We start from the raw sequence: 72089 nt of genomic DNA on the forward strand, positions 1-72089 counted from the left end.
TGTCTACAAGAAATTCATTGTAGACCTCAAGACACCTACAGATTGAAAATGATGGGATGGAAAACCATCTATCATGCTAAGGGACATCAAAATAAGCCAGAGTAACCATACTTAAATCTGATAACTACATTTTAACCAAAGGCTGTAACAAGAGATGAAGAAGGGCATTATATCATAATTAAGAGGCCTATCCATCAGAAAGATCTAACAATTGTAAATATTTATGCCCACAGCTAGGGTGCAACCAAATATATAAATCAATAGCAAACATAGAGAAACTCATTGATAAGGCTGTAGTAATAGCAGGGGACCTGAATAGTCCACTTACAGCAGTGGACAGGTCATGTAAGCAGCAGATCAGTAAGGAAACAATGGCTTTGAATGACATACTGGACCAGATGGACTTAACAGATATATTCAGAATATTTCATCTTTTTTTTTCCCCAGAACATTTCATCCTGAAGCAGCAGGATAAACATCCTTTTCAAGTGCACATGGGACATTTTCCAGAATAGACCACATACTGGGTCATAAATCATGCCTCAAACAGTACAAAAAGATTGAGATCATGCAATGTTTATTTTGAGACCACAACGCTATGAAACTTGAAATCATTCACAAGAAAAAAATTGGAAAGATCATAAATAAAGCAAGGTTAAAGAACATTCTCCTAAAGAATGAATGGGTTAGTCAGGATATTAAATTAAAAAAAAATACATGGAAGCGAATGAAAATGAAAACATGACAGTCCAGAATGTTTGGATTGCAGCAACGGCGGTCATAAGAGGGAAGTATATAGCAATATAGGCCTACGTTAAAAAAATAGATAGGCCTACCTTTAGAAGCAAGAAAAGTCCCAATACACAACCTAATATCACAATTAAAGGAGCTGGAAAAGAGCAGCAAATAAAGCCAAAAGCCTGAAGAAGGAAAATAATAAAGATTAAAGCAGAAATAAATGAGATAGAAACAATGACAATATAAAAAAACAGGATAGATCAACAAAACTAAGAGCTGTTTGTTTGAAAGAATTAATGAAATTGATAAATCCTAGCCAAACTTTATCAAAAAGAAAATAGAAAGGACCCAAATCAATAAAATCATGAATCAAAGAGGAGAGAGCACAACGAACACCACAGAAATACAAACAGTTGTAAGGGAATATTATGAAAAAATACATGCCAACAAATTGGGCAATCTGAAAGAAATGGATAAATTCCTAGAAACATACAAATTAAGAAGAAGAAATAGAAAATTTGAATAGGCTCATAACCAGCAAAGAAATTGAATCAGTAACCAAAAATCTCCCAACAAACAAAAGCCCAGGGCCAGATCGCTTCCTGGGGAATGCTACCAGATATTTAATGAAAAATTAATACCTGTTCTTCTCAAACTGTTCCAAAAAATAAAATGGAAGGAAAACTTCCAAGCTCATTCTATCTGGCCAGCATTACTTTGATCCCCAAACCAGACACAGACCTGACTAAAAAGGACAATTATAGGCCAATATCTCTGATGAACATGAATGCAAAAATTCTCAACAGGATACTACCTAACTGAATTCAACAGTACATTAAAAGGATTATTCACAATGGTCAAATGGGATTTATTCCTGGGCTGCAAAGGTAGTCCAGTATTTATAAATCAATGTGATACATCACATTAATAAAATAAAGGACAATAACCATATGATCCTTTCAATAGATGCAGAAAAAGCATTTGACAAGGTACGGTGTCCATTCTTGATAAAAACCCTCAACAAAAATAGAGATAGAGGGAACATACCTCAACATCATAAAGGCCATGTATGAAGGACCTACAGCAAATATCCGCAATGGGTAGACACTGAGAGGTCAGGAACAAGACAGGGATGTCCACTCTCACCATTGTTATTTAACATAGTTCAGGAAGTCCTAGCCTTAGGAATCAGAAAACAGAAAGAAATAAAAGGCATCCAAATCGACAGGAAGAAGTCAAACTTTCACTATTCACAGACAACATAATATTCTATGTAAAAAGACTCCACCAAAAAATTGCTAGAACTGATACTTGAGTTCAGCAAAGTTACAGGATATCAAGTCAACATACAGAAATCTGTTGCATTTCTATACACCAATAATAACGTAGCAGAAAGAGAAATCAAGGAATTGATACCATTTATAATTGCATCAAAACCCATAAAATACCTAGGAATAATTCTAGCCAGAGGTAAAAGATCTACATGCTGAAAACTTTAGAACACTTGTGAGAAAAATAGAAGATGACACAAAGAAATGGAAAAATAACCCATGCTCATGATTTGCAAGAAGAAATATTGTTAAAACATCTATACTACCCAAACCAACTTGCACATTTAATGCAATCCCTAACAAAATACCACCAGCATCTTTCCAAGAGCTAGAACAAATAATTCTAAAATTTGTATAGAACCACAAAAGACCTTAGTCAAAGCAATACTGAAAAAGAAAAACAAAGCTGGTGCCATTACAGTTTTGGACTTCACACTGTAGTCATCAAGACAGTATTGTACTGGCACAAAAATAGGCACATAGATCAATGGAACAGAAGAGAAAATCCAGAAATTAACCCACTCTATGTCAACTAACTTCCACAAAACAGGAAAAAATATTCAATTAAACAAAGACAATCTCTTCAAAAAATTGTTACTGGGTAGTAGCATGCAGAAGAACTAAATGTGAGATAAGAAACTATCAAAATTGTAGGGGAGAACCAAACAGCAACCTCTTTGATCTCACCTGTAGCAACTTCTTACTAGATTTGTCTTCTAAGGCAAGGGAAATAAAAATCAAAAATGAACTACTGGGATCTCATCAATATAAAAAACTTCTGCAGAATGAAGGAAACATTCAGCAAAACTAGAAGGGAAGAAGATATTTGCAAATGACATCTGATAAAATGTGAGCATCCAAAATCTATAAGGAACTTACCTAATTCAACACCCAAAAAACCAAATGATCCAGTTAAGAAATGGGCAGAAGATATAAATAGACATTTTTCCAAGGAGAGCATGTAGATGGCTAACAGACACATAAAAAGAAGCTCAACATCACACATCATCAGGGAAATATAAGTCAAAACTATAATGAGATATTACCTCACACCTGTCAGAAAGGTTAAAATTAACAGCATGAGAAACAAACAGATGTTAGTGAGGTTGTAGAGAAAGGGAAATCTCTCACACTCTTCATGGGTATGCATATTAGTACAGCCACTCTGGAAAACTGTATGGAGGTTCCTCAGAGTTAAAAAAGAGCTACCCTACGACCAGCAATTTCACTACTAGGTATTTACCCAAAACACACGAAAATGCCAATTCGAAGAGGTGCATGCATCCCAATGTTTATAGCAGCATTAATAACAATAGCCAAATAATGGAAAGAACCCAAATGTCCACTGACTGATGAATGGATAAAGAAAAGGTGGTATATATAAATACGTATTTACACATATATGTGTGTGTATACATATATAAAAGAATATTATTCAGCCATCAAAAATAATGAAATTTTGCCTTTGCGGAGATGTGGATTGAGCTAGAGTGTATTGTACTAATCAAAATAAGTTAGAGAAAGACAAATACCATGTGATTTCACTCATATGTGGAACTTAAAAAATAAAACAGATAAATGTAGGGGACGGTGAAAAAAAAGAGAGGGAAACAAACCATAGGAACAATGGTTCCATCAATAGGGTTGATGGAGGGGAGGTATGCAGAGAGTAAGCTAAATTGTTGATGGGTATTAAGGAGGGGACTTGCTGTATTGTGCACTGGATATTCTATGTAAGTTATGAATCACTAATAGTAACCCTATATTTATCAATTTGAGAATATACCAAACTGTTTTCCATAAAAAGGATGAAGTTCTTATACATGCTACAATATGAATGAACCTTGAAAGCATTATACTAAATGAAAGAAGCCCAACAAAATGAGTACATACTGCAAGAATCTATTCATATGAAATGTCCAGAAGAGATAAATCTATAAAAACAGAAAGTAGATTAGTGGTCGCTTAAGGCTGGGTTGGGGATCGGAAGGAATGGGGAGTGACTACTAGGGTGCGCAAACTTATTTGGGAGATGACAAAAATGTTCTAAACTTAGCAGTGATGATTGCACAACAACACCAAAGAAATTAAACTGTATACTTTAAATGGGTGAATGTTTACTATGTGGATGATAACTCAATATCAAGGGCTTAAAAAATTAAGAGGAGGAAAAGGGGTAGGGGAAAGAAGGAGAAGAAAAGAAGGTGAGGTGGAGTTTAGGAGAGAGTTCAGGAGTCTGGGCTCTAATGCTCTAATGTATATTGAATGAATCATTTACTTTCCTTTCATTCTCTCCTCTGAAAATTGAGACAATACGTGATATCTCACAGTGTTCTTTTTCAAGGATTGGAAGAGATGATGTTTACAGAACACTTTACTTAGTCTTTGATATATCTTAATGACTGTCCAATTTTTATTGGACTAACTTATCAAAGGATTGACTCAAATCTAATTTATTGATATGGACAATAGGGATAATCACCTACCTAATTGAGCTTTTGTGAGGTTAATGAGGTAGCTAAGTTCAGCCTCAACTTTATTTCAACCCAGGCATATTACAAGCTTAGTAATATACCTAAAATAGTGTCTAGTAACAATATACTTATTGCAATTTTATCAGGTGCCAGTGTCTGTGCTAAACACGTGGGATTACTAACCATCTTTATGGCAAAATACCATTAGTCACTACAGCAGCTGTGTGCTGCTGAGGACCAAACCAAAAACTTACCACCAAACAAAAAACAATTTTTACAAGTCACAAATAATCACATGTGGACCGAAGGTGAGGAATAACAACAACAAAAGAAAAAAATAGAGGAAAACATTGCCCTTTATACCATGCAAAGCTTTAATAGTTTATAGGCAGTCTACTCCTTGGAAATATTTGCAATTGCATAAAAATAACCCAGATTTAAAAACAAAAATATATGGCTTTATATCATTACTTTACCTATTGGTCATTACTTCTTTTTTTTCAAGCATTTTTTTAAATTTCATTTATTTATTCATGAGACACAGAGAGAGAGAGAGAGAGAGAGAGAGAAAGAGAGAGAGGTAGACACACAGGCAGAGAGAGAAGCAGGCTCCAGGCAGGGTGCCTGATGTGAGACTGGATCCCCGGTCTCCAGGACCACGACCTGGGCCGAAGGCGGCACTAAACCGCTGAGCTACCCAGGCTGCCCTGGTCATTACTTCTTGAACCTCCATTTCCTCACTGCTAAGTTGAGGCTCATAATAAGAGCTTTGGCCATATTATAAAGTGATGATAAGACTATGTGCTTGGCAAATTGCTATCCTACACAATGTAGTAGTAGCAGTAATCATAGTAGTTCGTGTTTTGTAAAACTATAGTAATAATAACAGACAAAGTTCAAATAAGATTTAAAATGAAAATAAAAACCAAAATCTAAAGCTTATGGATGGGGAAGACGAACACAAAAACTCACAGTATATTCAGTTTAGTCCTTAGATCCCTGGAAACCAAAAAGTAAGGAAAGAAGGTAGGGAAGGAAAGGAGGAGGAAGGAAGAAAAAGTGATTCTCACTGACATTAAAATAAAAATAAGAAACCATTTTCTGATGCTAAACTCAAAAAAGGTTAATCACGGATCATTAACCTGGAATTACTGAATGCACAACATAATGTACATTGTTTTTGACCATAGTTTTCAGAAGGTAAAGAATTCTTATAATAACTTTTTATGAAAATCCTTGATAAAAATTTATATCAAAGCATCAAAACATTGCTTAATGAAAGCATTCTCTGGGGACTAACCTACTGAGGACTAGGATATAATTTTCTAGAGATGAAAGTCACAGTGTCTTTTTTTTTTTTTTGAGCTCCCATGTGTACCAAAAATGGGGAAAGCATATTGTATGCATTATCTCTAATTTTCATTACACCCTTTAAAGTGTTATTATCACCTTTTACTATAGTTAGGGGATGACAGAACCATCACTACTTTTCCATTAAAACCGGCAATCTTAAACTGGGTATACAGATTAGTTTGGATGACCAGCATGCTCTCTAGCCTGTCATAGTCACAGATGAATGATCTAAGTGAGGCTTTGGTGAGAAACTGGACAACATGCAGTTCAAGGCTCCACCGACTGGTGCATGCGCAAGGTTTAGATACTTTTCCCTGACTGAAAGGTTTTACAGCTTCTTTTTCAATCTTATCTTTCATTTTCTGCAGCATTTAATGATAAGGACTATACATTTTGTTACAGAAAGAAAGTTTAATTGTATTTAATAAAAATCACTCGTGTTTTTTAAGTGAGTATTTAAATCTCTGCAATTGTTAAATGTCTTTACCCCACCCCCAGAATGACGTAGAATACTCTAGCTCCCTGGACCATAAGAAAGCTCAGAAACTCACAGAGACAAGGAACGGCTGTGGGGTGGAGTTCCTAGACCAAATTGACATCTTCCTAGATTTCTCCACCCTGCCTGTCTGATAAATCCGTGGATCCATGTTTCACCATTGGGAGACTGTATTTCTTCTCAAATACCCATCTCCAAGAACAAAATGGGGAGAGGTAGGCTAATGACTTTATTTGGGTACTCTGAGCTGCAAATTCCCAATGCCTTACAATGCATTAACTACAAGTGTGTTTTTATCTAAAGTTCTCTGAATTATGTTTATTAATTCTTCTTATGGGTTAAAGTTCTCACTTTTCTACCTAAGGTTGATACCTTTTCTTCTAAGAAGAGCTATGCTAACTCGACTCTCATTACTTCTCTTGAGAAAATTTGATCTTTTTTAACACAGAATCTACTTTGGGCTGGGATAAGGAGCACACAGCCCCATTAAATAACAAGGAGTACACACCTCTTTTTTCCTTCATGGTAGAAGGTAACTAAAACTAGGACCCCAACCAAACTGTTCAAACATGGATTCTCCTTCCAAAGAGCTGCTAGACTTTAGACTTCTCTATAAGGCTAGGAAAATGATGCTGGTAAAATGTCAACCTTGTATAGTCCCATAGCGTCTCCTCAGATTCCTGAGGTGTCCTAATTCTTACTTTATACTTCTGTGTTATAATTTGTGGTGGTTTTGTGGGTGTGGCTCATTTCGAGCTGTTTATTTTCTCTAATATCAAGTGAAAAAGGAACTTGAAATGCTCCCAACTCTTAAATAATGTCTTGATTTGTTCTATGTGTAGAGTCATACGGGATGTTCCAAGACCTTCAAGTTTGGTGTCAGCAGAGCTGAGTGAAAATCAAAATTATATATTTCTTTTTCAGAAATTTAAAATTTCAAGATGATAGCAGGACATTAAGGACCTATGAGACTGCACAGGTTACATGCATATGCAGCGAACCCTGGAGGCATCTCTTAGTTGAGTCTCCTTAAGGTAAAACCATGCCTGGGAATCATATTCAAGCAATTTAATTGTGAGTGTCCTCCAGAAAGAGAGGAAATAATATGAGATGGGGGAAAGCTAAGCAAGAACGTGGCCTCAGCTGAATACTAAGTTATGTTTAATCTCACAGGGATCATGTATCTGATCATGGGCAATTCTTTGGAAAAAGGGTAACAATTCTTAGAAGCTGGGGATAGACTACAAATGCTGGTAAATGAGATCTAGTTGGTGCAACAACATTCTTCAATACAGTCTCTCCATCCAATTTTATGGTACTCTGTAAGTCTTTTTGGTTGATGAATCTACGTCACACCGAAGTGCAGCACATCAAGAAATGCCACAGCTTTGGGGTGCCTAGGTAGCTCAGTCAGTTAGGCATCCAACTCTTGGTTTCATCTCAGGTCATGATCTCAGGGTCATGAGATCGAGCCCCGCATTGGATTCCAAACTCAGCGTGGAGTCTGCCTGCCTCTCCCCACCATGCCCTGCTCAAGTGCTCTCCCTCTGTCTCTCTCTCAAATAAATAAATAAAATCTTTGAAAAGTGCCACAGTTTGGCAATGTATGGATAGCTCTGCATTGGTGATTTGAGCAGATTCTGAGAATATTACCCTATAGGAGGAGTATAGGTTCTCACTAAAATTCAGTTTTTTTATATAATGTGTCTTAGTTCATTCAGGCTTCTATAATAATACCATGTACCAAGCATTTTATAAACAACAAAACTTTATTTCTCACAGTTGTAATGTTGAAAAAGTCCAAGATCAAGGTGCCAGCTAATTCAGTGTCTGGTGAGAGCCTGCTTTCTGGTTCTTTGTAGGCCGTCTGCTCATCATACCCCCACATGGCAGAAAGGGCAAGAGGGTGTCTCTTATAAGGGCACTAATCTCATTAATGAGAGCTTTACTTTAATAACCTGATTGACTCCTAAAGTCCCCACATCCTTATATCACACTGGAGATTAGGTTTCAACACATGAATTTTGGGGAGACACAAACATTCAATCTATAACATAGTGATTTTAAAAATCACATCTTTCATCCCTTCTTGTTATTTCCTATTATCTGACTCTAGAAGTCAGATGATTTAAAGCTGTCAATGCATTAACCAAGTTGCATTTGCCTTTTTTTTTTCAATTTTTTATTTATTTATGATAGTCACAGAGAGAGAGAGAGAGGCAGAGACACAGGCAGAGGGAGAAGCAGGCTCCATGCACCGGGAGCCCGATGTGGGATTCGATCCCGGGTCTCCAGGATCGCGCCCTGGGCCAAAGGCAGGCGCCAAACCGCTGCGCCACCCAGGGATCCCTGCATTTGCCTTTTCTTTCTTCCCTTTATCTACTGCCTGAATCATAAATAGTTTATAGCTCTCTGTAGTACTCCATCACACTGAGGCTCAGTACAGTCTACCAGTATTCTTAAAATCACAAATGACTTCTGAAAATGCACCTCTTCTCTGCACATCACCTTTTTTAAAAGGTTATACCCTTGTTTCAAGGCGAATTGCCTTTATTTCAAGTACTGGGCTTTCATAAGGCCACTGTTGCAGTTACATACTATAAAAGAATTCTCTGAAAGTTCAGAAGGACCCCAAATATTACTTGGTTATGACTATCAATCAATCAGAGTGTAAGGAATATAGTTCATTTTATCTTTTAAAGATAAAACTTAATTTCTATTGGCAGCTACAGGTTTACTAAATGGACAAAAATTAATTTTAGTCGATTCTCAGAAAACTTTGCTAAAGCAACTGCATTCCCTTTAATAACTATCCCAAATGGAGGGAAACAGGCTTTGGGGTAAATTCTATCTACAGTGTTAAGCAGTGAGAATCCCCGGTTTTCAGTGGCTGGTTCTAAGTAGATCATTGCTATATCTACCTCTTTCTAAATATAAGGCATCTTTCAGGGAACCTTTATATGAGATCTCTCCAGTGTCACCTTTTCAAAAACAGATGTGCACTGTGGCAACTTCCCTTCCAAGTTCTCACTTTCTACCACTCACCCGTCCTCTCTCCTTTCTCTCCTATTCTGATTTGGGCTTTCTTCAAAACCATGAGTTTGCACATCTTAAGAGAGTCTATGATAACTGAATTCTCGAATTTCCCAGAGACAATAATCAACAAACGAGGATCAGGAGCCAACATATAAATGCCAGTTTCTTCTCTTTCAGAGGGGTAATTCTGAGGTACATTCTACTAGGTTATTCAGGGTATTTCTAGGACAATTGAGCAGAATTTCTTAAACCAAGATCAGAGGACCTCAGTGATCTTTTGACATATCTTTTCCAAGGCCTGAAAGCATTAAGCTTTGGGGACTTTCTTCATCATCTCTGTCATTTGGCCTAGTGAGGGGAAAAAAAAAAAAGGAGAACTCTATTCGGCCTTGGCAGGTGGTAGGATACAATGTAGAAGACAACTACTAATAAGGATAACACTGCTTTCTGAATTATGGGAATGATTGATCCCAGGCTAGGAAAATGTATTAATTTCCAGGTTCAGATAGAGGTCTGAATGAACAACCAGCAAGAATCAAGCATGATATGGGAACTAGAAAATCCCATTGTAAGAATTCTAAATTTTAACCATCTGACATTTCTTTCTCAATATGATTAAAAACATCAAATGGAATAGGTTCCAGGGAGATAAGTCACCCCAAATCAGCGGCAAATACCCTACAGGCACTTTAAATTCATGTACGTCAGAATTTTGTTTATATATAGTTTAATGCATTAGTTTTATAATCATGCTTAGAAACCAAAAGATTCTAACTAGTTTAATCAGAACAAATTGTCCTCTTCATGGTAAGTAGTTGTTTTTGTTTTTTCCTAAAAACTTGATTTCTTTTATAACTTAAGTTTGAAAAAAAATATATGCTGTATATGCCATTGCATAAATATGTCAGGAAAATTAATGTTACCTGCTATAGCACGCCCTTAAATTTTGGTGACTTTATATAGTAAAAGTTTGGAATGCCTGGGTAGCTCAGTGGTTGAGCATCTGCCTTCAGCCCAGGGAGTGATCCTGGAGTCCCCGGATCGAGTCCCACATCGGGCTCTCTGCATGGAGCCTCTGCCTCTCTCTCCCTCTTTCTCTCTGTCTCTCATGAATAAATAAATAAAAATAAAAAAAAATAAAATAAAGCATATATCGTAAAAGTTTATTTTTCACTCGTTGGACTCAGTTGCTTTATCCCAAGTGATGATTCGTAGATCCTGGTTCCCTTCATGCCATCTTCTGCATGTGACTTTAAGATTCCCCTGGCATCATCCTGCTAATAGATGTTGATAGGTGGAGAGGAGATAAATTTGAAAGACCGCAAAGGAGGTTTAACACATCATGACTGAAAGTGGCAAATATCTTTACAATGCAAATGTCATTGCTCTGAATTGAATCACAGGGCCTACCTAACTGCAGAGGAGGCTGGACAACATAGCTGAGCTGTTTACCCAAGACAAAAATAAAATACATTTGGTAACCACAAATCTTTTTACCACAGCCTACGAATTCAAGCAGCCCATTCTGTGTCTACAATCCTACCCAGAGAATTCCTCAGGGTAAAAATCCTATATGTACATGTTCAAGAAAGTACAGCACCCTCTTGCTCCTAGCCACAGCTGATTGCATAAGATGCACACGACTCCTTTTGCTGAAGTCTCTGGAGCTGCCTTGAATCCACAATGGCCTTCTGGTAATTGTTCCGTAGAGTCCTGTTGGTTGGAACTTTCTTGGATGCTCATTAGAATATCTTTCTTTATAATGAAGACACACAATTTGTAGTAGATTAAGTGAATCCCCATTCTTTGTTAAAATATCTAATTATAGTTCTACATCAGTTCTCATCTCCCCCTCTGGACACTTCAACTCTAAGTATCATGAGCCCTTTAAACACAACACATCTAAACTGAATTCATTTCTTTTTCTCACTTAGCCTAACTCTTTTTGTAGCTTTTACTATTTTTCAGTTACAAAATCTTCTAAACTCTTTGGACCAGAGACTAAAGTCAAATTTTTTATCTTCTTCTTTGAAAATTATAATTTATATATATATTGTATAATTATATATATCTTTTTTGTTTGTTTGTTTGTTTCTCACCCAATCTTTAGCTTCCATTTGCTAAACCATACCTCTACTTATGGTGCTTATCTCTGTGGAAATCATCACCCATCTCAACTTCTTACAAATCCATTTTACAAACACTGTTGATCTGACTCTAGTAATGTCACCCTCAAGTGAAAATGTAAAACTTCCTATCCAGTGCTTATGTAAAAATGCCCATAATGATTAGAATTAAAAATCACTCACAATAAAATTGTGACCTGTCATTTCTATTTTTTCTGTTCTCCTAAATTAATTCCATGTTCCCTATAAATTGGTATATGCCTCTGTTGGCATCTTATTGTAAATCTAAATTACATATTACCTGCTACAAGGCAAAAGAACTTGATTGATGCTTTAAAGACAAAGTAGATGCTAAAAAGAAAAGAAATATATTACTTTACATGTGTTGAATGAATGATTTTAATAATCACTCTGCTGATGAAATAAATAATTTCAGAAAGAAGAAAGTTACATAATTTTCAGTAGTAAATGCTTGCTTGAAACAGAATTTCTGCTACAGGTATTTTAATTAATTTCACGTTGATGCCATTTTTTTTTTTCTGTTGGGAAAAAATATATCATCTTAACATCCATCATTTATCCCTCCTTTACAATCTCAATCAAATCATTATTGCTCAAACATCCTTCACAATGAAAATGAAGCCAATATGACCTAAATTATGGTTTATAAATTATAGAAATAATACAGTGTATCATATCAAATATTTTTAAAGGGAAATGAAGCATAGTAAAACTCTGGCACCCTCAATATTTACATCAATTGAAAGTACATAAGAAACTTTTAAAACATTCTATAAAAATTGTTTTTTTTCTAATTATACTCTCTCCTTTTAGGTTATCTGTATTTATTTATTATTATTATTTTGTCTGTTGACTTGTGTTTTTCTTCCTTTTTAAAAATGATTTCTTTGAGAGATAGAGTGAGTGAGAGAGCACAAGTAGAAGAGAGGAACACAATGAAAGGGAGAAACCGGCTCCCACTGAGCAAGGAGTCCTCCAAGCTGGGCTCAATCCCAGGACCCTGATCTGAGCCAAAGTAGATTCTTAACTGACTGAGCCACCTGGGCAGCCCCTGTGTTCTTCCTTCTTGAGTATTTATTTTGTAACAGTATTGTCTCACTGTTTCATTGCAAAAATTACTCACTTTGGAGTCATTATCTGCTCAGAAGGCTTTGACAGGTAAACCTGAAAAACTATTCTTTATTCTGACAATTTTGCCAATATAAAAATGCATTATGAATTCAAAATATTGATTTTCAAATAAATGTTGGAAATACAATTTTTTGTGAGTAGTGTTAAAAGAATAAACTGAGGCATATTAAAAATTTTTGAGAGTTTTTTTGAGAAAAATATCTATTCTATATGGGCAAAGGCAAACTTAAAGTGGTTAGGGAGGCTCCTGGACAGGAGCCAAGGGAAGACTTATATAGAGAAGATATGCAAACAATGAAAAGAAATGTTTTGATTGGCTAAAGCTTAAAGGTTCGTTGGCTCTTTGTGATTGGTTGTCTTTAGTATTTTGATTTTATAACCTTGAGGCATTTACAGGCTTAGATTTTGATATGTTTAGCTAAGGTGCCACAGAATTAGAACCACATCAGTCTAATGGCCTCCTTATTTAATTAATTTAACAGTGGCAATCCTCAATATTGTCTTCAGCTTATCAGGAATATTTGCAGCATTTGGTAAGTAGTCTAGGCTTCATAAAAATAGTAGTTGTATAAATGTGAAGAATGTTAATAGAGCAAGTTTATTCATGCATGTTTATCATATGGGAATTTAAACTATCCACATGTTCAAATGCAAAACAAATTGTTACTAAACAAAAACAAATTTACTTTGTAGTCTAGATGTGCACAGTCTCTTTAATAAAATAGTGCATTCTTCCTTAGTTTACAATAGATAGAAGAGTGTTTAAAATGAAAACAAAAATAGTTGAATTGTCTAATGATTTAATTATAATATTAAACAGAGCCTAACATTTTAATCTCTTCATCATCTTCATAATTATAATATCCTTAAAAAGTCATTAATCAATTTTCTGGTTTTGATAATGTTACCATAGTCATGTGAGATATTATTAGAAGGGGAAATGGGTGACTGGCAAAGAGCATCCCCCTGTACTTACAATTTCCTGAGTATAGTTGTTTGAAGTAAAAAGTTTTTTAAAAAGTCATTCATGAAACAATTGTGTTATTCTCTACAATTTTTTGGTATCAGTTAGTTGCTATGAAACAACTTTCTACATATACACCACATAACAAAAGCTTATGATTTGAAGAGAATTTAAAAATGAAAGGACTGGATATTTTAGTGAAAGAGAGGGCAATGATCAGTTACTATTTTCAGTTTATTAATTTCTTGGCATAGTCTCCTTTCTTTTCCAAAGCCTGTATATCCTGACATCATCTTTGACAGAGCTCCTGAGCGGTTGGAGATGCATGCCAGATTTGAAAACAGAAATGCCATTTTCCTTCATCCTATCCTTCTTACTCATGCTGCACATAATTCACCTCTCTTGTTTGAGGCAGAGGTTACATGCTGTGTAAGTGACAAGGGAAAATGACCCTTAGGGTGAATTACATAATATGTCCCCAGATGTCTTGGTTCTCATCTAGAAGAACACTCCTCTAGGTCAGAAGTGATGAATTTTCTACATCATCTCAAATGTTACTAATGCTTCTTGACTTTACTTTTCACATCTTGAAGAATAGATATACTAGAAAACATGCTATAGGCAGTTATTAAAACATACACATTCACATCGGCAAATAACATTAAATATAAAATTGGTTTATAGAGTGTAAAATACCTATTGATCTTAGCAACTTTAATCATGCATGGCTTTTACAGACCTCCAACCAATAGACCTAATTGTAGCTGCTATTATTGCTCTAAGTGAGAGTTAAAGATTCTAATCATCACATTGTAAAGCAAACATTTTAAAATAAATTTTTAAAGATATGAAAAGTAAAAGAGGAGTAGAAATGAAAATTCAATTTTAATCGAAAATTTAATTCAGAAGGATCATTGCTCAGAATTATACGCAGACTTTTAAGCTTTATCCTAATCTGGAAAAAAAAAAACATAACCCAATTGCTTCATAATGACTGTTTTTATTTGGCTCCTGTCACATAAGAAATAATAACTATGGGTCAGATAGCACGAACTATATATCAAAAATAGATGTTCTGTGCATCGGTTACCTTAATAATCTCTCCAAAATCCCATATTTGAATTGGTGGCTATCTCCTAGAATTATCAGGAGGACTGATTAATCTTTAATTGTGTTAATTTATTGTGTTAATAAGGTAAGAGTTAGATGTCTAATGTGGAAGCTCAGTGAGTTTACTCAGAGTGTACTCTTTACTACTCAGAGTTCAGTGAATGACAATTCGGTTGAATTCTCAGTGCCTATCCAGATTACACAGTGATTATGCTAATTTAGATCAGGTACGTTAGCATATTGGAATATTTATCATTAAACTCAAGTGTAGAACTAACCCTGGAGAATATTATGGAGGGAAATATAAGCTAGTGACTCCTCTGTGCCTGACTAATGTCTTCTTCTTTGTTGTTACCCTGGTTTCGGTTGTGCTGTTGTTTGTTTTTCAGCCATCAGAAACCATTGAGTCTTATGCTTTAGCCGTGAGTATATTAGAACTTTTAACTTTTAATTTTTAATTTATTTTGTAGCAAATTCACCTGCCTTAGGGACTGTGGCTTCCAAAACTTATGCAAATCTTCCAGAAAGAGAGATTGAGTTGAAGAAATTGATAGACACCGCTCAAAGATTTTGCATAGAGTGCTTGCAATATTATTACTGATTGATGTACTTGGGAAACCATCAGGAAGCTGTCATTTTACCTTTTCTTGTCTGAGACGTAGAATAAATATGGGCTGGTTGCCTTTATAACAAATAAATGTATATAACTCACTATCTGAAGAAAATTCAATGTATAATCAACATCATGATCATAGAATTTGTGTGTGTGTGTGTGTGTGCGTGTGTGATCTCTACTTTGGGGAAAATGTTTCTGGTTTTTATTTATGAGTGTTAAATCCATGTTTCCCTTTAATGCAGGTTCTAATGAAATATTAATAGATAGTGTGCATGGTGATTATATTTTAACAGTTTAAAGTCTAATTAACATAATGAAGTTATCCATGAAATTACAAATGCATACTTTCCATTATTAATGTTTAGATAAAATTAGAAAGCGCATCACCATCTACTGTAAAAGTCATTTCAGTAGACTGGAAGTGAATTATACTGTACATCCCCCCTTTTTTAATTTACTGTAGATTTAGTCATAAGAGCTAATCATTTAGTATTTATTGTTTTCAGGTTCTATCCAAGTATCTTGTGTGTATTAATTGTCACAAAAACCTAATAAAGTTGGTACTATTATGGTTTTCTAAAAATGAGGATCTGAGACTAAATAACTTGCCCAAGGTTATTCATCTGGGAAAGGACACAGTGGGGCTTTCATCTAAACAGGTGGCTCCAGGATCTGTGTACTTAATCTGCTGATAACCCTGATAATCATAGTAATTGCTTATATAGGTGATATTTACTGATTTACTATGTAGAAGAATCACTGCCCAGATTTATGCACAGATTTTCTCACTTCAACTTCACTACAAATTGATGAAATAGATCCAGTTATACTCATTTTACAGTTAAGGAAATTGAAGATTGAAGATTGCAGAAATTATATAATTTGTGCAGGGTCTCATTGCCTTTAACTACCCACTTTGCTTTACCATCAGTATTTATCTACGTTCAGGCCATGCTGTAGTGCTTCCATATGATTATAAACTAATTCATGAATGCAGCCATCTCATATTATATATATATATATATATATATATATATATGTTATACAATGAGAATACAGTAATGAAGAAATGAGAATTCCCAATGCAGATGTGTGTTCATCTTCTCCGTCACATTCTTTTTATAATTAGTGCAATAGAGAAATGAATGTGCTCTGGAAGAACAAAGGAGTGATTTGTTCTGCTAAAGAAATCATGAAGTTCTCTGAGAGATTAGAGCTGATCTGGATTTTATAGTGTGCATTTCATGAGTGAGAGGATGGATTTGTTAGTAAATGGCAGTTCAGGTAATGAGCGGGTGTGATGGAGGGTCAGGGACTAACAGTGCGTGGGTATTTGGATAATGCTGTATGAAGTGAGGAGGTATGTGATGAGAATTAAGCTAGAAAGGGACAAGGGCCAACCTGTGCACAGCATTTCAGCTCTGACAGGCAATAGTGAATTTTCTGGGATAGGCAACATGACACATACACAGCTTCTATTTTTTTTTTTTAATGGAGCTGAGTAATGCAATCCCAATTGTCATACCTTTGTCAGTCTTAGAGATAAATATACGCAACATCATGGGATCATGGGATCAGTGGCAAAAAGGAGTAGAATAAGTTATGTTGAAATCAGATTACTCTTGAAAACTACCTGACACAAATATATAGAGGAGTTCATGGGAATTTTTACTACACTGGGTTTTTTTTTTGTTGTTGTTGTTGTTGTTATTTTATTAAAGTTTGAGGATTATTACCTAGAAACTCTATAACCTAGAGATGCGACATTCTAAAGTTAGCCTACATTCATATTCTTAGAAAATAAGACAGAAAAGGGAATAGGCAAAAAAGTGGTTATACTCAAATATATAATTAGCAAATAAGAAAAAATACACATATCTACTTAAATGCTTGTTTCTGTGACTGATCATGAGAACTTAATTGAAATACTTAAATTCCTTTTCTATTAACCATGCCATGCATCTTTTCCCTCAGCCATCACTTCGGCTAGTTGAGTGTCATCACTGAGTAAGGGTAAATCTGTAAATGCTCAGTGACCTTACTTTCTCCAATTGTGATAGGATTCCTTTAAATTTTACTATTGAAATTAAATTTTTAAGAGAATCCCCCAGACAATTCTATGGATTACTCACAGGTCCGTCATCTTCGGTAGCAACAATCTGATTTTCTTTCCTCATAATCAGGATTAATTATGCCATAAATTCTCTGCTTTATTTGGTGTTTCAGTGGTATACAAAGACTTACATGGCCAGGTAGTACTCCTAACTTGCACTTCAGGGGGATAATTATTCAGACTCAAACTGTGGAAATTTGGTATCCTATAGAGAAAAATCGGTTCCATGGAATTTCCTTATCTCCTGAACCAATGTATTCTGGTTTAGGCAAAACACCATAAAATAAGAACACATCATGTAGGACAATATCCTCATCATAATACATTATTAGTAGGAGATTCCAGCATTTTATCAGGCCAGCTGTTTTTGGTTGATGAGGTACATGGTAAGACCAAAAACACCATTGCCTGTACTTTTTTCATGTCCCATTTTGGATATAAAAATGAATTATTTGGTAGAAGAAATGTAGTTTGTTATACTGTGATAATGGATAAGGAATTTAAGTAATTATTGAGGATGAGTAGGAAAAACGTCTCATTAAAGGAAAGCAAGTCAATATCCTGAATTACTATTTATTCAATTGAGAATCCGCTGATGTTTTCTCCCTGATAAAATGTTCCTCTACAATCAGTCTACCAGCGGTTTGCCCAGGTAATGGTACCATATTAATGGTTCAGGAATGGCCTCTGGTATTGGTGATTTGTGTGTAATCAACACTTCTGAAACCAGTTGTGTGGAGGGTTGATATCATAGGCTGTACATAACATCTTCCTATGGTGCCCTGACAAATTTTTATGTGAAAGCATTGACCAAACACTGCAGTGCCTGGTAAAAGAGCCTGGGTGGTGGATGTCTATATAATTAGTGACACCCTGTCAGGAGTGGATTTCTTTAATGAGCATTTATATGGGACACAAAAGCTTCAACTACCTGCCCCTTCCAGAGGCCATATTCTTCTTCATCACTTTTGTCATCAATTCTCCAATCTTCTTTTCATTAGTCCTTGACTAAGTCCTTGGCCATTTCTCATTAGCGGGCATACATCTATAGCATTGGCCATCTCCACATTGATAAAATAAGCAGCCACATCCACTGCTTAAAATTCTGGCCACTAAGAAGGTTTTCATGTTCCACTGTTGACTTCCTCTCTCTAGCTATGAAAATCCTAGATAGAATCTTCCAGTAGATGGCTGTTTCATCTACATTGAAAATCTGTTATTTGGAGTAGCCACCTTGCTAATTATCTTAGCTAGATGTAGGTAACTTAATGGGGCTTCTACATTAGCACTTGCTGTTTCACCTTGCACTTCTATGTTATAGCTATGACTTCTTTCCTTAAACTTCTACTAGTTCCCAACTTTTCTTCTGCAGCTTCCTTACCTCTCTCAGCCTTCATAGAATCATATAATTGAAGAAACTTAGGGCCTTGCTCTAAATTAACTTTGGTTAAGAGATTGTTATAGCCGGTTTGATCTTCTATCCAGACCACATGAAACTTTCTCCATATTAGCAATAAGGCTGCTTCACTTTTTTATTTATGTGTCCTTTGGAATGATACTTTTAATTTCTTTCAAGAGCTTTTCCTTTGCATTCACAAGTTGGCTAACTAGTGCAAGAAGCCTCACTTTTAGCCTATCTCAGCTTTTGACATGCCTTTCTCAATAAGCTTAATCATTTCTAGCTTTTGATTTAAAGTGAGTGATGCGTGACTCTTCCGTTCACTTTAACACTTCAAAGGCATTGTAGGGTTATTAATTGGCCTAATTTCAATATTGGTGTGTCTCAGGGAATAGAGAGCCCCAAGACTAATCAGGGGAGCAGTCAGATACACACATTTGTCGATTAAGTTCACAATCTTATATGAATGTAGTTCATGATGCTGCAAAACAACTACAATACTAGCATTAGGGATCCCTGGGTGGCGCAGCGGTTTGGCGCCTGCCTTTGGCCCAGGGCGCGATCCTGGAGACCCGGGATCGAGTCCCACGTCGGGCTTCCGATGCATGGAGCCTGCTTCTCTCTCTGCCTGTGTCTCTGCCCCCCTCTCTCTCTCTGTGACTATCATGAATAAATAAATAAAATCTTTAAAAAAAATACTAGCATTAAAGATAATTGATCACAGTTCACTACAACAAATATAATAATGAAAAGTTTGAAATACTGTGAAAATTGTCCAGATGTGACACAGAGGTAGTCTGTCCTCATGTTATGCACCTTTTGGTCGCAGAAGTCATGTTTATTTGTTTATGTCCTTCAGTGGGAAAACTGATCCTCTTTGTCTTCAATGATTCCATATTTTATTTTTTTTCCTCTCTTCCCAACTTACTAGCCAATGTTAGTCATATTTCATTGCTATATACTCTTAATCCATTGAGAAGTTACTCAAGGATGCTAGGCGCATTTCTTTACATAAAAGATTCTTCTGAGTGATAGTTGCTTTTCTCATGGCTTTAAATATTATCTAAATATCGGGCATATGGATGGCTCAGTCAGTTATGCATCTGACTCAATTTCAATTTAGGTCTTAATCTCAGAGTCATGAGTTCAAGCCCAACACTGGCCTCAATGCTGGGTGTTGAGCCTACTTAAAATAAAATTAAGGAGGTTGTGTGATAGAGCACTGGTTGTTAGATGTAATTGATGAATCACTGAACTCTATCTCTGAAACTAATAATACACTGTGTGTTAATTGAATTTAAATAAAAATAATAAAAATTAAAAAAATTAAATCAAACAAAAATTATTTAAATGTCTTTTCTGAGGTCCAGGTATGTGCATTAAATATTTTAATTTTCATGTATCATAATCTAAAACTGAGATCAAATCCATATATCGACCTTGAGCGTATATTTTGACTCTCCTCACTTATTTGTGTTCTCTGTCACCATTCTTAACCAAGCCTCAGTCACCTTTTGTCTGAAATAATATAATAACCTCCTCATGGTCATTCCTCATCTATTCTTCCAACTGTTTCTTATTTAAAAGAGGAAGATTATTCATTTGTAAATCAGATTATGCCACTTTCCTCCCACACAGATACCCATTGCTCTTTTTTTTTTTTTTTTTTTTTTTATTCATGAGAGACACAGAGAGAGAGAGAGGCAGAGACACAGGCAGAGGGAGAAGCAGGCTCCATGCAGGGAGCCCGACGTGGGACTCGATCCCGGGTCTCCAGCATCAGGCCCTGGGCTGAAGTGGTGCTAAACCGCTGAGCCACCCGGGCTGCCCACCCATTGCTCTTAAAATAAGATGTAAACTCATTTATTGGCCTCAAAATCTATGAATGGTCTTTATACATCCATGTCCTTCTTTCATTATATTCATGTCACACGTGACTTATTGCAGTTTCTCAGGCAAGCCATTCCACCTGTCCACTTCTAGGATTATTTTATTTCTTCTGTCTGAACACTCTGCCCCTCCTTCCTTTGTTGTTCTCATGATGAGCTCTTTCTCATCCTTTAGGTCTCAGTCCTCAGAAAGTTGTGTCTTTTAAAAGCCATGTAACACTAGTCCATCTGAGGTAGATTTTTCCCTACATTATTATCTGTCTTAGCAGCCTGTCTGTTTCTGCCTGCAACACACTTATATTTGCAATTATTTTTATGTCTTGTTTATTTTGTTATCTGCTGCTGTGCTGGAAAGAAAAATTTATAAGTAGTGAGAGTGTATATATTTATCCTAACATCCACAACAGCAATGTGGCAGACACATCATTAGGTGATCCCCCACCCCATGAGTCATACTCTTGTATAATCCCTTTGCCTCTTGATTAGGAGCAGAGCCTTGGGCTTGATTCTTATTAATAGAATATAAAAAAGGTGTGGATGTCAGTCTTATGATTATTATATATTATATTATATTATATTATATTATATTAGGCTCTGTCTTGGCAGCCTGGAAGAAGAGATACTCTTGTTGGTCTTGAAGACAGAAACTGCCTATGGAGGGATGCCTGGGTGGCTCAGCAGTTCAGTGTCCGCCTTTGGCTCAGGGCATGATTCCAGGGTCCTGGGATCGAGTCCTGCATTGGGCTTCCTGCATGGAGCCTGCTTCTCCCTCTACTTATGTCTCTGCCTCCCTCTCTCTGTCTCTCATGAATAAATAAATAAAATCTTAAAAAAAAAACTGCCTATGGAGAGAGCCATGATGTAGGGCAGTGTGGGAATTCCCTCCACAATCTGAGATTAACCTCCAGTCAATAGCCAGTAAAATGGAGTGGTCCTTAGTCATACAGCCACTTTTCACAAGGAAATAAATTTGCCAACTCCCCATATGAGCTTGGGAGGGAATTCTTTCCTTGTTGAGTCTCTAGATGAGAATGCAGCCCAGATGAGACTCTCGTTATAGCCTCATGAAATGCTGAGAAGATGGTCTGCTTCATAGATACAGTAAGATAATAGACAAGTATTTTAAGCTGCTAAATTTTTAGTAATTTGCTATATAGCAGTAGAAAACTCATTTTGTGTAACATTGCACTTTATAAATAATTTACCAATATCTGTAGAATAAAAACGTCAGAACATTAGGAAAGTAGCTGGAATTATATCATTATGTAATCACTTAATTTTTTATCAATATGATACTTGGTGCCAAATGATAACTGAGGAATTCTTGGAGAAAACAATATTGTATAAAATAAAATAAAAATCCTAGTATATGGCACCAACTCTTCCAATGCAGTTTAGAATCAAATAGTAGAATAGAAATGCCTGATTAATGACCACATGCTACAGGGCAAAGAACCTGTGTACTGAATCAGGAAATACTCACATAGCTTAGCCCTTCTTGGCTATGACTTCTACCAATTCTCTAGAATGTAGAAATCACTCAATATCTGAATCACATAGCACCATCTGTTCTGGTTTCAATTATGTGCTTTGATGAAAATTACTTCATTCTCACCTGGCAAACAGAGGAATTCTATAGAAACCTCTTGGTTAATATGCTATCTTTTTACAATGTGTTATTATTTGAAGTAATCAGAAGCAACTTGTCTCACAATTAAAGGAGATGCTTTGTGATGTATAGAAATCTTCATGTAAAAGGCTGAAAACCAGTGAAGAAGAAAAAGAATTTGACCTAAGCAACTTTTGAAAATGTATTTTGATAGGAAATTGTAGAGATAAAGACAAAAGGAACTGTGCATAACACTGTAGAGTCAATGACAAATTTTATTACAGGAGTTTGAGTTAGCAATTCTGACCCTGATTTGGAGCTGAGAATGAACCAATGAGTAAATGAATGGGAAATGTGAGGGACAGATTTGTTTCTGTCAGAGAGGGAAGTTATAGATAAGCAAGAAGGGAAGACTGAAATGAAATGGTGGTATGGGACTAAAGGTGGAGACTTCAATATGAACATTTATCTACCTATCTCTACCATCTATCTACAATTTTTTTTTATTTTTTTAATTTTTATTTATTTATGATAGTCACAGAGAGAGAGAGAGAGGCAGAGACACAGGCAGAGGGAGAAGCAGGCTCCATGCACCGGGAGCCCGATGTGGGATTCGATCCCGGGTCTCCAGGATCGCGCCCTGGGCCAAAGGCAGGCGCCAAACCGCTGCGCCACCCAGGGATCCCCCATCTATCTACAATTAAAGAAATGCAAGTATACAAGGATAGTATATATACATATACTTGCTAGATATGTATGCTTATTGGGCCTGGAATCAGTGATAGCCCAGTAGCAATGAACATACCCAGACCTCATATATCTTGATTTTGAGTTCAGCTCTTAAACAAAATAAAGAGCTTTTAGAGAAATGGCTGGGACAGGGGAAATGTAATGATTTTGGACTGCTTTGTAACACAAAGGCATCCAGGAGCCAACTGAAAAAGCTCCCAAAGACTAAACTGTAATAAACAAAATAGTATTGGAGTATAAAAAAAGTATAAAATAAATATGTATACATCCATACTGATCAAAATAAATGATCGGATAAATAAATAAATAAATGAATAAATAAGCAAACAAATAAGACTAGATGGGTTGTCTGCATAGGACATTTTAAAAAATAATTTATTTAGTTACTGCCAGCAAGAAGGTAAAAAATACCTCCCATCCCTTTAAGTCTGTTACACAGTGACTTTCTTCCTAAGGGTACAGTATGGACCTGGGGAAAGAAACAGTAACTTTACAATGAAGAGACTTCACAAACTGTACTTCAATTGAGTAATCAAGAATAAGTCATTTTGATAGCACGTACTTCTGATATTATGAGGTGAGCATAGCACCTTATTTCTATGGTCTTCTGGCAAAACAAAACACACACACACACACACACACACACACACACAAAACTAACCCTAGTCTAGTTAAAGGAACACATCAGGCAAATTCAAATTGAGGGCACTATAAAAATAACTGGCTAGAGTATCAAGGTCATTGAAAACAGGATACACTGAGAAATGATCACAGACCACAGGAGACTAATAAACATGACAAATAAATTCAATGTGATATCCTGAATTGGATCTTGGAACTTAAAAAGGTGATTAGTTGAAAGACTGCTGAAATCTGAGGGAAGATTTTAATTTAGCTGATAGTAACATACCAATATTGGTTTCTTAATTTGACAAATATAACATCGTGATATAAGAATATTATAAAAAATGTGTAAGAGGTATATAATAACCCTTGGTTTTATCTCTGTAACTTTTGTTAATTTGAAATTATTTTAAAATCAATATTTATTTTTAAAATCTAGAGTACTGTCTTTTATTGGAAGTAGTGGCTTTTTGAGCATCTTTAAGAAGCACAGCGGTTCCATTATGCTAAGCTGTTTTCTGAAGCTATGATTGAAAGTGATAAAATCCCCAGCACCCCTTTTAGTATATTCCGCTTCTGAAAATATCTTTATCAGAAGTGAATGCTTTCCAGGGTCTACACAAATGAGGAAGCACGTGTCCAAAGTTAAAAGCTGTAAGAAGTTGGGAACTTGTGATGCTAGGTACAATAGGTGGCAAAGATTAAATGGTGTTATATTTTTATTATGATTCTTTATGTTTTTTTGTAGTCCTCTAGTTACAAAGTTATATATCTTTGGAATGGTGATCCCAAACCTATTTTTTTATTATTTTTTCAAGATAAATCATATTTCAATCCAGTGTTGTTCTATTATTATTGAAGTATAATTAATATACAGTGTTATATTATTTTCAGGTGTACAATAGAATGTTTCAGCAATTCTATACATTAGTCAGTGCTCATCACAAAAAATGTACTTAATTTCCTTTTATCTATTTTACCCGTTCCCCTATTAATCTTCTCTCTGGCAGTGACCAGGTTGTTCTCTGCACTTGTCTGGGGTTTTTATTTGTTATTGTCTCTTTTTTCTTGTTTATCCATTGTTTTTTTTCTTAAATTCCACATATGAGTGAAATCATACGGTATTTGTCTTTATCTGTTGGACTTATTTCATTTAGCATTGTACTCTCTAGGTCCATCCATGTTGTTGCAAATGGTAAGACTTAATTAATTTCTATGGTTGAGTAATATTTATATATATATAAATATACTTATATATAAATAAACTTATACTTATTTATAAGTATATCACATCTCCTTTAGTCATATAATCTGTGGACACTTGTGTTGCTTCCATATCTGGACTATTGTAAATAATGCTGCAATAAGCATAGGGGTGCATATATCTTTTGAATCAGTATTTTTATTTTCTTTGGGCAAATACTCAGTAGTGGAATTACTAGATACTATGATAATTCTATTTTTAAATTTTTGGGGAAATTCCATACTGTTTTCCACAGTGGTTGCACCAATATGCATTCCCACCAGAAAGTAGACAAGGGTTCCTTTTCCTTCGCATCCTGCCAAGACTTGTTATTTCTTATCTTTTTTATTCTAGCCATTCTGACATGGGTAGGATGATGTCTCATCATGGATTTGATCTGCATTTCCCAGAGGATTAGTGATATTGAGCATCTTTTAAGGTATCTATTGGCCATCTGTATGTCTTCTTTGGAAAAATGTTTATTCAGGTCCTCTGTCCATTTTTAATTGTATTATTTGTTTTTTCTGATACAAAATAAATATTTTGCATTATATTATACCCTTGCTGATAATTTAATCTTTGAGGAATGTCTAAATTAACATTTAATTGAAAAGAAAATGACAAAAGAGGTTTTATAAATTACCATGAGAATCTGAAGTTCAGTCTTATACGTTTTTTTAGATTTATTTATTTATTTTTATTTATGATAGACACAGAGAGAGAGAGAGAGAGAGGCAGAGACACAGGCAGAGGGAGAAGCAGGCTCCATGCAGGGAGCCCGAGGTGGGACTCGATCTCGGGACTCCAGGATCGCACACTGGGCCAAAGGCAGGCGCCAAACCGCTGCGCCACCCAGGGATCCCCAAAGTCTTATTATTTCTATGTAGTCAATTTGTTTCTTGATAAAATATAGATTTGCTTCTCCGAAGAAAATTTATTTTGCAGTGTCTGTGTGAATTTATTGATTTCAAAGGAAATGTAGAATCTCTAGTGCTGTGGCATAATAACACATTCCTAACAAATACATTTATTCTTAAATTAAAAAGATTATTTTAAAATTACATCTCTAAAACTAAAAGTTCATATAGTAAATATAATAAATAAATAAATAAATAAATACTTGGTTAGGTTGTTTTTTTTAATATATAGTCTTTTTAAAATAGTTATTTATTTATTTATTTATTTATTTATTTATTTATTTATTTATTATAGACACAGAGAGAGAGAGAGGCAGAGACGCAGGATGAGGGAGAAGCAGGCTCCATGCTGGGAGCCCAACACAGAACTCGATTCCTGGACTCCAGGTTGCGCCCTGGGCCAAAGGCAGGCGCCAAACCGCCGAGCCACCCAGGGATCCCTGGTTAGGTTGTTTTTAATTTTCAACTTCCCAAACTTTTATTGACCTAGGATAACATGATTTAAAAGTAAATTAATCACATCAAACTCAATAGTAAGAAACTTGAACTTTCTCCACTAAGATTAGGTACAAGGCAAGGATGTCCTCTTTTACCACTTCTTCTCCATATCATACTGGATATTCTTGCTAATGCAGTAAAATATGAAAAAGGAACACAGTTAGATAGATTGAGAAGGAAAAATATTAAGCCATCTTTATTTCTAGATAACATAATCACCTATGTAGAAAATCTAAAAATGACAAAATAACTCTTGAAACTAATAAGACATTATAGCAAGTTTGCAGAATCTATCATCTATCTATCATCTATCTATCTATCTATCATCTATCATCTATCTAAACTACAAAATTCTCACAAAAGAATTAGAAGAGCTAAATGCAGAGAGAAATATTCCGTATTCATGGATTGGAAGATTCATTATTGTTAAGACATAAGACATTATCTTCCCAGTTCAATCTATAGATTCAATTCAATTCTAATTGAAATCCCAGCCAGTTACCTTTTTCATTATTGGCAAACTGATTCTAAAGTTTAAATGAAAAAACACAAGACTCAGAATGGAAAATGCAATATTTAAGGAAGAAAAATAAAGAGAAAAACAAATTTAAAGGACTGATTCTACTAGACTTCAAGAATTAACTATAAAGTTACAATTACTAAGATGAGCAAGTATTGGTTAAAAAACTAGACATAGCAGTGGAACAGATCCCAAAATAGAGAATCCAGAAATAGATTCACGTGAACATAGTGAATTGATCTTTGACAAAAGAATAGAGTAATAAAAATGGAGTAAAGATCTTTTTTTGACAAATGGTATAGGAACAACTGGATATTTACATTTAAAAAAATATGGACTCAGATTTTATGGCCTCTGCCAAAATTAACTCTAAGTGGATCATAGAAAAATTTTAAAAGGCAAAACTAAAAAATACCTGGAAGATTGGAAGATACACACAGGAGGAAACCTAGATGGCTTTTGGTATAGTAACATCTTATTAGATGCATCACCAAAGAAACAATTCATAAAAGAGATCATTAATGAGCTAGTCTTCACTAAAATTAAAATCATACACTCTAAAGGCAATGCCAAAAGAATGAGAAAAGAGGCCACAGACTGGGAGAACATATTTGTAAAACACACATGTGAAAAAAGACTGTTATCCAGAACACACAAAAAACTCTTAAAAGTCGACAGTAAGGAAACAAAAGACCTGATTAAAAAATGAGCCAAAGATCTTAACAGACACCTCTCAAAAAAAGATGCACAGATGGCAAATAAGCATGTGAAAAGATGCTTCACATGCATCATCAAGTAAATGCAAATTAAAACACGAGATACCAATACCCACACCTATTAGAATGGCCAGAATCTGAAACTCTGACACATCAAATACTGGCTAGGTAGTGGAGCAACAGGAACTCTCATGCATTGCTGGGGTAAAATGCAAAACAGTGCAACCACTTTGAAAGACAGTTCAGTGGTTTCCTACCAAACTGAACATACTCTCACCATACAATTTCAGCAATGCTGCTTCTTGGTATTTACCCAAAGGAGTTGAAAATTTATGTTTACACACACACATACACAAAAAACCATGCACATAGATGTTTATATCAACTTTATTCAAAACTGCCAGAACTTGGAAGCAGTCAAGATATCCTTTAGTAGATGAATAGATATATAAGCTTTTGTATATCTAAGCAATGGAGTATTATTCAATGCACAAAAGAAGTGAATTATCAAGCCATGAAAATACATGGAGGAATCTGAAATGCATGTGAAATGCATTAAGTGTGAAAGATAGCCAATCTGAAAAGGCTACATACTGCATGATTTCAACTATGTGATGTTTGGGAAAAGGTAGAACTATAGAGACAACAAAAAGAGAAGTAGTTGCCAGGTTTGGGGGAAGGGAGGATGAATAAATAGGTGGAGAAAAGAGCACTTTTAAGGCAGTGAAAATACTCTGTAATTTACTGTAATGAAGGTACATGTCATTATACATCTGCCCAAAGCCATAGAATGCACCAGACCAAGAGTGAAGCCTAATGTAAACTGTGGACTTCAGGTGATTATGATGTGTCAATGTAGTTTCATCAATTATAATACGTGAACCACTCTGGTGGGTGATAATGATAGTGGAGGGGGCTATTCATGTGTGGGAGCTGGCAGTACATGGGAGATCTCTGTACCTTCTCAATTTTGCTGTAAATCTAAAACTGCTTTTTAAATAAAGTCTTGATTTAAAAAAATAAGTTAAATAAAATAGTATTTTAAAATAATATTTCAGAACAACTAATCAGATAGAGTATTAAGATCAGTGATTGATCATCTGCATTCAATGGAATAAGCATTTGTCTCTCCAAAGTAACTGTTCTTATATTGGAACATTCAAGATGAAAAGCAGATTTCCAAATTGACACTTAGGATTCAGCTCATCAACAACCAAGAGGTACAAAGTGAAATAGAAAATGAGAACAAGTGAAGGATGGCTTCTACTGATCTCACAGAGCATATTATATTGGCTGCCTAAGCTTTGAAATTCCAGTAAAAATTGATTTCATTACTCTTGTTGTGGTCAAATAGAGAGATGGTTAAAATATTTAAAAAAAATCTTGACTGAAGATTTCTTTTATCTTGATATATCTATAACATTAAACTTGTATAAAAAAGAAACCACAAAAAGGAACTTTGAATATATAAGAAAGAGAGAAAGACAGAGAGACAGAGAAGCTGCATATGTGTAAATTCGATTTCCAGAAAGCCTAAGAACATAACATAAAAGACAGTTTTCTATTAAGATGAAGGCATTGTTGTCATTAATATGAAAAGATGGCTGTTTTTATTTATGAGTTCACATTAAAAGATATATATGTATATATCTATATAAAATCTTATATTGCATTGGTGTCATGGAGAAAATGTAGAATAAGGAAATATAACATTTATATTATCAAACTTTCTAGCCCTTCCTTCAAATAACCCTTTTTCCCTAGCTTTCTAATTCTTTTGTTTGCAAGATTTTTGTGACTATCTCTTTTGCTTCAAATGCAATCTTGTGTGAGAACTCAATATGTAAACCAGGAAAAACATGACTGCTTTGGTTGAAATATCAGTGCCCAAATGAAGTGACTGTCAGCAGCCTCTGTTTCCAAAGTGACCTTTGGAATATTAAAAGAATGTGGTATATTTTGAATACAGTAATCCTGGAGGGCTTTTATCTATCCTCAATTTTTAGCAATAAATTGTTTTCTCTTCGTATTAGTTCTGTTTCCCCAATTTGATTGTGAATTTCCAACAACAGGAACTGAGTCTTCATGTGCAATCCCCAGGAAATCTGAATTCTGAATGAAACATTCTTCCAGAGGCCTGATAGTACTTCCACATGAATGTGACATCTCAAACCTAGAAATGGTGCATATAGAGGATGAAATAACATTGTGCTTTGTGCAAATTGGAATCATCAAACTGATTAAATATATTTGTTGCCATCCTTAACTTACTCCCTTTCTTGACTTCCTCGATCTTCCTCATCTCCGTGACCCACAATCATCACCACCCATGATACAATACCTCGGAGCACAAATTTTTCAATGTACATATCACCTTTTCCATTCATTGCCTGATCTCTAGATGACCCCCTCTCATACTTTCATCATATATATAATAATGTATTGGTCAAGAAGCCATTAATTTAATTAAACAAAAGTTTGGGGGAAACAATTTAAATTTTTTAAATGAGAAGGTTGTATTTGATAATTTCAAAGATACTTCTCTAAGATTCTAATTTTATATTAAGTTCTAAGTTATTACTTTAAATGCAAGTATATTAAAGCAGTATCATACATTCCCAAAATATGATATTGTTGTCAGAAAAATAAATGACCACAGCTGTTGCAACAATGTTGAAATGATGTTGACATGTTGAGGATGATGCGCACAGAAAGAGAGAAATGGATTCTTATTCTTAATGATGTCATTGAGCTGCTAAATTAACTCCCATCCTATCTCAGAGCTTTTAGTACTATGACAATTGTTTCCTGAATTTTTGAATTTGATAAGTTAGGGATTTCTGTTTTATATAGATGAAACCATCCTAATGTATTAAAATCTAACAAGTATATTTTTTAAAAAATTGGACACAAACATGAATGCTTCTGCTCAGATCAAGAGAAACCGATGCACTATATATTTTAATACCAGCAAACCTGAAATTCTTTAGTTTGTCAAGTCATTACTTTGATAATATAGAAAGTATATCGGGATGCCTGGGTGGCTCAGTGGTTAGGCATCTGCCTTAGGCTCAGGGTGTGATCCTGGAGTACCAGGATCAAGTCCCACATCAGGCTCCCTGCATGGAGCCTGCTTCTCCTGCCTATGTCTCTGCCTCTCTCTCTCTCTCTCTCTCTCTCTGTGTGTGTCTCATGAATAAGTAAACAAAATCTTTTTTTAAAGATTTTTATTTATTTATTCATGAGAGATACAGAAAGAGAGAAAGGCAAAGAACACAGGCAGAGGGAGAAGCAGGTTCCCCACAAGAAGCCTGACGTGGGACTCGATCCAGAACTTTGGGATCACGCCCTGAGCCAAAGGTAGACGCTCAACCACTGAGCCACTCAGGCATTCCAAGTAAACAAAATCTTTAAAAAAAAAAAAAAATATATATATATATATATATATAGAAAGTATACCATTTTGTTTCTAAGAAACATAAAACAAATAAAGGACCTCAAGGAAAATATATTTATTTCAAGGATACTTTGTATCACACAAAATTCAAGGAAAAATTTATAGATCAGTCCCAAGAAGATCATAATCACATGCTGTTCCAAGAATTTAATATAAGACATTTGAAGAACATTCATTTTTACTTCTACCACTTATAGGACTCAGGTATCCACCACAGTCATTAAGATTAGGAGTTTAAATGCCATGTGAAAGAGCATACAATTCACCCACATCAAATCAGCTTTCTTTCCCAGCTCCAATTATTGTGACCAAGGATTCATGGTCAATCAGCCTTACTTGAATTCTACAAAGATATACAGTGACAATGATGTAACCCTGTCATGAAAAAACTAAGACATCCAAGGTTAAATGACTAAAACCTTCCTTATGGGATTTTCTCAACCCAACAAATGTACTATAAAACACAATGAAGATAATTGCTTTTATGAAAGAAAAGAAAAGGGGAAATAGAAAAGCATATCAGGGAAAATAGTGTATAAAATACACTATCGTATAAAGTTTTATGATTTTCATAGTATATAACATATTTTTAAGTTAAATGAAACTGCGAAGTTATAAGAGTATATTTAATAATTTAAAGAAACAAAAAGAATGTAATTGATTTTTTTTCTTATAATCTATTTTGTACACTATACCCAGGGGGATCTTTCTTTCTTTCTTTTTTTTTTTTTTTTTTCAGGGGGATCTTTCTAAAGTCTTAGAAATCTGAATCTAAAGAGTGATGTCTCCTCTCTAACTAAAGTCCTTCAGTGACTTCCTACTTTTCTCAAAGTGTGAAGGGCAAATTCCTCCCCCGAGACTGAGGGACATTTCCTGCTTTGCAATTGCTTTCCTCTTTAGCTTCATCTTTTGCTACCATGCCTCTTGCACTTCACATTGAAGCACAGAAAGCACCTTCCAGTCTCTTTCATATTCCATCTTTCTGATTTTTCACTTATTTTTGTGTTTTTTATTGATCTCCTCCTCTGTGTTCCCATAGCACCTTGAGAACCTGACAACATAATGATTTCACATGGTGTAACTGCATATCTGTATTCAGCAGTGGGCTGGTCACATCACATATGTTTGATTCTCAGAGTTCTCTCAGTAATAGCAGAAACCCTGTTATATAGTAGGTCTTCAAGATATATTTATAGAATGAATGATAAACACTATATTTTAATAATTTGACAAACAACATAATCAAAAAGTTTTTTGATTGACCAAAGATTATTGTAGTATTGTTTGTATGATAGGTCATCTCATGTGAACTCAGATATACACTCTAGAAGATTTTGATAGAATCCTCATTGTTAGTCCTCACTAGGATCATAATGGGCATGACTAAAAAAGATTTCATATAAAAGAAAGGCTCAGGAAATGAATACTGTCATAGTCCTTATATATATTATACATAAACACATATATACATATGTGTCATATATCACTATAATATCACTATATTTAAGATATCACTATAATGGCACTATAGTGGCACTATTTTAAGATAAATAATATAGAATTGTTAAGGATTTGTGGTTAAGATAAAATAAGCAACTTAAGGTTCGATATCTAATATAGGGAGTTATTTTTGAGTGATTACTAATGGAGATAAGTCAATTACATAATGTTTATTATGATAATATAATTTGCTCTTTGATGACTTATTAAGTGTAAATTAGTATGAATTAACCTTGGCAACCTCATTCTTTCTCATCACTTTATTTGGAATATCAGTTATCACTAATCTACATTGTAATTTCTCTATCTTTCAAGAAGCCTACATAGTTAGAAGTAGGCTAATCAGTGCTAGTCAAAGAAAAAAATTAAAAAAGGCTACTGATTATTCCAAATGGTTCATTACTCAGATAAAACAGGCTCTGAGTGACATAGTGAAGATATTTTCATAAACATAAAAAATAAATTTAATTGGATGTCATTCTTTCAGATAATTAGTGTTAACCACAAAACTTATTGGTGATGAAATTACAAGAGTTTGATTTTGTTCAGAATGCAAAAGTCATTGGGACTATTATAATTTCTTAATTTTAGGACTGGGTATATAACACTCAAAGTACCTCTTACCGTTTCTCAACCCAGGGAGTTTTCCTCCAAAGAACACTTGAAAAATAGAAGGGGGCAATTTCAATTGACACACTAGTGTGTGGATCTGATTGGTGGCTCTGTTGACTACGTGCCCACAACGTGCTGGAAAGAACCTTTTAACTGCTTCAAATGCCAACTGAAAACCCCTAAATTTAGAGAACAGGGAATCAGTGATAAAGACAAATTGGTGGTTGAACAAGATTGGAATTATCTTTAGATTGTAACTCTGGATGTAGCAAGAACAAAACAAAAACAAAAAACAAAACAAAACAAAACAAAGAAACAAACAAAAAACCACCTAATTCAATGGTTTGGGAAAACCATCATAAAAGAACTGCCAAGCAAGTAATTGCCGAAAATGTTATATGTGAAGAGACAAAGAAAACAAACAAACAAAAAATTCAATGTTAACTGTTCTTAAGAGGTAGGTATATATATCATACAAAACATATAGATAAATGATAACTGATAGATACACAGGTAGATAATGTTTTATGTATGTGCTATGAACCAAATTATGCCTCCCCAAAATTCAACATTGTGTCAGGATCTGGAGATGGGGCCTTTATGAGGTAATTAAGGTTAAATGAGATCATGAAGGTAAGGCCCTAATCAAATAGGACTATAGATTTATAAAAAGAGATCTCTCTCTCTCATTCTCTCTCTCTCTCTTTCTGCCATGTGTGGACACAAGACAACAGTCATCTATAAGCTAGGAATAGAGACCTCACCAGAAGTGAAACCTGCCAGGACCTTGATCTAGAACTTCCTAGGCCACAAAACTGTGAAAAAATAAATTCCTGTTGTTAAGCCATGTAGTCTACAGTGTTTTGTATGGCAGCCTGAGCAAGGATAGAAATATATATAATATATATATACATATTGTATGTGTATGAACATAAGTTTGTTTTCCTTGGCTGAATACTTAGAAGTGAAATTGCTGGGTCATAAGTGCATACTTAAGTTTATATGAAGTGTTGACAATTTCTGATTCTGAGTAAGATAGGGTAAGTATACTCTGTTCTCTCGCTCCCATTGAAAGCAGGTAGAAAACTGGAATAGAACACAAGAGGCAAGGATCTGGAAAAGTAAATAGTAGCAGGCTGGTTGTAGAAGAACAGAATGCAAAGTTTCACAGAATAGGCATTAAGTTAACCCCTTTATCCCCCTTTGTCTTCCAGTAGCAGTAGTCTTCAAAGGCAGAGAGAACTCCAGGGTAATTACCTTAATTTTGTTTCTAGGAGCAGGAAAGTGATTTCTTGGCAGTGATTCATGGCAGTAGAGACCACGCAAGTTACTTTAGCTCTGTGGGAGGGGCACCTTCCTCTCTGATTGAACAAGTTATGGTCCCTAAATTTATGGGGCGAACCCGTCTTGTTTTGTTTTCTCTTTCTGACTTCTTGAGTCTTAGTCTTGAGTGTAGGTACAAATGCAGAAGAAAGGTTTAAATAAAGTTCTTTTATTTCTCTCTGGTGGAACAAAAAAGAAAAGCCCCAGAGAACCAGAAAATACTAGAGATATAGTAGAGAGGGAGAATGTCCTGACAATTATGCATTTAAAAAAAAATAAGCTTCTATACTTAGTCCTGAGGCCTACATAAATGGATCTGATATTATGCAGCATACAACATACAGTGAAAACTGAACTAGCAATAAACCATTACCTTGATTCCAAACTAGATAAGTAAATACAGAACAGATCAGAATAGCGCTGCAAAGACTTTAAAAGTAGAATAAATATTGAAATGATAACTGGAATATCTGGTAGGAACTTGAGGCATAAATGCAACCAGGCCAATTGTCTTCTAAATCAAAAATATCATTTTCTTCTATAGGATTTAAAGAACACCAGAATCTCATCACATAATATTAAAAACACAATGCAAAATACAATATTAAAAACACAGTACAAAACAACAAGATTCACTTTCTTTTTAATTGCATGTGATATTCTCTAAGATAGACTATGCTGTGTATCATAACCCAAACTTGTTTTTTTTAATTGAAATCATACAAAGGTGTGTTCTCTGGTCATAATGGAATTAACATAAAGATAACAGGAAAATCTCCAAACATTTTGAAATAAAAGAGCATACTTCTAAATAATTCATAGGTTACTATGGATAATTAGAAAGTATTTTTAAACTGAACAAAAATAGAATTATAAGATATCAAAAGGTATGAGATATATAGCTAAAGCAGTTGAAATTTATATCATTTAGTGCTTTTATTAGAAAAGGAGAAAGGACTCAAATCAATCATCCCAGCTTTTCCCTTATAAAACTAGTATAGAAGAACAAAACAAATCTGAGTATGCAGTGAAAAGGATATTTTGAAGGAATGAAAGAATAATGAAGACAAGAGCAGAAATAAAGTACATTGAAACAGGAAAATAATAGAAGAAATCAAGGATACATAAAGCTGGCTCTTTGTAATAAAAATCAATGAAATGGCTGAACCTTAGCAAAACAGAAAGAAAACCAAATGACATAGATTAACCATAAGAGGAATGAAAGAAAATTACTACAGACTTTCTAGGCATCACAAGTCTACTAAGGTAAATGAACTAACTCTCAAAACACACACACACACACACACACACACACACACACACAATCACAATTCACTCAACATTAAATGAATAACCCGATCAGCACTTGATCTGGTAATGAAGTTGAATTTGTCATTTAAAATCTTCCCATAAGCAGCCCCAGTGGTGCAGCGATTTAGCGCCGCCTGCAGCCCGGGGTGTGATCCTGGAGTCCTGGGATCCAGTCCCACGTCGGGCTCCCTGCATGGAGCCTGCTTCTCCCTCTGCCTGTGTCTCTGCCTCTGTGTGTGTGTGTGTGTGTGTGTGTGTGTGTGTGTGTGTGTGTATGAATAAATAAATTAAAATCTTAAAAAAAAAAAAAGAAAAATAAAGAAAATCTTCCATAAAACAATCCGCAGAACTATTTTCCTGGATGTTGTACCACTTAGTCCTTTTGGGTGTGGGCTCAGTATATAATCATGCTCCTCCCCAAGAAGTCAATTGGTTTTTTTGGTGTGTTTGTTTGCTTCAATGTTTGTTTTTCCCTTGTTCTCTTGACCTATCTGCAACAATGTGTAAGGTGAGTAGCACTTGTTACCCTTTCCCCACACATTAAGCCTTCTGTTTTGTAGAGAAGACAAGGAGAAAGTTACCAATGGCATTTCTTACGCTGCCCCATGACTATAGCTCCGAGTCTGTACCACAATTAGCATTATTGGGCTTCTTCTAAGCTTTTTAGTGTCTCTAGAAGGCTCCTGGAGAAAGTGTGTTTGAAAGGCTATAGATTCCCCCCAATTTCTGCAACATCTATGGTATTATTTGCTCTGCCAGCCCACATTCAGTCTTCACTCATGTGTCAAAATTTACCTCTTTTTTAAGAGTTTTAGAGAGAGATAAAGAGAGAGAGCATGAGAGCACAAGCAGGGCGAGAAGCAGGGGAAGAGGAAGAGAAGCAGACTCCCCACTGAGCGAGGAGCCCAACCAGGTACTGATCCCAGAAGCCTGAGGTCATGACCTGAGCCAAAAGCAAGAGGCCAATGCTTAACCGACTGAGCCACCAAGGCGCCTCTCATGTTCTATCTCAACGCATACGTTCTTTCTGTAGGCACCATCTCTCTTCAGATTTTGAGCCAGTTACTCTGTAAACTCAGATCTCTGAGGGATTGGAAAAAAAGTTGTGAATTTAAAGTTGTTCTAGCTCTCTCATCAATGTGGGAAAGACTGTTTCCAGCAATCTATGTCCTGGGGCAAATGCCTAAGGGTGAACCTCTTTATTACCATATTTTGTAGATCTTTCTCTACCTGCAAACATAAATCTATTTCATGTTGCAGTGCTATAGAACATTTTTTTTCTTTTCTTTTCTTTACTTTATTTTTCTTTCTTTCTTTTTTTTTTTTTTTTTTTTAGGATTTTAGTTACTTGCAAGAGAGGGAGAGGAAAGAGAGGAAAGAGAGAGAGAACATGAGCAAGGGTAGGGACAGAAGGAGAGGGAGAAGTAGACTCCCCACTGAGCAGGGAGCCCAACCTGGGGCTTCCTGGGGCTTGATCCTGGGACCTTGAGATCATGACCTGCGCTGAAGGCAGACACTTAACCAACTCAGCTACCCAGGTGTCCCTAGAATATTTCTTAATATGGATATATAGTATATTATGTATTATGATAGTCACAAATTATTCTGTTTTTCAATCAAGCATTGTTTCTATGGAAGCCTTTGAAAATATATCTGTGTGATTATTTCAAGAGGGTAAATGTATGGACTTGAGGTTGTGGTACAATCTGAGTTGTTACATTCTAAACACAAGTCTAATTATATGTCTCCCACATTATAGTCCTTTAATCTCCCCCATAGTTAAATTAAAATACCTTTACTCTATTATTTACTTATAAATGACCTTTTTAGCATTTCTATTTCCTATTCTAACTCCAGGTTTACCTTGCCAGGAATATGAAGTTATTCAATGGGTCTTTCTCACAGCAAATACTCTTCAAGACTATGATGTAATAAAATTTTAATTCCAGAGATTCCCTCACAGAAATTTGATTCTGCACTATCCTTATTGTTTTTATTATGCATAGACATAGAAAACAACCAGATGAGAAATCAGTCCAATATATTGTGGAACGGCATTAAAGGAATGTCCATTGGTTGTTTAAAAAATTTACATAATGAATTTCTCTTTACATTTAGAGCCAGGACATGTTTCTTTTACCACTCCTTATGAATTTATTTACCTTCTTTTATTAGATAATGAAAGCATTATAACTGACTGTTCTACATTTCTGTTTTGACTTACAGGAAGCCTTAGTCAAAACCTGTGTTCCAAGTTACATTGCCAGCCTAGATTTTATTGATACCTTTTTCTATAAGATTATTGCTCAATTATAAATTGATGGCTGTGTATTAATTGTAGCACATGTAAAAGAAAACATGTTTTGTTCTTGAGTTTACTTGTAGCTAATTTAGAAATTTTTAAAAAATGAGTAAAAATTCCAAGCACTGGAATACAACATAATGCATTGGAGTTCAGAAAAATGGATTGCTATGACCTGGAAGGTGTTTTAAAAATGTTAGAAGTTTCCATGTTTCACAGTATTATGGTTAGGAATAAAAAATATAAGGATATGAGTACCTGCAACGTATTTTTGAAAGACAGTGAGAAAGCTTTCATTCTTATAAACAGAAATTTAAGAAAAAAATATGATTCAGCTTTGGATAAAATTAATGCAAATTGTTTGGCATGGTAAGACTTTAAGACCAGTATTTTATAAAGTCAAATGTGAATTATCTAAGCACAAGACTAAAAATTATCTGTAGGATAATGTAGAGAGAGTTGTGGAAGATTTATATTCTCGTGATTATGAGAGAACATTATGATAGAGCAAGGAAAAATGAATATGGTAAAAAGATTTCAAGTTAAATATCTAAGATTCTGATTATCTTAAATAAGGAAAAGCAAGAGGCTCTCTACTCTCTAAAGTCCTTCCTAAATTATTCAATGCAAATCATTACTTGGAATGATTTTTCAATTATTAAACAAAAATATTCATGTAATCTTGGAATCTAAACCAATCTAGAGACATGGAAAATATATTTGCTCTTTTAGTTTACCGAATGAGTATGTTTGATATGGGAAAGGTAATTTGTGAATCAAATAATGAATATGTTAAATCCGATCTTTTGCATAGTTAAGTATGAAGATCTTAAATTAATTAGGAAATTCAGATTCCTTAAGTCCCCTTGTAGGTTGTATGTAAGAGAGTGCTTTGCAGACTCAAAACACGAAGGCAATGATGGGGAGCAAAATACGCCACCCTGAAGAATGCCCCTTGGGCAAGTGGATTATTTCTAGCTGAGGATACCTGGGACCCAGCCGACTCAGGAAAACCTTTATCTCTCCATAACTATCTAATATAATCTAGCCCAGTAAGAGAGCCATTACCAGAGATAATTCTTTTGTCTGGAAGACTCAAGTGCATGGTGGGGGAGGGAGGGCATCTGATTACCATACAGCTGCTTTTATTATTTTCCTGTGAATTGCTTTCCTCCCTTTTGAAACCCTAGACTCCTATCTCATTCTTTAGCTCAGTTGGCGTATAAGCCTCAATTACTTGACTATCTTGAGTCTCATATTTTTATAGGCCTCCTGTATGTATGAAATGTTTTTCTCCTATTAATCTATCTTACGTCAATGTAACCATTATTTTTTTTTAAGATTTTATTTATTTATTCATGAGAGACACACAGAGAGAGAGGCAGAGACACAGGCAGAGGGAGAAGCAGGCTCCATGCAGGGAGCCCAATGTGGGACTCGATCCCGAGACTCCAGGATCACGCCCTGGGCCGAAGGTGGGCGCCAAACCGCTGAGCCACCCAGGGATCCCCAATGTAACCATTAGACTAGCCAAAGAACCTAGGAGGAAAGAAGGAAACATTTTTCCACCCCTACAACAACACACATTGATTGATTGATTGCTCCAAATTATGAAGTATGAAGAAATGCATAAATGGGAATTAGGTGACTAGGGTTAGAACCCCAGAATAAGACACATTGGATTTCTTTCACTGGCAGTTGAAAGTGAGAGCATGTTTAAGCTGAGTTATGATGTTGGTAACTAAAGATACATCTTCACTATCTTCTTTTTTCAATATTTTATTTAAATTCTGGTTAGCTAACATATAGTGTAATATTGGTTTCAGGAATAGAAGTTAGTGATTCATCACTTACATGTAACACCCAGTGCTCATCACAAGTGCCCTCCTTAATATAACTTTACTATCTTAACATGAACTCCTAAGAGGATGATTAGGTTTAGATATGAGCTAAAAAGACTTTAAATATGAGAAGTGGCATAATAAAAATAAATGAAGAAAGAATTGTGATACATATATCATGAGTGAGATATGAACTAATTAATGTAACATCTGGTTTCTCATGAAAAATTAGGATATCCAAAAGTACACATCCTCTGTGCAAAAATTTTCCAAAAGTGAGTAGTAGCTGCCACTTTAGAACTATAAAATAATGTTATTTGGCCATAGTCCCTACCATTGCCTATTGCATATGAGGCTAATTTCATTCATTGACCTTATTCTCTTTTAATTATACTAGTTTTCCTTGTCCCTTTGGGGAATGACTTCAATGTCTCTGGCTTAAAGTCATCCTTGTGGATATTAAAAAAAAAAAAAAAATCATCCCGGTGTCAAAGTGACACAGTCTATTACATATATTCAGAATGGAACATGCACAATAAAGTCCTCTAAAAGAAATAATCTATAGGGCACAAATGTAGATTTTCTTAAATTATAAGTGTACAAACTGTTACCTAACCTAGATTTTACATTATAGATTAAGATGCTCAACATTTCTGAAACATCTACCTTGACATAGGTGCTAGACTAGATGTGTATATGTATATATATGAAACAAATTCTCAGACTGTGATGGTTTGTGGGGCCATTGCCGAAAGGAGCTCATGCAAACATAACATAAGGCTATAATAGCACAATATTATGGATGCTCGGAGGAGAAAGCAGCCCATTAGGCATTAGTGAGCATGTGGTTTGGGGGCAGGGATTTAGGTGGGAGTGTTCAGAAACTGAAGCTTCACAAAGAAAGTTTTACTAGAACTATATTCAAGAACTATAATTTTTAAAAATACAAGAAAGAAAAAAGAAGTTTGGCCAAAGAGAATGCTAGCATTCATTCATGTATTGGTGTTCAACCCACAATGATAAAACGATTGTAGTGGTATTTGCACCTCACACAAATTAAGATTGTTGAAAAATAAAATTAACAATCTGCAAACTGTCCTATTAACTACAAAACAGCAACAAGACTGCTTTAAATGTTTATTTTCCCTGAATATTAATTTATGATTCTAATTAGTTTTCTTGATGATTTTTAAGATTATTTAAGCCCATTTGTATGGTCTCTTAAAAAGAATCAGTAATACACTCTTACTAAATAAATACAAACCAAACATCTTCCTCTCTACTTTCTTCTGAGCTTCCTAAACAACAGCGTTGTCTTGCCTTTATTCAGAAGTGTATGCTTCTAACACCATTGCATAAATAACATTTTCAATTTTTAATAAGATTCTTATTCAAAATAGAAGACATGATAGGAGAGAAAAATATTTTCCAACATATTATAAAATCTATTTTACCTTCATTTATCATATACCTTTGAATATTAGTACATGCTTCCACTTGCAAAACCTTCATTCTAGAGTTCTCTGAACTTTCTTCCTTAAAAGTAAGTCACAAAGGAAAAACCTCAAACTGAAGCTTTTTGTACCAAGTTTTTGAACTGCAATTTCTTTCTTTTACTTAACATTCACTAAAGTAATTCTGCTAACGGATTTGGCAGAGTTAACATCAGGCTTTAATTTATCAGGATAAGTTTTATAAAGAATCTCTCTGTTCGTTGGCTAAGAATTAACATTTTATGTATGATTAAAAGTTAACGTGCTTTAGTTTGGAATGAGAACTATTAAGCATATTGTGTGGAAACAGACTTATGGCATAAAATGTTTTGAATGAATAAAAAGTGGTGGTGTCATGCTTCTTTTTCTTAGTGTTTTGATTTTGATTTTCTTTCTGGTACTTGCTCCTTCTCTCTCTCTCTCTCTCTCTCTCTCTTTCTCTCCCTCCCTCAATGTAAATACTTAAATAGGATAAATTCAATTACCTTTTATTCATTGAAGCAAATATATTTATATAAGAATAGTAAATATATAAGTGTTTTAAGGATTAACTGAGGTGAACCTAGGGATGACAGTAGCATAAAATGTTTAGGCAGAAGCAACATTTGAATAATAAGTTCTATTTATTCACTTACAGCATTTGTCGAATTCTTACTCTATGGGAGACACAGGCCCAGAGTCTAGAAACATAATCAGGCATAATCCTTGGACTCACAGAGTATATGATCCAATGGAAGAGACTTAATGAAAAAAAAAAAAAGTAGACATCTGGCCACTCCCTGGTTTTATAATGAAGCACAAAGCTACTCTATCCCAGTGAGTAGATCCATTGAAATAACTACAGAAGACATAGGCCTCAGGAACTGAGGCCAGCATGGAGTTGTTTTAAAGGTTGGGCATTTGTGATTTTGTTTATAAAGATTTTTATTTATTTACTTGAGAGAGAGATAGAGAACATAAGCAGGGAGAAGAACAGAGTGAGAGGGAGAAGCAGGCTCCCCGCTGAGCAGAGAGCCCCATATGAGGCTCTGTCCCAGAACCTCAGGAACATCACCTGAATCGAAGGCAGACCCTGAATAGACTGAGCCTCCCTGGTATCTGTGATATTTATAAAATGATATCAAATCTCCCTCGCCTAAGGGAGCCCAGACCGCAGAACACCAAAGCCCAGCTATGGTGGTTGTTTCGGATGATTTTTTGTGACGTCTTCCTAGGAAAATGGTGAATTCATCCACTTCTTAATGTATAATTGTCAGTTTTGATGAATTTATAAAGTAAACTTATAGAGAACAATTATATTATATATAGAGAAACCTAATCTAATTAGAATTACAGTGAAGGCTCCTGAGATAACAGTACTTGATCTAAGTCTTACAGAATGAAGAAGAATGAAGATAAATGGGAAAGAAGTCATGTCAAGAAGAAATTAACCTAGAGAAGACTCTGAGTTAAGTGGAATACTGTGTTTGGAAGAACTGATAGAAGACCATACAAATGGAAGAGTCAGAGAAAGAGAAAGTCAGAGAAAGAAAGAGTCAGAGAAGGGATCCCTGGGTGGCGCAGCGGTTTGGTGCCTGCCTTTGGCCCAGGGCGCGATCCTGGAGACCCGGGATCGAATCCCACGTCGGGCTCCCGGTGCATGGAGCCTGCTTCTCCCTCTGCCTGTGTCTCTGCCTCTCTCTCTCTCTCTCTGTGTGTGTGTGACTATCATAAATTAATTAATTAATTAATTTAAATAAATAAATAAATAATATTTAAAAAAAAGAGTCAGAAATACACAGCAAACAGGTAACAGGTCATGGTGTGTATGTCTGTGTCTGTGTGTGCACATTTGTGTATATTTTAAAAATAGGTAAAGGAAGATGCTAAAGATTTGAAGCACTGTCATGAGATGATCACGTTTGCGTTGTGAACAAATCTCCTGCTTGCTGTTTCGAGGACTAGATTAGGAGAGCTTAGAGTAGATGTGGGGAAAATAAGAAAGGAAACTGTGGATAATAATCACTTAACCTGAAGAGAATTAGATGGATACAAAATACATTCAAAAAGTAAAAATGATAGATTTTGATGATGATTGCACAGGAGACAGAAGGAGGTCACTGTCAGGGATTTTATTTATAAATCAAATAAAAATTAGAATTTTTGTAATATAATCTAGAGGAATAAATAAAGTCCCATTGTAAATTTTGCCTAACACAATTCTCACTTTAATGAAAATATCAAACCAAGTAAACCTCAAAATTAAAATAAAAATGTGGTTCTCAGTCACTATAACGTAACAAGTGCCTGGAAATGACCTGGGTATGTTGCCTAATTATGAAGGTGAATACACTATGTGTCCCTGCCTCTCTCTCTCTGTGTTTCTCATGAATAAATAAATAAAATCTTATTAAGAAAAAAACTCCTCTAAAATCTAGCACCATTTTGTCCAGCCAGTCATAAATCCTCGAGACCTCCAGCACATACTACAACATCCTGAAATCACACAGTGTTCATATCTACTCTATGCTTGCAATGTTCATCCTTCCCCAGTCTTACCTTCTTTGTAGAGGTTAGGGATTTATGTCAGTAACTCCCTGCCAGAAGACACTGAAAGAAGTAAAATCTTGATGAATAAAATGAAGTCTTCCACAGCTGCTCAATAGTGTCTGACATCTCTGCCCTTAAAGATCTAAAGTATACTTTAAATCTAATGACATAAAATCTTATGACATGAATTTTTCACATCAGGAACCATGTCTTATAGCATTTATCTTTTTTTGGAGAGAGAAGACAGTTTAATACATCTGTATACCTTATTTCACCTACCACAGTTGTTGAATGTTTTTTCATAAATTGCTATTGATCAACATTTAGAATATGGTTATGACTTTAAGATATGCAATCCAATACCATTATCTTCTCTGTACCTGGTAGTGTGCTAAACTCTGAGATAAATTAAAATGTAAAAATATCCTCCCTTTGTTCATAGAAAATTTGTTTCATTGGAAAGATTAAAAATATAGAAGAGAAATAAATGATTACAGAGACTAACATAAAAGTCTTTATTTTTTTAGTACTTTCAATATACTTAGAAAACATTCTCAGGAGTATTATTGGCTTTAATTGACAAAACCACCTTAACATAAATCATTTTATTTTACAAATTAAAAGTTTTTAAAGTTAAGCATCTTTATTAATTTTACAAAGTATTTCTCATTTTTTTTAGTATTTCTAATTTAAAGGGAGTTTTTTTTTCCCTCTGCTAAATGAACTATATTTCTTGGAGGATAAATTTGCACTAAACTTTTGCTTTAAATACAAATAACTTAGGAACATATTTTTTCATTTTCCAGGAAAAGAAATCTACAATCTGCAGGATAACTTGCTTGAGTAATTAATTCTCATCATGATTAAACATTTTTTTATTCCTCATGTATAATTAGTGGTATTGCAGCAAGTTATGATAATTTTATCTTAGTCATGACCTTTATAAATTTAGAAAAATATGGTCAACATGATTCTTATAATCAAGCTTAGTACACTTGAAAATAGGTATCAGTTATCCTCTTAACCTTCTATTTTCTAATCTAAATATATGTTTATGACTGCTCTACCTTTTTTCATGGGACCATTTTTTCTATTTTTAATTATCTTGATAATTTTCTTACTCATATTGGAGTGAGAAATGTATTACTGAGATAAATACAGAATATATTAGAAACTTGTATTTTCTAATGTTAAGAAAACTCTGTAAAGAAAACTTTATGTTACACTTCTTTTTACAATATATGTATTTTATTAAAGTTTTTAGAACTAAATAAACAAAAATCAGACCTAAAATCAAGAGTCTACCATGCAGAAGACATTATCCTATGTGTTATGATGTTGCAAGACAGACTTTTACTTTAAGTATTTGTATTTTGGTTACGGTCAAATCTCAGAAAGAAATAAAAATGTGCTTACAAAGATTAAAAACAACAGGGCAGCCCAGGTGGCTCAGCAGTTTAGCACCACCTTCAGCCCAGGGCCTGATCTTGGAGACCTGGGATCGAGTCCCACGTCAGGCTCCCTGCATGGAGCCTGCTTCTCCCTCTGCCTGTGTCTCTGACTCTTTCTCTCTCTCTCTCTCTGTCTCTCATGAATAAATAAAATTCTTTAAAAAAACATAGAAAGATAGAAATGAATGAAAGGAGAAAGGGAGGGAGAGAGGGAGGGAGGGAGAGGAAGAAGAGAAGGAAAGAAGGAGAGGGAATAAGACAAAAAGAAACACCTTGAAGACAGTGTAGATTTCTTGCCAAATCAGTGAACTTGGCAGAGGAATTGAAACAGTCCAGAGTAAAGGGTTTTAATCTAGAGAGTTATAAAACTTTTTTTGTTTTGTTTTAGATTGATTTTTTCATTTATTGATTTAAAGACCTATTTTTTTTAAAGCAGTTTTACATTCATAGCAAAATTAGGGAGAGGGTACCGAGATAATAGTCTACCCCATTATCAACATCCTCCACTAGTGGTACGTTTATTTATTGCAGTTGTTGAGCCTACATCAACACATTATGATTCCCTGAAGTCCATAATTTACATTAGGCTTCACTCTTGGTGTTGTACATTTTATGGGTTCAGATAAATGCATAATGTCATGTATCCATCTATCCAGGATATTTTTACTCTACCCCTAAATCTTCTATGCTCTGCCTATTCAACTCTCCTTTGCACCTGAACCCCTGGAAATCAATGATCTTTTTACTGTCTCCCTAGTTTTGTCTTTTCGAAGATGTCATATAGTTGAAATCATAACTTTTCAGATTGGTTTTTTTCACTAGTAATATGCACTTAAGTTTCCTTTATGCCTTCTTATGGCATAATAGCTCATTTATTTCTAGCATGAAATAATATTCTATTGTCTGAATGTATCCATAGTTTATATGTCCATTTACTTCCTGAAGGATATCTTGGTTAGTTCCAAGTTTTGGCAATTATGAATAAAACTGCTGTAAATACCTATGTGCAGATTCTTCATATGGACATTAGTTTTCAACTCCTTAGGGTAAATACCAAGGAGCACCACTGCTGGGATTGTATAGTTAAGGGTGTGTGTAGTTTTGTAAGAAACTACTAAACTGTCTTTAAAAGTAGCTTTACCATTTTGCATTCCCAACAGCAATTATAAGATTCTGTTGATCCACTACCTTGCTAAGATTTGGTGTTGTCAATATTCCTGATTTGGGGCTTTTAATTTGCATTTCCCTGATGATAGATAAAGTGGAGTCTCCTTTCATGTTTACTTTCCATATGCATATCTTCTTTGGTAAAACATCTGTTAAGGTCTTTGGCCCTTTTTTAAAAAGGATTTTTTATTCAACTATTCTGTTTTCCTGATTACTCAAGATGCACCTATTTAGTGAAGCCTTTCTTAACTAATCTTTTGCAGACCTCATTCTAGTTCCACCCTTTTTTCCATACCCACTATGTCACCCACATTAACCTTTTCTCCCATGCAGATATACAATTGTCAACCCTGCCTTAACTTTTTTTTTTAAGATGTTATTTATTTATTCATGAGAGACACACAGAGAGAGAGAGAGAGAGGCAGAGACACAGGCACAGGGAGAAGCAGGCTGCATGCAGGGAACCTGATGTGGGACTCGATTTCAGGACTCCACGATTATGCCCCGGGCCAAAGGCAGGCGCTAAACCACTGAGCCACCCAGGGATCCCCAACCCTGCCTTAATTTTGCATATACTTTCAACCACGTCTAGGACTCAATTGTTCTAAATCTTCATTAATTCATCACTCTTGTCATCCCAGTTTCCAATCAGATTTCATCTCCTCAGAATCCTTTCATTAACCATTCTAGTTTATTCTTACCACTTTTATTCTTTTATGATTTTTAATGAATTAAAGAAAAGCCACAATAGTATTTTGAAATTTTATTTTTAAAATAAACTTAAATCAACTTACAATAAAATTGACTATTTATTTTCTTTTGGTGTACATTCTACGGACTTTCAACCCTGCTTACTTATAGTTATGAGTGTACTCATAACTATAATCAGTATACTAGAATGTTCCAAAAATCCCAAAAATAACCCCTTGTGCTATTCCTTTGTAGTCACACACTCCACCCACTATGAACCATGGGCATTCACTGATCTATTCTCTACCATTATTGTTTGATTTCTGCAATTTCATATAAGTGAATCGAATAATATAAAATGTTTTGGGACTGGTTTATTTTGTTTAGCATAATATCTTTGATATTCATCCAAGTTCTTATTTGTATCAATACATTTCCTTTGTGTTTGTGACTAATATCCATTGCATGGATGTATTGCTACTTTTATATTATTTACTTTTTTAAGGACACTTGAGTTATTTCCAGTTTTTTTTTTCAAATTCGAATAGAACCATTATAAATATTTGTGTGCAGGTATTTGAGTGAATAAAAGTTTTCATTTCCTTAGCATAAATTTCCGAATATGGGACAACATCGGTTATATAGTATGTTTAAATTTTCAGAGTAGCTTTATCATTTGGCATTCCCACAAGTAATGTATGAGAGTTTGAATTGCTCTGCATTCTTACTATTATTTGGTGTTGTCAGTATTTTGTTTAAGGTACTCTGATATATGTCTGGTGGAATCTCATTGGGGTTGTAATTTGCATCTCCCCAGACACTGATAATGTTGAGCATCTTCCTTGTGCTACCCTCATATTCTTTGATAATGTGTCTGTTCATGCATTTTGTACATTTTAAAACTGTTGCTTTTGTCCTCATCCTCTGGGATAAATTCTTACATATTCTAAATAAATCCTTTATTGAATACATACTTTGAAAGTATTTTCTTTTAGGATGTAGCCTGTCTTTCCACTTTCTTGAAAGTTATTTTCTCTTACATTCTCTATTTTTTCTGCATAAGAGTTCATTCTTTCTGCAATTGTCTTATTTATGGGATAACTTATTTACAGTCTATACTCCACAAAGCAGCTTTAATGCTTGCAGAAAGATTCTGTATCGCCAAAATGATAGGACACTGATAGAATTATTAGCATAAGATGGTTAACAAAAATATAAAAATATGAATTCAGGAATGTACTGTATTAGTTTCCCATGGCTGCTGTTACACAGACTTGGTAGCCTAAAACAATACATATTAATTCTCTTACATTCTGAGGTCAGAAGTCCAAAATCAGTTTCATAGGATCAAAATCAAGCTTTTGGCAGAGCTGTACTTTGGAAGATTTGGGGAGAACCAGTCTTTTTGCTTTTCAGTTTCTGGAGGCTGTCCTCATTCCTCGGTTCATGGTTCATTGACTCTATGCACTCCTCCCTTCACTTTCATCTTCACATTCTTCTATCATAGTCAAATCTTCCTCTACCTCCCTCATAATGTGATTACATTTAGGGCCAGCAAAGATAATCCAGAATAAACCAGCCATTCTAATACATTTAATTTAATTACATCTACAAAGTTCCGTTTACCATGTAAGATAACATTCACAAATTCCAGGGATTAAGACCAGGATGTTTTGGGGGGTCATTACCAAATCGATTATGTGTCCCAAATTATGCTGATCCTACTCTTATCTAAATTCCTGCACTCTCTCCTGAACCTCAGAAAACTGCAAATGATGATTTATTTTGATAATTTATAATCTAGGTCTTATATATGTTTTAATTTTTTTTTCCCCTCTGCAACCATACTGTGTCTTACAAATCAGGACTATGGCTTTTACTTTATTACTATTCAACAAGTAAATTATTATTGAATTCCTACATTCTTAACTAGATGATGGACCAACGGATTGTTAGTCTAGTCTGTGAGCACCAACATCTGAATCATTAGTAATGCCAGTTTTTATCTAGGACTATGAATTATCCAAGGATCCAAACTCCTGGGTTGAATCAAGTTTTTCAATAATTTTGTTTTCAGGGCAGTCGGGGTGGCTCAGTGGTTTAGCACTGCATTCAGCCCAGGGTGTGATCCTGGAGACCCAGAATCAAGTCCCACGTCAGGCTTCCTGCATGGAGCCTGTTTCTCCCTCTGCCTGTGTCTGTGCCTCTGTGTGTGTGTGTGTGTGTGTGTCATGAATAAATAAAATCTTAAATTTTTTTTGATTGAACACCAATAAAAAATAAATTTATTATTAATTTTTTTTTGTTTTCATGCCAACACTAACCTCACCTAAAGACTTCTTTCTCTCTCTCCATTTATCTTTGTCTCTGTGTCTGTCTCTGTCTTTGTGTGTGTCTCCATCTTCTTCATTCTCCTTTGTGTCTTCTTTGTCATTTTTTTTCTTTGCCTTTTTTATTTCCCTCCAAAACATGATCTCTATAAAGACAAATTCTGACCACTATTGTATATTTCCTTGGTTAAAATTGATTTATTTTATTCCTCTGACAAAAAAAAGCAAACAATTTAAGAAGGATATATGTGCTTTCTTTTTCCCAAGAAAATTGGATTTCAACATATCAAGTATCCTACTGTTTCTATATAATAAAATGTGAGAAAAAAACAATACTTAGTTTATACCTTTCATCATTTTAGCTATTTTTTTACAGGTTTCACAGAGGATATATTAAGAACACAAGCTCACATAAATATTATGTAGCTTATCCATCTGTGTCATTTTCTAGACTTTCTTGATATTGGTGGTAGATGTGTTGTAGGAAAATAATATAATGTTTAAAATGACTATATCTTTCATATATCTTCAGTATAGCTATAAGTTCATGCTTTTTACTTCAATAACATATGAATCTGCCTTTCACTTTTATGTCAGTGGTTGCACCTGTCTAAATAAATATAAGTGAATTAAATGTAAAGCATAGTTAGAGTTTCATCTTTTTTAAAAATTGACTTTCTTGTAAATTCACTTTTAAAAGCAATAAAGTGAATATAATTGGTTTCTGTTATTGCTAACATCACATGAAGACTTTTATATATATTATATATATATATGTTTAAATCAGAATCTTCTACAACCTACAAATCTTTGAGTGAACTAAAAAAAAAATATGTTAAATTTGAAGAGTTATCCTAAAGTATTTCCATCCCAGATAGGTTCATAAATGCCAGGAATGCTTTATTCTATATTCCATGAAAATAAAAAAGCAAAAATGAAACAAAAAGCTAGATAAAGAGTGATCATAGGTTTTTGATAGATGCTTTTTCTAGCGTAGTATTTTCTTAAATATTTGAACACATGGTTTTAAGTGCCTTGATTATATAATCTAAAATGCACAAATGTGAAATTCCGTATTTTTTCTACAACAAACAGGAATCCACAAAACTTTACCTCATAGTAATAAATTCACATACTTGAAAGCTTCATTTGAATAATTCTTTCCAGATGTTATTCCTAGTTTGGGAAATTGTCTTATTAAAAATTTATAGAACTGACTTGTTTAGTAATGAAGACAGTCATTTCAGCAGATGAAACAGCAAATAAAATTTGACTTTCTCAAAAATTGCTTTACACATGATGTCTGACAGTTTTTATTACCCTTTTTTTTAATACATGGAGTTGAAAAGTGGATTTATATACTTAGGTTGGAACCCTGAACCTTAAACACAAAGGAAAATTTAAAATATGCAAAGGATTTCCTTAAGAAAAAAGAATTATTGGTCATTAGTTCCGATTAGTATAACAATATTTGAGTTTTCTTATGGAGAATATTAGTAATGGTGAAGTAGAAAACCTTATTTTTTTAAAGATTTTATTTATTTATTTATTCTTGAGTGACATAGAGTCAGAGACACAGGCAGAGGGAGAAGCAGGCTCCATGCAGAAAGCCTGATGTGGGACTTGATTCCAGGTCTCCAGGATCACGCCCTGGGTCCAAGGTGGCGCTAAACCACTGAGCCACCCAGGCTGCCCAAAAACCTTATTTTTAATTAATTTATTAAGCATCACATATACTTATTTTAGAAATATGTACATTTATTTTTAAAGAATGTCAACATTTGGGGTCATTGTTATAATTAAGCATATGATGAAATGAGTAATAGTAATTAAAGACAGCTAAGACTGAGGTAGTGCAGTGATTTCATTTAGCTTTATATTACAATGGTACATTGTATTATTGCATAGTGAGAATATCATAAACAGCATTAAATAGTAAATGGTGTTCAGTTAGTGAGAACCAGACAAATACGGCCAGGACGGGATGTGACAGAGCTTACAGAAATTAATAGTCCCTAAACTGAAGTTAGAGAAGACTAGGAAATTGATTTTTCTTAAGATTGTCATTTTTCTTAGGATGGTCATAAAGAAATCTTTACTTCCAATAGCAGTTGACAGAAGACTTATAAGTCAAGTGTTAAGGAGACAGATAGATTGGGCATCCCCATAACAGTTAATAGGCAATGTAAATTCAAAGGATTGGCACTTGTCTTTTCAGTCTTGCATCTCCAGTATCTCTCCTAGCAGAGAAGGGAGTATGGAAAATGAGGAGACTTGCTTATTGGGAGATTGGGATTCAGAAGCAGGAATTGGTCCTTTCAGAGAAACTTCATCTACAGGCCTGAGATTCAATCTCTGAAGATGAAAGAAACAGGAACCCAGAGATTTGGTGTTGATTTTTCAGTTACTAGAATGTAGCTACTAACACAGTCAAGACAAACCTGCACCAAGGCAAGGTTTAATGTTGATTTAATAAATTACAATCCTCAAGATAGTTTATTCCTGGTGAGTCGGATCCAAATTGATCACTTAGACTAAGAATAAGGCTTAATCTACAGTTGGTATTGACCTCAATGGACAAATAAATTTATCAGCAGGGAAACAGTCAAGAAAACATTAAATAAAGAACCACAGTGTGGTGAGCAAAAGCAAGCTTCGAAATCCAATAGCAATGTGTGTGTGTCAGAGCACACAAATGAATGGTTGACTTTGAGTAAATTATTGATATTCTCTCTGAATCTGTCTCATTCATAAAAACAAGGTAAAGGATAGATGTAGTACAGAACCCTTTCAGGACAAATAGTTATATTCAATCTAGCTTAATAAAAATAATACAAAATGGTGATTATGGGACTGGGTAGGTGAAATTAAAATAATCTGGTAAAACTCTTGGAGAAGAGAAATGTATATAATTCCTATGAACAAGAAAATGAAACATTCTAGGGCCATCAGTTGAAATGCCTTTTCTTATTTTCCTTCAGTATAAATATTGACATTTTAGTAATATACTTAAAATTCAAATATGTCAATGCAAAAGCAATGGAGCAAAGCAATCAAATTATCCTTTTTTTCCTTCCCTCCCCTTCCATAACAATGGGAAGGACTAGCTATATGAACTGAGAATGCTTTCTGAAAATAAATATTTTAAAATTCAAAGCATAACCAAAAACAGAACATATCTAACAGAAGTTAAAGAAATTGTACTTTCCTATAGTACAAAATGCTTCATAAATCCTAGTTTTGCTGTCCCAAGGTACAAAAAGATTCAAAAGAAAATTACTTTCACACATGATAAAATCAAAGAAGCTTGCTTTGAGTGATTTTTTTAAATCTATTTCAAGATAATGTAATAAAAAATAAGGTACTTCTCGGCTTTTTCAGAAAAATGTTTCTATAGTACATCTTTTTAAAAAGAATAACAATTTATCAAATAAAAAGTTTTGTTGTTAAAGTTCATGTTGTGTTATAAAATATTCAGGGACACTTCACAACAATCTATAAGCCACCTTTTCATTTTCACTTTGTCAGAAGACGTGCATAGAAGTGTTTTGAGGGTTTGTGTGTGTGCACACATGTGCATATGGAGAAAGAGAAGACGATCAGGGAGAGAAAGAGAAAGAGCTGAGCAAGCATGTGAGGACCGGAAAAGAAGTAGGTTGGGAGAAGACAAAATAAATATATTTATGAAGAAACAAGGCAATCAATTAAAACTTAAGAAGCCCAGTACTAGAAATGAATTAAATACTTTTGATTGTAATGAGATTTGATTAAAATTATTACTGAAATCTTGGAAATAAAATGCTTAATGTACAAAGCTGTAGTGATGAATTTTTATAGAAATGATACTTTCAGAGATATAGAATATTTATACATAGTATTTTCAGATTAGTTAACACTGTGAGATGAGCAATTTGCCTTCTGTGAAGAAAAAAAACTAGACAAAGTTAAGCATTTGCAAAGTGAGAGAGATTAAAGTCCACACTATTAGGTTGAATACCTCCTTCTCAGTAAAGCAGGGATGAAGACACAGAGAAAAGCAGATATTAAACAATAAGTTTAAATAATGTATGAGTGTAAAGCTAAAATCTCAAAAAATTTAAAAAATAGATAATATGAATATATGGTATCTATTAAGAGGATTGAATCAATAGTAAACTTCCATATAAGAAATCACCCAAACCAAATGTTTTCACTGATTAATTCTACCCAAAATTAAGAAATAAATGATACTAATTTTTTATAAATTCTTCCAAAATATAGAAACATTCTATGAAACAAATACAAAAACCAGATGAAGACATTATAATAAAAAGATAAGCCAATGTCTCTCAGAAATATAGACTCAAATATCCTCAATAAAATATCAATAAATTGAATCCAGCAATGTATATGTATTATTATATACTATGACCAAGTGGATTTATTCCAGATATACATAACTGATTTAATATTTGAACATTAATTACCATATCAATAGGCTAAAGAAGAAAAATCTTATTATAGTAGCAATAGTTTCAGAAAAAGCACCTGACAAGCTTCCAAACCTATTTATGATCAAAATTCTTAATTCTTATTAAGACAAAACACCTGGGTGGCTCAGTGGTTGAGCACCTGCCTTCAGTTCAGGGCGCGATCCCGGGGTCCTGTGAGGAGGCTGCTTCTCCCTCTGCCTATGTTTCTGCCTCTCTGTGTCTCTCATGAATAAATAAATAAAATATTATTTTAAAAAAAGACTAGAGGGTAACTTCCTCAACTATATAAACATCTACCAAAAAACCCATAGTTAATATCACAAGTAATAGTGAAAAAATAGAAAGGATGTCTTCTTTCCCTACTCCTATTCAACGTCATACTGGAAGTCCTAATTGATACAGTAAGAAAACAAACTACAAATATACAGGTTGGGAAGGAAAATTAAACCATCTACAGTTGCAAATGACATGATTATGTATGTAGAAAGTTCCAAAGAATTGACCAAAAAAAGCCTCCTGAAATGAATGTCATTATCCAAGGCATAGGATGGAAAGTTAATATATGAGTGGAGAGTATAAAACTAAAGACAAAATAAATTGTACATAAGCATGGCATTCTAGTGGATAAAGTAGTACCCTACAGGAATAGGAGTTAACAATTTTGATACTTCTGTATATGTATCCTGGAATGACTGGTTGCCGTTTGTTTCCTCACTTAAAATTTACATACAAAGCAAGGGTGGAGACTAGGATGATATACATGGTAACAGATTAAGGTAATATGTGAACTCATGTTTAATTAAATGTAGATATAATTGGTTACATATAGAAATATCTAGATTAGGTATTAGGTAGACTGACAAGCAGGTAGGCAGAGAGAGAAACAGACAAGTGTACATACATGGATTTGCATGCATACATATATTTCCTTGCTCTCTAAGCAAATTATTGCGATTTCAGTCATGATGAGCACATTCAGTGCCTGTTATGATTTTAATACAATTCTCTAATAAGAAAAACCAGAGATCCTTAGAAAAGTAGCTGATACTATGGCAAATAGGAAATAGACAAGATAATCCTGGAGTATCTCCTAGTGCCAGAAAGTAAGAAATGTTTTAAAAAAACAAAAATGCAATGATTGTGATACATACAATCAATGCAGAGGTGGATAAAAGAGCTCTTAATAACCAATACTGAAACAACCTGAGCAACAAAACAAAAAAAAGAGAATCATATTTTCAATCGACTTATAAAATACTCATGAATTCATACTAATATAAATAAACTAGTAAATAAACAAATGAGGTTTAATAGACAAATTTCCCATGCAGAAGTGTTCCTAATAATTTATGTAGATACTTCACCCTCAAGGAAAATGAGCATAGCTCCCCAGTCCTTAAATATAAGCTATACACAATGACTTTCTTTCAAAGCATACAGAATGAAGGGGATGTGTAGAGGGGATGAGGGGATGAGAGAGGACCAACTTTGAAGTGGAAAAATCTGACAAACACTTCAACTCAACCCAGAGACAAAGGTCTATTTCATCAGCAATGTTATATTGATAGTATGTACCCTTGATATGATATGATGATAGTTGTAGTTTACCTCTGTAGTCTTCCCACTAAAAACCTATAACCCTTATCCAATTTGTCAAAATGTAAAAAAAAAAAAAAAAAAAGTGCAGTTGAGGGACAAAAACTTTACTGGTATTCTATAAAATTGTCCAGATTATCAGAAACAAAGAAAACTGAGAAACTTTTAACAGAAGCCTAAGAGAATATGACTACTAAATGGAATGTCATATTCAAGGTGAGATCCTGGAACAGAAAAAAATAATAATAATGCAAAACCTAAGGAAATCTGAATAAAATATGGACGACTCACAAATAATAATATATTAATATTGGTTCAATAATTATAAAAAATGTGTCATAATTATATGTTTTCAATAATAGAGGAAATTGTGTGCTGGTAAATAGGACTGTCTGTATTGTCCTTTCCATTTTTCTGTAAATCAAAAACTTTTCAAAAATGTACATTTTATTTTTTAAAAATTACATGAGGATTTCCAATGTCACTCCAGCATCATCATGTTACTTTTTAGCCCCTCAATATTCCATTTTTGTGACCCTAAAGCATTGCTTCTATACTTCTGTTTAAAATTTTTTCATCACCTTTTTGGCCATTCTTCTATCTTTTCATAGCTAATCACAACCTTAATAGAAACAAAATATTTTAAAGAGCTTTCATAAAATCCTATATGTTAAATAGATACACACAACCAGAAATACTGGCTAAGGTTACATAGGTTATATATATTTTAGCCAAAAGAATCTAAATAAAGCAGAAGTAGGACAATAATAATTTGTTAGTATTCCTGGGGAAATAATACAATATTTAAATAAGACCAAAGACCACTAGCATGTTCCATGGTGCCTTGTCTTAATTTCAGCATGAGCAGAGTCTGAGAAGTTATTCGAAATGTGCTATTTAAAGAAAAATGATGGTTAATGAAAACTGTGTATTTACCTTTAAAAATAACAAATTAACTAGATGCTTTATTCTGTCTTTTTTTTTTTACAGTAGGAATTGCTTCAGCTCAATATGAAATGCTAGTAATTTTTTATCTTTTTTAATTTTTTTAAAGATTTTATTTATTTGTTCATAAAAGACACAGAGAGAGAAAGGCAGAGACAGAGGTAGAGGGAGAGTCAGGCTCCAGGCAAGGAGCCTGATGTGGGACTTGATCCTGAGACCACGGGATCATGTCCTGAGCCAGGGGCGGGTCTCAATCACTGAGCCATGCCGGGGTCCCGTAATTATTTTTATTAATGGCAAATTCTAATGGTCAGTTTCTATGCATTTGATTAATTACAAAATAAATTGTACATAAAAATGAAGTTTGATTGAATTACAGGATTCATCAGGGAAATTAGAATTCTCTTTGGTAGTAGGATGGTTTATAACAAAGAGTAGCAGAGCCTAAAATAAGAAGATCATCAAAAATCTGTTAAATGAGCTTTGGGCTGGTTTTAGAAACATTATTTTAGGACAATTATTCTGAGACTATTAAATATCTAGCAATGTGCTAAGGGTTTAAGAGGGAATAAAAATCAGTGAGATACAATCCTTAACTTCCTAGAACTTGATAGCTTAATGGCAAGGGCAGGGGTGGCAAAGAGATAAAAATAAGAAAAAACATAACTATAAAGTAACCATAGTGAATGTCATAAAACTAGCAGCATCTAGGGGAGGAAAGAGTAGAAACTCTCCATAGACCAAGAGGTATCAGTTATAAAACTGATATAAAGGCAGAAATGGAAAAGGGAGGATGCCATTGAGAATGAATGGACAAACACAATTCTTGCCCTTGAGATTCTAATTATCAAGGAAGGAAATGGGAAGAAGAGGGCAGATAAATTGCAATAAAGTATGAGAAGTCCTAGAAAACAACATGCAGAGTATAAATCAGCAGACTGATTGCTTGGGAAAGTCAGGAAGCAGGCTTGAATGAAGAGACAATACTTTTGGTAGGATTTGCAGGATGCTTTGCAGTTTGTCAAAGAATTTAATATTCCAGGCGGAGGAACAAGAAGCATTTGCAGTGTCCCCAGAATGTAGAGAATCTCACATAGAATGTGTTAGAGACATTGTAGAGATAACACTGTAAAGTTAAGCTGGGGTGAGGTTTTGAAAGTCTGTGAGTAGGTCTCTGTGAAAATTAATCTGGTTCCAACAACAACAATAAATGAGGCTTGAGAATGGAAATTCAGGATTAGTTTGCTCTAACAGTTTTAGTTGCTCTCAATTTACTTAACAAAATCTAATTAGCAGACCAAACAAAGTATAGTCACAAGCTCAAGGGTGGAAGTAAGTCATTAAGGCACCTTTTATTTTTTTATTTTCTTTTTTTTTTTCTTTTTTCTTTTTCTTCTTTTTTTCTCAAATAGGAAATGATCAATGGAGGATTCCATGAGGCTGGGTGTTGGGCCCTGTCAACCATAAAGAGTCTAAGTAATTACCATATCGTATTTTACTCATTGTGCAATGATTATATTTGTTTTAGTTTTTGTTTTGTTTCTTAATGTACCATTGGGACTAATATGGTAGGCCTGACCACACTCCCCCACAAGCCATGATGCCAATTTGAGGCATAGAAATATTCAAAATCCTGTCCTCTCAACAAAATGGTTTGAACAGTTCCAGACATACTGACATGGTGAACATTATCTTTGATAAGCCAATGTAGGCAGTATGATGATTGATTAACTGGAAATGGGATGAACGAAGATATTGATCAGGGGAATGGGATGCCGTTGCGGTCACCAAAATAGAGCACTGCAAGTTCCAGAATTAAAGCTGTGGAGGTAGGAATGGAGTGGTTAGATGCTAAAGTCATATGTAATGAAAAATTATGGCATTTATTAAATTTGAATAATAAGGGAAGAGAATAAAAATTCTATTTTGAGTGAACATGTTACTGACTAGTAAGAGACATGTTTATCTGGAAAATAACTTTTTTGTTAAGTGGAGAAAACATCCATGAAATACAGTAGCTGGAGTATTACTGCCTAGGTTAAAACCCTGGCTCCATCATTTTCCTATGTGGCCTTGAAAAAGTTACTCAACTTCCTCACATCTCTGTTTGCTTATCTGAAATTAGAGAATAATAATAGCACTAGTCACAAGTTGTTATGAAGATTAAATGAGATAATATAATTGTAAGACTTAAACCAGTGTGAGAAGCTCAAGACAGGGGAAACATCATTTTGAGATTCATGAATTAATAAATGTGGAAATAAGATCACTAGCAGTAGTATGGGAAATTAGAAGAGAAAATGAACAACTGGCAAAACCTGTAGAATCTTAATATTTAAGAATTTCAAAATAGAAAGAAATATATCAAATTAAAAAGGAAATAGAGAAGTAGGAAGAGAACCAGAATAGAGAGGTGCAAAACATGCCAATAGAGAGTACGGGTCTTGAAAAATGCAGAAAAAAATTATTGGTTTTGTAAGAGGAGAGGAGTATAAATATATTGTGTTAAAAATTTGGAACCATACTATAATATGCAATCATAAATTATGTAAATTATGTATTAGTGAAAAGGGCATAGGTTGAAAGTTAGGAACTAGATCTGCAGTAAAAACTTAGTTTGCCATATTGGTAAGCTTAATAATAGGACATGTCTGTGGTAGCATAATCAAAATAAGGAAACACAATTAATTATAGGAAAAAGATGTAAATAAATTTGGTTGGCTTTGGGAACCCTTCATATACTAGAGACATTATAGCTTGCATTTCATAGATGGAGAAAGATACACATGGGTATTAAATAAATCACATAAAAAATAAATAAAAAATAAATCACATAAGCTAAAAGTAACAATCATTAGAAAATACAAGATTTTTTTAAGAGATTTGGGGACATACATTTAGTATTTTGAATACAATATAATTTGGATAAATGATTCAGAAAACACATATATGTTTGATTTTTGGTTATATAACAAAACTGGTACTATACAGCTTAATTATAGTAAATGCTAAAACCTTTCTACATCCCAAACTAAAAGTTAATATTTGGTCCACTTTCCTCTAATATCTTCTTAATTAGCCTTAATTAATAATGCTTGATTTTTTAAATTTTTTTATAGTTTCAAAATAAACAACCCTATTAAGATCATTGCACTGAAAATCTTTAAAAAATAATCACATCATTAAGAATATTCAGGTATTCATGAAGTTTTGAAATATGGATAATGACTTGAGCATGTCACTAAAATGATCATCTGTCCCCAATTAATACTGATATATTGCAGCTGGGAGGTCTTTTAACGATCACATTACTGGGAAATTATTGCTACTCATATAATTTGTCCTTATAATCATGTATTTATCAAAGATAGAAAAGACAAGCCTCCCAGGGGACTTATTAAAATCCTTATTCTCTTGATTTCTAATTGGTAAAGGAGATAGTTTGTCCTTTTTTATTTTATTTTTTCTGGAAGATCAACTGGGTTTTCATCAACAGAAGTATCATTTAAAACTATGAAATTGTCATATACATAAATCTCCATTTTTAAAGGGCAGAAAATAATATGCCAAAATGAATAATCACTTTACAGCACTCTTTCTGCTCAATGAAGTCATAATCAAATCAAATCAAAGTTGTTTATTGAACATCTACAGATGCAAAAAATCTTGTAACCACTGAACTTAAATAGCATCAAAATGATAAGGTAAATGTATATAATACTAGGAAAAAATTATATGTGGATCCTTTAATTTGCTTCAGAATTGTTTTCACAAAATTTTATACATTTAAGAAAGTCTGCATTATCATTTTTAAATTATATATTTCTAAATCCAAAAATTATGGTTCACTTTTTAAAAACGTGGTGATGTGTCTTGCAAGACAGGACTTTATAATACAATCTCTTTCTAAGTCATTTTTAGTCACCCATTCTCACTTTGAATGTCCTGGTTTATCCTGTAACTGAGCATGCCAACAGGTTTGAGAATATACTCAGAATAAATTTCAGATACTACTATATAAGTTGGTAGAATAAGTATTCAAAATAACAAAGGATTTCTGACTTGTTGACCTTACTCACCTGTGGAGCTTTCTCTCTGTAAAGTTACTCCTGCCCTCTTTTCTCCCTCCTTACCTTTCTTTCTACACCATATACCTTGGAAGTCACTGCCCAGCCAGTACGATGGAATGAAAATTATATTTCCCCGCTTTGAGGGTAGGGCATCTACATAAATTATTTGGAATACTTCTGCATGAAAGATTTGTCTCTTCTCCCTTATAATTCATTAATTTATCAATGTATCCAATCATTTATATTCTTAAGAATTTATGGATATTTATATTATATTTTGCATTATGCTATTTTAAGATAGTCCAAATTATTTCAGCTTTGGCTCAATATTAGAGAGTCATTCAGTTGGCTCCTGTACTTCTTTGACATACCTCCCTATCACTGAAGATGGTTCTGTGTGTGTGTGTGTGTGTGTGTGTGTGTGTGTGTATGTGCATTTGGAAACAGGGAGAACTGGTTCCTTTTATCAGTGAATAGTATTAAAAAAATGAGATCTGGACACTAAATTTGCTCATTGTTACTAGAGTATTTTTATTCTTTTCAGTTTTATGGCACTTCTTTTGCCTTTTAGGCTAACAGTAAAATCATTTGTATTTGTACAAACCTGTTTATATACACATATCTATAAATATTTCTATATGTAAGCATTTATAACTATACTAAGATAAACTTGAGTTTATCGGATGTCTCCAACCCATCCTCATATACATCATTCTAGCTTCCTCCTCTTGCTTATCTGTATATCCTCACTAAATAGTGGGAAGTCTGGTTCTCACCATCTATCATCCATTTATTTAATTATTCTATATAGATACATACAGCAACATCGAGTCATAAATCACGTTGATAATACATATGCTTGATATGTTATAATGACAAGGTTCCTCGCAGCAATAGTCTTGCCATGAAAAATCATCAAATCCCAATTGAAGACCTTTCTACAAAATACCTGAGTACTATTCAAAACATTTAAAGTTATGAAGAGCAAGAAAAGTGAAAAAGTGTGATAGCCAGGAGTCTAAAGAGATGTGACAACTAAATGTAATGTGATACTCCAGATGGGATTCTGCAAATAAAAAGGGACATTAAGTAAAAACCAATAAAATCTAGAGATTTATTTATTTATTTATTTATTTATTTATTTATTTATTTATTTGAGACACACAGAGAGAAGCAGAGACACAGGCAGAAGGAGAAGCAGACTTCCGCAAAGAGCCCAATGTGGGACTTGATCCCCAGACCCGGGATCATGCCCTGAGCCAAAGGCATATGCTCAACCGCTGATCCACCCAGGTGTCCCTCATTCATTTATTGTAACAAATGCATCATACATGCATTTGTTAATAATGCATTATTTGTTAATGCATTATTTGTTAATGCATTATTAATAATAGGGAAACCAGGAACTTTTTGTATTGTCGTCTCCATTATTTTAGGAAATCTATAACTGTTCTAAAGAGTAAAGTTTGATAAAAATATTTTTAAAAGGACAAATACAATATGGTTTCACTTATATGTTAAATCTAAAATAATTAATGAACTCAAACAAAAACTAAAATCAAACCTATAAACACAGGGAATAAACGGATGGTTGCCAGAGGGAAGGGGGCAGGGAGAAAGAAAATTAAAGGGAAGGAGAAATATAAGTTTCCAGTTATGGTATGAATGAGTCACAGGAATAAAAGACACAGTCTAGGGAATATAGTCAATAACACTGTAATAGCATTGTATGGTGACAGATGGTAGCTACATTTGTGAGTACAGAAGAACTGTATAGAGTTGTTAAATTACTATATCACACACCAAAAAAATAATGTAACATTGTGTGTCAACTATACTAAAAAAATTTTTTAAAGATCTTAATGTGCTTCAGAGTATGTGTACATATATACATAATGATAATTAAATTGTGGTTTGTGATAAGAAGTAAATAAAGAATAATTGCTATTTAAAAATATCATATATGACAATTGTACCAGGAAAAATGTACTTTTTTTTCAAACCTTTCTTAGTAATAAATCATTAACAGATAAATTTTGGCCCTGTGGTAGGTTTTATATTTAATAGTTGTAAAAAAAAAAAAAACTAATAGTAGAATGGAAGAACTTGGGAAATCAAGATCTTCAATTTATAAAGAGACTATATGTTTACACTATATAAAACAATTAAATTAAATGCCAGGTATAGTTTTAGTATGATCAAGAACATCATAGTGTCAGTCAAAGGTTTCAGTATCCTGATGTAGAGCTGATATAATAATATGTATGGGGCTTTTTTGAAGATTTTATTTATTTATTCATAAATAAATAAAGAGGCAGAGACACAGAGGAAGAAGCAGGCTCCTCACAGGGAGCCTAATGTGGGACTTGATCCCCAGACCAGGATCACACCCTGAGCCAAAGGCAGACACTCAACCGCTGAGCCACCCAGGGGTCCCATTAATGTGTATGTTTTCACTGTCTAGCAATGCAACAAATTATCACAAACTTTGCCATTTTAACTAACATATATTTGTTAACTCATGGTTTCTGTGGATTAAGAACCTGGGCAGAGTTTAGCTAGGTCTTCCATTCAGCATCTCCCAATGATGCCATCAAGCATGGACTAAGCTTTGTTTCTCTCTGGAGTTTAGACTCTTTTTCCAAGCTCATACTGTTGTTAGAAGAATTTAGTTCTTCTCAGTAATAGGAGCAAATTCCATATTTCCTTGTTGTCTGCTGTAGGTCACTTTCAGACCCTAGAGTCCACTGCGTTTCTTGCCATATGATCATCTCACAAGTTTTTGTGTAATGTGACAATTCACTTCTTCAGAGGCAGCAGAAGAATTTCTCTTCTCATGAATGGCTCAGTCCTTCTTTAAAGATTCATATGACTAAATCAGGACCAGTAAGGAAATCTATTTTCCAGATTAACGCAATTATCAATTGATATGGGACCTTAATACATTTGCAAAATCTTTATTCTTGCCATACAGTGTAACCCACTCATGGGAGTGATATCCAACCATATGTAAGGCCCTCTTAACACTCAAGAGGAGGGAATTATAAAGGATTTATATATCATGGGGAGGGAATTTGGGGGCCATCTTGAAATCCTGCCTGCCACACATGTATTTACTGCTTCCTGTGGTAGTTGTCAGTCTATGTTCATATTTTAGAGCCTCATTTTAATTTATAATGATTGTGATGTTGTGGGGTTCAAAGACTTAGGTAATAAGATCCACGTTTTGAAAATTAACAACCTAGGGGCACCTGGGTGGCTCAGTCAGTTAAGTGTCTGCCTTTGGCTAAGGTCATGATCCCAAGGTCCTGGGATGGAGCCCCACATGGGGCTCCTAGGTCAACAGGCAGCCTACTTCTCCCTCTCCCTCTGCTGCTCTCCTGGCTTGCACTCTCTTGCTCTCTCTGTCAAATAAATAAACAAAATCTTAAAAAAAAAAAGAAAATCAACAACTTAAATGTAAATAGATTTAATAATTTATCCATGGATACACAGCTAGAAGGTGGTATAGTGAGGATTTGAAATCAATCGCTGAACCTAGGCTCAGATCACTAATCTCTGTGATATCAAATAATTACTTATTTAGTTATCTACCATTTATTACTGTAGAAGCAAAAGATGGAAAATATGGTGCTACATACATCTAAAAGAATTGTACATTTTCTAATAATAAGTGACTTGGTAAAGTTATTTAATATGCAAAGTAGGTAAAGTTGACTCAATTTAAAATGAAAGAATTAAGATAGGCAAAATTATTATAGTTAAAAATGTTACAATAGAAATGTATTTTTAGTGTTTTATTTAAAGTAATTGCAGATTTAATAAAATTCTGTGAGAATAATCCTAGTCTACTAATTTAGGTAAAGGGTAGATTTCCAAAATGTATTACTAGTGTATGCCTCCTAGAAAATCAGGACAATCTCATGTATAATCATAAAATTATCAAAAGCAGGAAATTAATTAATATTTACATATTACTTTGGATTTTGGAATGTCCTCTGAATTTCCTTCATATCAAAAGAAAATCCAGGTCAGGTGTTCCATTCATTTGTCAACTATTTTCTTTAATCTCAAGCAGTTCTTCAATCTTTCTTTGTCTTTCATGACATTAACATTTTGAGCCATTTATTTCATAAAATATCCCTCAGTAGTGGTTTGTGTATTATCCTTCATGATTAAATTCAAGGATTGCATTTATAGATTGAATAGTTCGGAAGAGATGCTGAGTTTTGCTCAGTGCACCCTAATCAAGGCACTCATGATGCCTGTTTGTCCTACTATTATAGACCTTAGTTTTAAGCACTAAGTTAAGGTGATGACAGCCAGGTTTCTCCACTGTAAAATTATTGTTTTCCACAATGTCATCAATAAGTATCCTAGGGTGATATACTTTGATATTATTGCAAATAAGCAACTAATCATAACACTTCCAAATGCTAATTTTAGCACTAATTAATGATCCTTGTCCGAGTCCATTACTATTTTTATGGTTGTCAAATGAAAATTTTTATAATTTAATCATTTTCTATATATTTTAGCTGTCTTTCTACTGTAGGGAAGAACTTTCTCTTCTTATTTATGAGTTTACATTTATTAATTTGTATCAGTATGGGGTCATGGATTCTTATTGTGTTCACTGTGTTACGGTTATTTACTTATAATATTTATTTGATATGCAAATTGTCATTAGCTTTCCAGTAAGGACTCCTTCACATCGACTCCTATATATTTTAAAAATATCTGCATCGTTCTTTAAGTACTTCCTGACTCGTTGGCACAAAAAGGCATTCTTGGTTCACCTAGAATTAGTTGATCTAGTCTTGGCATCAGCCATTTCATGAAGGATCTCTAGTTCCTTTTCAGTAGAGACTTTATATATGGAAACCAAAATCTGGATATTCATAGTACACAGTGCTACTGAAAAGCTCATGGCTTTTCTGCATCAGAGGACACAGCTAGGAAATAAATGAATGTATATACATACATTCACACATGTCTATAAACATCTCTTTTATTGCAATATCTACCTATCTACAACCTATCTGCCAGTTGCAATTCAACACCACATAGTTAATTCTAGTCTTCCCAAAGGCTGCATTTTAATTCAAAACATAAACTCCTAAAAGGGTAATTTTGAGTCATATTTCAATTCATCTCCAAAGGGTTCTACTGATTGGAAATTGCACCAGAAATGTATGAAAGCCAGTTTTCCCACAGCTGAACTAACACACTTATGGCATTTTAAAACCAGCAAAAAGCTTGAAGATGACTTGTTCCAACATCTTTATTTTTCAGATGAGGTAAAGAATGCAGTGCTGATGGCTGCATTACTCTTGTTTAGTTTTATAGTGTCAGTTAGTATTCTGATATTTTTCATTAAAGGAAAATAAGGTATGGCACAGAATGAAAATCACTAGACTTAAAGTTACAAAACCTAATTCTGTTTCTGAAGAATTGATGAAAACTGAAATTTTTATTTCTTGAACATTGATACCTCTATAATGACGAGCAAAGCATACCACTTTGTTAAGCCTAATTTCCAAATGAAGAAAGGGCTATCCACCTCAGGTTAAAGATAACCTCATTATGTAGTGTAGTTTCTAAATATTTTCCCAAATTTCCTAAAGGCATGTTTAAAAAACATTCTTATGTCATTTAAAATGGTGTTTTAAAAGTAAGATGTACTGCATACTGAAGAAAAATAGAAAGAAAATATCACTTTCTTTTCTGATGGGGAAAAACAGATTTTATTCCCCAAGGATTGTATGTAGGCTATATATATTGCAACTCTATTAATTCCAATAATACCTTATCAAAATCTGGTCTTTAATTTTTCCACGTAGATTTATGGGCTCAGAGATGATACACAACCTCTGAGCATAATCAGTATACTCTGCTCTGCAAAATAAGCCTCTATGTCTGATTTCCTTGCCTGAATGCTTCTGCAAACACATTATGACCTGTCTTGTGCTATACATTACTATTAGTAAATGAAATATTGATGTTGTTTGGATATACTCATTATTGTAGCCAACATTCCAGATTTATTCCATGATATGCATATAATTCAGTTTAGTAAGCACGCAATCCTGATTTATTTGGCTACTAGGAACCACAAACATCTTCAGAAGGATTCCTTTTTCTCCCTAATGCAACATCTGAAGCATTACATTCTCATTCCTGCTATAAATGCAATATGTATGTCACCTTTAATTTCACATATCCTTTTAGGCCAAGCTTTGACTTTTCCATGGTAAAAAAACACAGATCTAATCTGATGTGGATATTTGATAATAAATAAATGAAAACTTCAGACAAAAATGGCACTAAGTTAACTAGAAACAATTGCTAACTTTAGCCTTTTAATTTCTGGTTTCAGTAACATCATGGATACATTATTTGAAATGGTAAACAAAACATCTGGTATGCCAAAATAATAACTCAAATATTTATTAAATTAGTAGCATCTTCAATTTTTAATGATAATTTCTAATATCTAAATTCTTTATTTATTCTTGCTTATTCTGAGAGCTAAGAACACCATTTTTACATATTTTTTGACTATTGATATCCTTTCAGTAGAAAGAAAACATATAACACATTGTTTAAGAATTTTTATATATTATATGACTATTCAAGCAATATCTCCTATGATTATTTTTGTCTTTTCTTTCTGCCTTATTTTGCTTCTCTCTCCTATTCTTTTCTCACTTTGATTGCTTTATTAGAAAGATAATACAAATGGACACATTTATGGAAGAGTCATTATTTTATTTTTTGTTGTTTTTTTGTCATTATTTTAGATTTTAAAAATCATATCTGTTTTCCAAAGTATAGCTTTATACACATTACATTTTCTAGGGTTTTATTCTTTAAAATGATTGAAGATTAAAAGATCCATCATATAATTAAAAATTACCATGTAATAAATACATTTTGCTATAAAATCATTATCAGGATAAATAGGATACTTTGTTTGCCCATAGCATTCATGAATAGTCTAGACAGATACAGACACACACACAACATACATGTGTTAAGAATGAAAGTATTAAGAATATTTAAGTATTAAGAATAAAATGGTCACTATCTTTTTCAAGTTCACAAAAAAAAATAACAAGCACAAATAATTTATCTTTTCATAGTAAAAATGATTATTATACAACATATTAAAGGGCAAGCACTATATAAGATTTAACTATCTTATTTTAGTTTATTTAACTGGAAAGCTTATTTTAGTTTATTTAACTAAAATAATCATTGTTATTGAGTCATAAGATTTTGTATTTGCTTGTATTCATCTTTTTGTAATGCTAGAACTAAAGAGAAATATTTTTATATTGAATATATGAATATATATACAAATATATGTACACACACAGAAATATATACACACATATATACACATATAGAATTGACTTTGTTGTATTGTGTTTTGTTCTCACCATCTGACTGCCACTTAACTTTTAGGGAATTTATACTCAGTGCTTACACTATGTTGTGAGGCTTAATTCACTGATAACTCAATCCTTGATAATTGGACTAATGTACATTTTTGGGACACCATATATTTCTTTATATTATTTTATATAAGTTGTAAAATAAATAAGTATAAAATAAATATCATTTATAAAATAACAAATTACATATATTACTATTCTTTTTTTTTTTCTGTGTACAATTATTGTTTATTGCTTCATACAATTAACACTTCAGTGCTCTTAGTGCTCTGTTTAAAAGATTTGAATGCAAAGATTATGATTCCATCAGAAATATATTATGAGTGTAAAAGAAATTGTATTACTATCTCTAAAGTGGAAAGTTGATTTCGGACTACATTACAGAGCTATATAAATCAAAACAGTAAGATACTAGCATAAAAAGGACACATAGACCAATGGAACAGAATTGAGAGTCCGGAAATACACTCATGCATTAACCCACGTTAACTAATATTTGACAAGGGAGCCAAAAATATTCAGTGGAGAAAAGAAAATTTCTTCAATAAAAGGTATTTGGAAAATTAAATATTCACATGCAAAGAAATTAAACTAGACCCATTTCTTACCCCACTCACAAAAATTAACCTGAAGTAAATTAAAGATTTATTTTTTTTTAATTTTTATTTATTTATGATAGTCACAGAGAGAGAGAGAGAGGCAGAGACATAGGCAGAGGGAGAAGCAGGCTCCATGCACTGGGAGCCAGACTTGGGATTCGATCCCGGGTCTCCAGAATCGCGCCCTGGGCCAAAGGCAGGCGCCAAACCGCTGCGCCACCCAGGGATCCCAATTTAAAGATTTAAATGTAAGATCTGACACATAAAACTGGAAGATAAACACAGGAAAAACTGTTTTGTCATGGATCTTGACAACTATTTTTTTAATATAACACCTAAGGCATAAGCACAAAATTAAAACAAAAATGAGACCATATCAAGCTAAAATCTGTACACAGCAAAAGAAATGAACAAAATAAAAAGGAAACATGCCCAGTGGGAAAAAAGTATTTTCAAACCACCTACCTGATAAGAAGTTAATATCTAAAATACATAAAGATGCATAAATATTCATGATTGTTAGGTCCTCTAGTTGGATAAAGAAGATGTGGTCTATGTATACAATGGAATATTCCTCAGCCATTAGAAACGACAAATACCCACCATTTGCTTCAACGTGGATGGAACTGGAGGGTATTATGCTGAGTGAAGTAAGTCAGTCGGAGAAGGACAAACATTATATGGTCTTATCTGTTTGGGGAATATAAGAAATAATGAAAGGGAATTAAGGGGAAAGGAGAGAAAATGAGTGGGAAATATCAGCGAGGATGAAAGAACATGAGAGACTCCTAACTCTGGGAAACCAACAAGAGGTGGTGGAAAGGGAGGTGGGTGGGGGGTTGGGGTGACTGGGTGATGGACACTCGGTGGGGGCACTTGATGGGATGAGCACTGGGTGATATGCTATATGTTGGCAAATTGAATTCTAATAAAAAATATACCAAAAAAAGTAAAATATAAATAAATAAACAAAATTAAAGAATTTGTACAACTCAATAACAAAACAAACAGTCCAATGAAAAATGGGCAAAGGACCTGCGTAGACATTTTTCCATAGAAGATATTCAACTGCCACGTACATGAAAAGGTGCCCAATGTCACTAATCATGAGGGAAACACAAATCAAAACCACAATGAAATATTAGCTTACAACTGTTATGATGGCCATTATCAAAAAGACAAAAGATAACTAATGTTGCTGAGGACGTGGAGAAACGTTAACCTTTGAGCACTCCTGTGGAAATGTAAATTGATATAGCGACTATGAAAAACAGTATGAAGTTTCCTCAAAATATTAAAAATAGAGCTACTATGTGATCCTGCAATTCCACTTCTGGGAATATATCTGAAATAAACAAATCAATCCTAATGAGATATCTGCACCACTATGTTTATTGCAGCATTATTTACAACAGCCATGATATAGAAATAATTGTTAATAGCTGAATGGGTAAAGAAAGTGTCACACACACACACAGAAAATGGAATAGTGTTCAACCATAAAAATAAAATAAACACTGTCATTTGTGACAACCTAGATGAAGCTTGAGGGCATTAAGTGATATAAGTCAGTCAGAAAAAGACAAATACTCTGATCTGATTTATAAGTGGAACCTAGAAAACAAAACAAACTCATAGAAACAGAGATCAGATTTGTGATTGTCAGAGATGGGGAGGGTGACAGATAAGGAATCGGGTGAAACGGTTTAAAAGGTACAGACTTTGTTATAAAATAAACATGTTTGGGTTCTGGTGTCATACCATACAATGTGATGACCATAGTTAACAATACTGCCTTGTACGTTTAAAAGTTGCTAAGAGAATAGATCTTAAAAGTTCTCATCACAAGGGAAAATAAATTTATAACTTTGTGAGGTGATAGATGTTAAGGAAATTTATTCTTGTGATCATTTTGCAATTTAGATGCTTATCAAATCATTAGGTTGTGCACCTTAAACTTCTACAATGTTCTGAAGCAATTATATGTCAATAAAATTAGAAAAAAAAAATAAAATGAAAAGATACAACTTTGTAACACTTTATTTTCTTCTTAGTTTCTATATCCCATGCTTGTGGTTTAACATACATATTTCTAAAGAAGCATAGGCTTGAATGTAATTTAAAATGGCATAACAAAATAGTCCTAAAAATATTGGTTTTAGAATAGAAAGCATTTCTGAAATGTAATGCATTGCTAAATGTTCTTCATTTCATAACGTTTTTCCCCACATCCACTAGTTAAATTTATATTTTGGTGTCAAGAAAATATGCTATCTGAAAAACTTCAAAAACAAAAACAAAAACAAAATCATGCTTTAGAGGTTCAAATTTATATGTATGTGATTTTAAAATACAATAACACTTAGGATTTATATTAGACATTAACTATTTTAAAAAGGAGGTGCTCTCTTTTGCCCCTTCTCTCAGGAAAATTTTAGATATTAAGTCCCTTTAGCACATATTCAGGTAATGATTTGACAGTCTTCATGTTCTTTAGGGTTGTTCTTAAGGACACTTGCTTAGGAAATAAGCCATTGTAGTTAAGATATTAAGAAGACAGAAATGTACCTTTTCATAAATCAAGTAAAAAGAAAGCAACTTTTTTAATCTCAGAAGTAAATTCAGGCAGTAAACATTGTGACAAAGTTCACTATAGCCATAATTTTCTTGTGATAGGCTCTATTAGCCACTATAATGTAGTACAATTCCTATATAAGACTGTGACAGAATGGGGGATATATAAATCTATTTATTAAAACCCAATATTGGGGATCCCTGGGTGGCTCAGCGGTTTAGCGCCTGCCTTTGACCCAGGGTGTGATCCTGGGGTCCCGGGGAGTCCAGTTGTGCCCAAGATCGCGAATCCGAGAAACCACCGAGGAGCCGACACCGATGCAAACACACGAGGGTTGATTCACAAGCTGGAGCCTGGGTCCAAGTGCACCCGACGCAGCGGAGCAGGGACTTGGACCCCGAGGCTAAGAGGCAGCAGCTTTATAGGGGCCCGTGGCCCGTGGGATGCGCAGAAAGTTGCACAGTCACGCTGGTCCACTCGCAGGTGGCAGATTGAATTACATTTTACCTTAAAGTATCCATCTGAACTGGCCTATCCCTGAGCCGGATTTCCGGGTAGGGTGTGCCCTGGTCCTGACTAAGAAGCAGGTCAGCGCCAGGCGGGCGCAGCCCAAAATAGAGTCAGTCCTGCTCTGCTTGGCCAGGGGTGGGGGATTTTGTTCAATTTCCTGGGTCCCACAGCCCCACCTCGGG

Source organism: Canis lupus, chromosome 31, assembly GCF_003254725.2.
Source record: "Canis lupus dingo isolate Sandy chromosome 31, ASM325472v2, whole genome shotgun sequence".
NCBI classification, from domain to species: Eukaryota; Metazoa; Chordata; class Mammalia; order Carnivora; family Canidae; genus Canis; species Canis lupus.